Here is a 60,948-nt window from a genome sequence, read left to right on the forward strand (position 1 = left end):
TATAGTCACATTTTTCCATTAAAAAGTCTCTGTCCTTTTTAACATCTGTTGTTGTGTTTTTAGCTGAAAAAGTCACTATTGGTAGAGCGAGTTGAGCAGGACAAAGATCACATTATGGTCTATCTGACTGAGGTGAGTAAAAGCGTCTGACTGACCTAATAATAATAAAAAGTTTCAATGTAATAATTTGTCTGTTTTTCCCTTCAAAAGCTTTTGAAGAACATACCCATCAATCACGAGTTACTGCTGATACAAGAACTCCCAGTGCACAACTTGAAGCCCGCTGTGGTTAGACTCTATGACTACTACCAGACAAGTACGTCAAATGGATTTATTTATTGATGTAAATTGGCTTAAAATGATGTAGCCGATAGAGTTTGCAGTGAAGCTAAAATACTGTTTTACTCAAATTTCAGGTGACAAAGATGAGACTGAGTACATTTTCCCCTGTGTTTGAGGTAAGAGTCTTTACATGTGACGACTAAAATCTGAAAGCAGAATGTTGTTTGTTGTAGCAAAAATATTTATCTAATATCTTGACAAATGTAAGGACGTTTTCTGATGATTATTCTCTTCTAGTTTGAAGAATGAAGATTTATCATCCTTTGAGTGTTTGAACTCTAAATTAAAAAGTACCTTTGTGATAAACATTTAATGTCCTGGTGTTACTATAGAAACAATATTACACTTGATGAAATATTTTTTTGTGAACAATAAACTGGTCCTCTGAGGCCACAGGCTGTCTGGTGATTGTTGTTTACTGTGGTTAATACATTGATCATAATTTAATACTTACTCTATTTTGCTCTAATATAAGTTCATAGGACTATTATAACTTTAACTGTTCAAGTTGTGTGTTAAAAATTATTTCACCTTCATGTAAACAAAACACACAAGTCCTATAGTGGGGGATGGTGGAAGTTTCTTGGGATTTGATTCAATGTAAATAAGAAATTGATTAATTAAAAGTGTAAGAATAAAATGGTTAAACTTAGTGTTTGAAATAGCTACATTTTAAATTTGAACTGGAGAAACCACCAAGGGCAGTGTATCAATTATTACACTAGATGGCGCTATTTTCCTCTTTTCTTTGATTGTTTTTATTCACTGCAGAGTAATTGACAAACTTGAATTTAAGCTAAGTTAAAAAAATTATTATTATAGCTAAGTTATAAACTATATCTATGTATATATTAAATATATAAAATAAAATGTCCGTTGTGATTTTAGTACACGATACATATGTACTACACACATATGACTGACATATAACATGCAAACAAATATGAGTTATTATAAATATGTATGTTTTATTAATTAATAATTAATAAATTTAATTAATTCATTTAAATTTCAGTCATTAAATTTCAGTTAAATAATCAGCAGAAAAACTAATAATTACGAGTTTAAAACTAATAATTACGAGTTTAAAACTCGTAATTTCAACTTTCTGTGGGGCTTTCTTTTTTTTTTCATGGCGGAAACGGGCTTCCATACAAAAGATCAACAACTCAGATGAAAATTAGGAGCTGGGCAGTGTCCTTTAAGTTGTTGCTTAGTGAATATAACTTGAAAAATTAATCTTATTTGTTTGTCTAAATCTGTCAGTCTGTTCCACACAGTCACAGTTCTCACTGACAAACTGATCTTTTCAAACTTGCTCTGACTCTCTGGACACAAGACACCTGCCGTTTCTACTGTGCATTCTTTTAAAAACTCTTCTTCGGAGAAAGGCTTGCTAGCTTTTGCTAATTTGAATGCTAGCGAAAAAACCTGCCTTGGTACTTGACTCTTGAAATGCTGTTCACTGGTGAAAATGTAGCTGAGTCTGTAAACTGGCTGCCCTCTGAGCCGTAGCCTGTTGCTGTGTTGAATACTTGCTAGCATAGATGCTTCATAGCAAAGTGACGGCTGATACTGTATTCTTTGAAAACCGCGACAGTTTCTTGGCACATTAGACATACAGCCTTTGGTCGGACTTCAGTGAAAACATATTTTGTTGTCCACTCCGTATTAAACACTCGGCGCTCACTGTCCACTTTTGTTTTCTTTGATAAACAAATTTTAGCATAAGGGCTGATAAGAACAAGGTTTACCTTTCCCTGTAGTGCCAATGTTTGCCCAAAAGATGGCGCACTTCAGCTCCATATTTTGGGGACACATTGGTATTACAGGGGAAGGGTAAACTGAACAAGGTTCACCCTTACCTACTTTAATATAATATGGTCACGTTCGGCGGGCCGGATTAATTAGCCCAATGGGCTCCAGACTCCAGGATGGCAGGAATAGCCACCATGTAGTGTCTGCAGACAAAGAGACGCACACACTGTGAAAGTGTATTGTCTACATTAGTATTAATTATCAAGCCTTTTTCTTAGAATCTAGTAGAATTTTAGTATCACAATAACACAAGTAATAAGTAGATTTAAACTCCCCCAGTAATATAATGATATTTGTTACTTACGGTCCTGCCATGGCCTGACCCAGATATAGGCACACCGACGGTCACAAACAGCCCCCATGTCTGCATCTGGATCCCAGGACGACCCATGACTGATCAGGACGGACTACAGTCTCATCAGCTGTTAAATAGTCTGTGAAAAGAGGACACACCCCCAGGACAGTTACTCCTCACTGACTAAACATTTGTAGAGTGGGTGGGTAGTTTTCTGTAAGAGACATAATGAAACTGTCAACAAGAAATTAGTAAAAAATCACTAGGGTCAAAAAAGTTTAGGTACATATGGGGTAATACTTTGTTTTATAAGAAAAGACAAAGTTCAAATCTGTCAACTGGACAAATTGTTGTAAGAGTGAAGACGTTTCACTGCTCATCCAAGACACTTCTTCAGTTCTGGTCTCAGAATAATATATAATGATTGAAACATTTTTTTTTTTGAAAACTAAACTGCGCTCCGGTGTTTATACTTGTCTAAATATCCTTCTTAAACGATTAGATGTGTTTTATTTCCAGTAGCTAAATATGTCCTGCTACATTTGTTTTTGAGTCGGGCAGTGGTGTGGACAGCGACGTGTTTACACCTGTGTGAAGGACCCCTCCCCTCCAGGTGCACTCTGGGAGCGCTGAGGCAGAGGGACATTTGAACAAACTAAAAGACTTATGTTAATGAAGTTAAGTGAAGGGACAAAGCATGAAGAGCTCAGAGGAGGATCGTTTTCGGGACAGGCCTTTTCAGAGACTCAAAATATGTCCCCACTTTACCCCCCTGGACCTGCAGATAAAACAGAGAGGCTGGACTTGTATAATTGTGCAGACAGGACACACCTCAGAGGGACAGAGGACGCACCTCAGAGGGACAGAGGACGCACCTCAGAGGGACAGAGGACGCACCTCAGAGGGACAGAGTACAGCAGAGTTTATTACATTTATGGTAAGTTTAGACACCTGCTCCTCTCAGGTTCATAAAATCACATGTGGTGTGCCCCAGGGTTCCATTTTAGGTCCTATACTTTTTAACCTGTACATGCTCCCTCTTGGTGATGTCATCAGGAGACATGGAATCAGCTTCCACAGCTATGCAGATGATACACAGCTTGACATCTCCATGTCTCCTGATGACACCAGTCCATTGGACGCTCTTTTTAACTGTATTTTAGACATCAAATCCTGGATGGCAGAAAACTTCCTCCAGCTTAACCAGGACAAAACTGAGGTTTTAATCATCGGTCCTGAGGCCCAGAGAGAGAAACGTTTACCCAAATTACAGTCACAGTCTTTTAATCCATCATCACAAGTAAGAAACCTGGGCGTTATTTTTGACTCTGAGCTGACTTTTATTCCACACATTAAAAACATCACAAAAATAGTTTTTTACCATTTGAAAAACATATCCAGAGTCCGTCCCATTCTCTCTCGGGCCAACACAGAGACGCTGATGCTTTTATCACCAGTCGTATTGACTACTGTAATGCCCTGCTCTCTGCTCTTCCCAAAAAGGCGATTTCAGGTCTACAATTATTACAAAATTCAGCAGCACGTGTCCTGACTAAGACCAGGGGGCGGGGCCACATTACGCCGGTTTTAGAATCCCTGCATTGGCTCCCTGTGTGTTTCAGGATCGATTTTAAAGTTCTTTTACTGGTTTTTAAATGTCTTAATGGTCTTGGGCCTTCTTATCTTACAGAACTGCTTTTATCCTATGAACCCTCGCGGCCCCTGCGCTCCTCCGGCAGCAGGCTCCTAGTCATCCCCAAAGTCAGGACACACATGGAGAGGCCTCTTTCCAGTTTTATGGCCCCCGTCTATGGAACAGTCTGCCGGAGGACCTCAGGGCCACAGAGAACATTCAGGTTTTTAAAAGCAGGCTCAAGACCCATCTTTTTAGGATCGCTTTTGATTAGTATTTATCACTTTAGCTTACTTCTCTATTTATTCAGGCTGGCTAGTGTATGTTGATATCCATGTTTTACTTATGTCTTATTTACTTGTTTAAGCTTTGATTTATTTTATTGTTAATTAATTTTATGATTTTAATGCACTGTTAATCACTTTGTGTTACATTTTTCTTGTATGAAAAGCGCTTTATAAATAAAGTTTGTTGTTTGTTGTTGTTGTTGACAGATTTAATTTCATCTTTTGCTCTGGATCAGACCTGGACGACTGAAGGATTACACAGACGACCAGGTAGAAAGCTGAAATAAGTTTTATCTAATATCAGAGGAGGAGGATACAGACAGCAGGCACGTGCGCTGCTCCATTACAAAGGAGACTTCCAGTACTTATATCCCGAGAAAGGTACTGTCTATAGAAAGCTGCTCTGATAAGGAGGAGCCACAGGAGTTATTAGTAGGACTGAGATATCAATCTATAAACTTAGAGATGGTGAATCGTTCATGTCTAACCGTCAGTGATATGGTTGGGGATTTTGAATCAAAAGGTCTACAGCTAATCCTCTGTTTGGAGCAGAGTTCAAACTTTGGAAGAAGAAAACTGACACTGATTAAAAGTCTGTATTGTTTACTGTATGTGACCCAGTGTTAAAAACGCCATTTAAAACAAATACAGATTGATACACTTGGTTAAAATAACAATCGGAATAATTATTGATAAATAACATGTAAATATAAGTTAATAAATATGTTCATTTAAATATGATAAAAATAAATAAAAAGTTTTAAAAAGTTTTAAAGACGTAATAAATAAACACACTGAGCAACCAATAGCAGTTTAGTCTGACTGACATTATCCAATCAGGTCAAGGTTGAGCTCTAGAGGCGCGCGCCCCTTTGCAGCACAAATCAATATAAAAACTAACTAAAGTATCATCATCATTCATGTTGGTGACAAACGTTTGTTCAAATAAAGTTGCTGTGCTCTTATGCTAACCTCCTCTAGCCTTATGCTAACCTCCGCTAGCCTTATGCCAACCTCCGCTAGCCTTATGCTAACCTCCGCTAGTCTTATGCTAACCTCCGCTAGCCTTATGCCAACCCCGCTAGCCTTATGCCAACCCCGCTAGCCTTATGCTAACCCCCGCTAGCCTTATGCTAACCTTCGCTAGCCTTATGCTAACCTCCGATAGTCTTTTTACAATAAAAATACCCTTTTTAGAGATCAAAACGATTAGCTGTGGGGTGTTGAACTAAATCCTTCATGTAACCTAAAGGGGCTGTGCACAATACTTGTATTTGTTTGTTAAAAAGTGTCATAATTGTGCTCGTTTTGGTTGTAGCACGTCTTCCCGTTAGCCTGTTGTGCTAACGTGGTTCAGAGCGCTGTACAAATGACCCCTGAAAGTCGAGTGCAATTTCTTGTCACTTTGTTATTATTTTGGTGCATATTATTAGACCTAAAAGCCATAGTGTATTTGTAATGCACTTTAAAACTATTTTGTGTTATTTTAAATACGTATTGACTATGCACTCTAAAAAATTATATATCTAATAATTACCACATTTAAGCCATTTATTTTGGTTTATTCTTATGGTAATTTTATAAGAGTGAATATTTTGAAATTTGTTGTACATCATGTATATTATTTTGATGTAAACAATAGCAAAAGAGTCGTATAGCGATATACTGCATTATTTTAAGCGACTTCATTCTAGTCTTGTCTTTAGGTCAGATTTCTTTGTTGGATCAGAATTGAGGACTGCAGACAGAACTGCAACATGCAGAGGAGAAAGGATCATTTTCCAGGACTGGATGTCAAGCCCCAGCTCAAAGAGTCGAACAAACTGGTAGTTTGTAAATTGACTGGTTACAAACACAGTGAACACTGAAAGAACATTGAACAGAAAGTAACAGACATTGAAACAGACTTAAAGGACTATACCATACCTGGGTATATTTTATTTGTCCCAGGTGTATTTTATTTGTTTGTAAAACAAACTTTTATTCTTTGTAAAATAATATTTGAATCCACTCATAATTCTACTACTAATGAAAATGATTTTTCACTTTAACTCAAAGTGTTGTATGTGTCCTCTGTTATTCTTTTGGGCTCCTTCATATCTAGAGTCTGTCTGATCTGGTCTATCCTTCTTTTCACTCTGGTCTTAATGCCAGAGTGAAAGGAAGTTGCCATATCCAAATACTGTACTACAAAAAGGTACAGAAACACCTTAAGTGCTACAAGTACGTTCATGAAATTATTACCAAGAGCCATTTTAATTTGTTTTAAAAAGACAAAAAAAATTCATTTGAACATTGAGACTGATTTATGTGTGTGTGTGTGTGTGGGGGGGGGTATGTATGTATGTATGTATGTATGTATATACACACACATACATACATATATATACATACATATATACATATATATATGCATATATACATATACACATATACATATACATATATATACATATATACACATACATATATATATACATACATACACACACACACACATACATTGAATGTTTTTATATTTATAAAGATATCTATTTAATATGAAGGAAAAAAAAACTAATAATCACTTAGCCCTCGCTATTAGGATTTGAATCTACTTAAAAATGTCTATTTAACCATAAAATATATCAGGGTAACTCTATATTAGATCTCTACTCTACACATATCAGCTGTTGAAAACATGTTATTGTTTAAATGTCCTATACATTTACATGGATCATTACATCGTCATGGTGCTGTGATGCCACTGGCCGTCGCCGTGGCGTTTTGAGGGCCGTATTCTAGAATACTAGTTTGTTCCCGCGGTCAGTAGTAGGTAGTATGTGTCAGTGCACATGACTTATATGTCATTTGTACTGACGCCTTCAACGGAGACACACGTGTTTTGAGAGCTCAGAGCAATTTTTTGGTGAAAATCTGTTTTGACCCAGGTTTGATTGTAGTAGCAACTATGTCATCTTGGGACAACTATGAGACCTCTGGTGCAGCAGGTAAGTACATAAAAATCACACTGAGTTCACTGAAGAAAGATATAAAACACCAGTGTCTTGTCACGTCTACTCAACTTTTTGTGGAAATATGTAGGTTTTAATGTAAGAAACAACCACCCACTTCCCTAAAAGTGCATTTAACACAATATGGAAGTAAATTTGATATGAAAATCGATGTTAACTGAGATCCAGAGTGGAAAGTAACTCTTACTTTCTTCTGTAGTAGTTGTAGCAATAGTAGTAGTAGTAGCTGTAGTAGCAGCAGTAGTAGTAATAGTAGTAGTAGTAGCGAGAGTACTAAATGTGATTTTAATAAGATAACAGTGGTAGATGTTCAGTGCATATGATTTAACCCTGATGAAGTCTTGTCTCATCCACAGCACCTAAGCCCAGTTTAGAGGTCACCATCGGTCAAACCTTGCTGGGACTGACCGACGCTTACAACATCCAGGACTGGATCGGTGAGGGGTGCTTCGGCCGCATAGCCAAGTGCCGGGCCACGGACCGTAATCAGACTGTGGCTGTTAAGATCTTGAAAGATGAACAGCTTGGAAGCATGGAGGGCGAGGTATGTACTGGTCTCATTTTAAGATGGTCAAAAAGAGTCACACGTTTCTGTCCTGACTCACATTTTTTTGTAAAGATTTAATTTAGTATTGGCAGAAGTGGTAGAGGAGCCAAAAACTAATTGAATTAAAAGGACAAAACATGACTAATATTTTCAGAGTATCCCAAAAATGACAAATAGACAATTTTTCATACAATCCATTTGAAACATATTACTGTAGAACTAAACAATCAAAATAACTATTTGCTGAGTCTAATCCAGGCGGTGACTTTATGTATTTAATATTATGCTATTTGACTTCACAGTTTTAACTCAGAGTTGTGTCTCTTTAGATATCCATGATGGAGGAGCTCAGTGTCCTCGACCCCGTCCGCACTAACATCGTGCACTTTGTGGAGCAGTTCGACTTCATGGGTCTGCAATGTGTGGCCTTTGAAATGCTCGAAATAGACCTGTATTCTTTTATGATAAACAGGGACTGTGAACCGCTCGCACTCAACGAGATCCGGCCTATTGCCCACCAGGTACTGAAGGATTCATTACAAATTATAGTGATCTAGTTCATATGAAACTCACTTTTTATTCGATTTCTTGCATCCCAGTTATTTACAATTTTAAGTTCAACCACATTTTTTACTTTTTATCAATTCAAATGACACTAACTTTCTTCATCTTTTGTCTCTGCAGTTGTTGGTGGCTTTAGACGCACTTAAAGGCCTCGGTATCATGCATACTGACATTAAACCTGATAATGTCATGTTCACTAACCTGGAGGACGAGCCTTTAAGAGTCAAGTTAATTGACTTTGGAGAGGCCAGAAAAACCTCCCAAGCGGAACTTGGATCCCAACTCCAGCCGATTGGATACAGGTACGAGGATATCAGGAGGAATATAGTGGGCTAGGACGTGTAAAGGATCTTGTTTTTAGTAATATTATACAGATCATAAGTCATTGTGAACTGCAGTATTGATCTAAAACAACAGATAGTATAGATACAAGTCAACTTACTTCCAAAAAACACTCTTTTTATAATGACATCTCACCACAAGCAGCAGATTTTCATTTACGCAACATTTTTAACTCATCTTTTTCGCACGTTTCCTTTAAATTGTGACCAGAGACCATGACTAACCAGGACTAAACCAGGACCAACTCGGACTAAACCAGGACTAGTTTGAACTTGGTCTAATTGTGTTGTTTTCCAGGGCTCCCGAGGTCACACTTGGTCTCCCGTTCACAGAGGCCATTGATGTGTGGGGACTTGGCTGCGTTCTGGCCTGCCTGTATCTGGGTGACAACTTGTTCCCTGTCACCTGCGACTACCAAGCTGTAAAACGCATGGTGGCTTTACTGGGACTACCCCCAGACCACCAGCTGCAGGCGGGACAGTACAGCACAAGCTTCTTTACTGAAGACCAGCACACATGGAGACTTCTGGTACTTGTTTGTTTGTAGTGAACATTGAACTATTGTATTTTGATTTGAGATTTCCAAAGCAATTTCACTCACACGCTTGTCATTTTATAGACTCCAGAAGAATATTGTGAAATAAATGACACCACCACTGAAGAGGAGGACACATTCTATGATGTCCCCAGCTGCTTGGATGGCCTCGTCAGTGTAAGTCTCCATCATCGATCAACCCTCACCTCATAAAGCAGATCTGTGTTTCACTGAGTCTAACCAGTGTTTGTTTTGTAATGTACAGAGTCATCCAGAAAACTCCTCCGCCAAAGTGGAGGACAGGAAGGCCTTTATTGACCTCCTGAAGGGGTTGCTGAGTGTGACTGGAGAGCAGAGACTCACTCCCAGTCAGGCGCTCCAGCACTCCTACATCACAATGTCTCATCTGAAAGACCCTCAGCTCCAGGGATAGTAAGTGTGCAAAGACCTCAGACATTTATGTTAAAACTCAAATAGTGTGTGGATACTGACTTGTGTGTGTGTGTTTTTCAGTTTGATGATCTCAGAGGAGTTGATGATGGTCTGTCCGGCGGCGAACTCATTGCCAAGTCCCCCGGAGGATCAAGAGTGTGTCTCCGAACCAACAGTTAACTTCCAAACAGATGCTCCAGATCCATCAACTGACCAAGACTCTGGCGTCGGGTCCCTTTGTGGACAAACGTCTCGTGCTCCCTCACTCACAGCACCTGGCAGCAGCGGGGATGAGCGTGAGCCGATTTATTATTCAGACATCTCTGAAGTCATCCATTGGTCTGAAAACACAAGTGTGAGTCCGGTGGCGAACTCATTGCCAAGTCCCCCGGAGGATCAAGAGTGTGTCTCCAACGCAACTTTTAACATCCAAACAGATGCTCCAGATCCATCTACTGACCAAGACTCTGGCGTCTGGTCCCTTCCTGGACAAATATCTCGTGCTCCCTCACTCACAGCACCTGGCAGCAGCGGGGATGAGCGTGAGCCGATTTATTATTCAGACATCTCTGAAGTCATTCATTGGTCTGAAAACACAGATCTGACCGTCCAAGTAGAGGACATGGACGACACTCCAGTGGCCAAACCCCCGAAGCGTTCTTTTTTCCGGAGGGTTCGTAGAGTCCTACGGAGAGTCGTGGACACATTGTTTTGTTGTGTGCATTTGCAAGAAGACTAAGTCTTCTTGCAATTTTTATTATTTTATTTTATTATTATTTCTTCTTGCAATTTTTATTATTTTATTTTATTATTATTCTTCTTGCAATTTTATTATTTATTTTATTATTTTATTTTATTATTTCATTTTATTATTAATAAATTTATTATTATTGCATCATTCACTTGTTCTGGTCTCATTTTGTCCTTGACAGATGTTACAGACAGATGTATAAATATTTTTGGTCTCCATTAAGTACAGCCACAAGTGGGAAGAAATATTAAACTACTCGAGTAAAGGGTGGAATGATGAAAAGTGGGTTGTTACTAGTTGGTTGTATATTTACGGTGCAGTGCCTGTTCTTACGACTGTAGTCTAGTCTAGTGGACTATAAAAAGTTATCATAGTCATATTTTAAGAGTTATCTGAACCATAGAGACATTTTAGAGAGTAGCATTATTAAATCAAAACTTTATTTCCTTATTTCAACCTTTATGTTGTTAAAAGTATATTTTAAGTCTCAGTGTACAATAGACATAATAGTTTGAGTCAACTATTAATGTAATCGTTAGTTGCAGCTCTAGTCAACAAAATATTGAACTGGACAAGATGATATAATGCTTCAATAAAAATATATTATTTCCCCGTGGACCTGCCTATGACATTTCCATCGACTGTGTGATCTGATTTGAACAGAGCTGAACCGCAGTCACAGGTCCCCACAGAACTGCCCCAGCTGTGAGTCAGGTTCCACTGCTGCAGCATCACTAATGTGCCCTGGGTGAGCCGCAATATGAATTAAACACAGTGTAGAGATGCGAGGGCTAGGCTAACGCCTAACATCCTTGAAAGAACCCCGTGTGCATAATAATAACACGATTCACTGCATCACAATGAGCGACAAGAGAGGCTTCAAAGAATGACTTCAAAGACCCATCTCTATTTTGTCTTTCAAAAGTATTCAAAAAGCTAGTTAATGAACAGCTTATAGAACACTTGGAGTCACAAATATTTTGAATCCGATGCAATCAGGTTTTAGGGCGAGGCACAGTTGTCTGACTGCAGCAGTGAAAGTCCTAAATGACATTGTTTCTGCTATTGACAGCAAGGAGTATTGTGTGGCTATTTTTGTGGACCTAGCCAAGGCTTTTGATTCTGTGGACCAAGGCATCTTACTGGACAGACTAAAAGAGACTGGTTTTTCAGACAGTGCTATAGCCTGGTTTAAAGGCTACTGCTCTGGGCGTGTACAATCTGTGAGAATGGAGGGGCTCTTATCAGAACCTTTACCTCTCGTTAAAGGTCTTCCGCAAGGTTCCATTCTCGGACCCACTCTATTCAATATTTATATAAATAATATCATTCATGCTGTGGGGGAATCTCACTTACACTTGTACACGGACGACACAATCCTTTATACGCACAGCCCTTGTCTTAACACTAGTGTATCTATTCAATTCAATTATTTTTGTAACGCCCAAAATCACAACAACAGTTGTCTCGAAGGGCGTTCATGTTTTGGTTGATGGGGGAAACCGGAGTACCCGGAGGAAACCCATCCAGATACGGGGAGAAACATGAAAAACTCCACACAGAAAGGCCTGGGCGACCCGGGGATCCAACCAAACCCTCTTGCTGTGAGGCATGAGCCACTCAGCCACCGTGATATACACACAAAAACAAAACAACAGGAAAAATCAGACAAAACAAGAAAAATCGGCCAGGCGAGGAGGAGGAAGACCAGACTTTCTGCTTTTCCAGTATCTCTGCTTCAAAATAGCTTCATTCTCCTGCAGCATGCTTTTTCTGAACTTCACTTAACTCTAAATGTGCAAAAAACAAAAGGCATGATCTTTGGCAGAAAACTCCCTCAGAATATCTGTCTAAATATTGTGACCCTGGACGGTGCAGAAATAGAATTTGTCAAGCATTATAAGTACCTTGGTGTATGGCTAGACTCGTCCCTAAATTTTGAAATGCACATTAATAGTCTGCTTACTAAAGTGAAATCACGAATAGGCTTCTTATACCGTAACAAAGCATCCTTCACACACTCTGCTAAAGAGCTGCTAGTTAAAGCTACAGTCCTTCCTATTTTAGACTATGGTGACATACTTTATAGATCTGCATCAAAAACTTTGCTCCACAAGCTGGATGTTCTTTATCATTCAGCCATTCGTTTTGTTACTGGTGCAGCGTTCAACATTCACCACTTTAGGCTTTACTCTCTGCTCAAGTGGCCATCTCTTCACACCCGCAGACAAACTCACTGGTTCATTTTCATTTACAAAGCTTTACTGGGTATGACCCCCTCATATCTCAGTTCACTGCTAAATATCCACAGCTCCAGCCGTGCACTCCGCTCCAACAGATACATACAGCTGTCAGTACCAAAGCTCGCACAGCCTTAGGCCAAAACTCATTTCAGTTCTCTGCAGCAAGTGACTGGAACCATCTACAGCAGGATTTAAAACTTGGTTCTTTTGTTCTCTCTCTGTTTTTAAAAGCTCAATCTGTTTAATTTTAAAAGATCACTGCATGTTTTTAACCACTATTCTATCCTCCCCTCTTAAAGTTTTATTCTTTGATTTGTGAATTGTGTTTGTGTTTTATGTGTTTCACTGAAGCTGCCTATCCAGGTCGTCATTGTAAATGAGAAGTTGTTCTCAATTGACCCACCTGGTTAAACATTGAATAAATAAATAAATAAATAAATGTTTTAAGTATCTAGACATTTTTGTTTTTTAACGTATTTATTTCACTGCGCTTCGGTCCCATAGTCGTGATTGTAGTAGTAGTAATAGTTGTAGTATTGGAGTAGGAGTAGTTGCATTAGTGGAAGCAAGAGAAGCTGCCATAGTATCTAATTTGTATCAGTTACAACAGTATTGTAGTATTTTTGGCATTTGCTGCAGTAGTGGTAGTAAGAATACTTGTTTACCTACATTCATTCATGTCCTTTGTTGAGTACTTTTACTTCTAGTTGAGCAATACTTTGAAATGATATGAATTAAACAGAATAAAGTCTCTGTATGCCGGGCTCTCTCGGGGCTGTCCGCAGAGAGGAACCTGCCTGAAGGTTGGAGCTCTTAAATCTTTTATCATTGCTGAGGCCACAACCAGGACTGGACCAGGGCCATCCATCCAGGGCCAATGCTCACTGTTAATTGCTGTTCAAGTACTTTTGAAAATGAAGTAACCTTTTAAACCTCATCGCAACAGAGTAGAGGGTCTATGTTGGCACACTTAATATTATCACTTTAGTAGAACCAATTATGACAGTGATAGGGCTGATTTTATATCTACACAAACACACTATTACAGACAATCTGCATTGAACACTTGAATTTTCGCTAAAAATGTCACTTCCTGTTCTGAAATCTGACAAATTTAATACTTATTAGTGAACCAACCAACTCCCAATAATTTGCTGTTTTGGGACAAAGATACTTATGATAAAACTGTCTTCAATTATTGTTTTTAGGGAGATAAACTGGTCCCTCTTGCAACTACTGACTGTCTTTTCAGCACAATATTGTGTCCAAATCTCAGAAAGCATCCTAACGAAATGATATATTATATATTTAGGTATATATATAACTGAATAAATGCAAGATTAACTGAGGCAAACAGGTGATGGACCACTTCAAGATGGTGCATGTCTAAATAAAAATGATAAGGAAATAATTACAATTACTTACTAGTCATAATAGAGGCTGGTTTTCAGTAATTTACACCTTAAATCTTGATGTTACAGAATAAAAATGTTAGTTTACCTGACCTCAGTCTCAAAGATGTCACACTGCAACAAGAACAAGACCAGGTCAAATCATTTATGGTCAGATAATGTCACAAATTGCTAATCTCAAAGGACGACATTCCTCTTTTCTGTATTTCTGATCGATTGATAAACATCGCAGAGGATAAGAAACTATTCAAACAAACAGGTTGAGTTAAATGTTTTTCAGAGACCTTAGATGACTTCAGTGTAGCTACGACACTCTCCACGTGTCCAGCGTAAACATCCTGAAATGAACTGACAAAACGAAACTCAAAAGTCCACAGCTTTAACATGATATTTACTATGAATATTTTAAATAACTCTTGTTTTTCCAGGGAGATGCATCGGTTTGTCTGTCTGAATAATAGTAAATGGTGAAGGAGCAACTCTGATGTCACCTTTTTTTTTTTTTTTTTTTGGAGTAAAATGCAAGCCCCTGGGGCTAAACTGGAGATGAAATGGGGCTAAACTGAGTCTAAACTGAGTCTAAACTGAGTCTAAACTGAGGCTAAACTGAGTCTAAACTGAGTCTACACTGGAGCTAAACTGGTGCAAAACTAGAGCAAAACTGGAGCTAAAGTGGAGCAAAAGTGGAGCAAAACGAGCTAAACTGGTGCAAAACTGGAGTAAAACTAGAGCTGAATTGGTGCAAAACTGAAGCAAAACTGGGGCAAAAGTGAAGCTAAACTGGAGCAAAAGTGGTGCAAGATTGGAGCAAAAGTGGAGCTAAACTGGAGCTAAACTGGTGCAAAACTGGAGTAAAACTGGAGCTAAACTGGTGCAAAACTGGATTTGCACGCTACAGACAGAGAACAAAGTGAAGAACAAAATTCACTACAAGCAGCACAAAGGTGGAATATATTGATGCACGAAAAGTTAACACAGGAAATCCAAATTCTATACAATTCCCATTATAACAAATACAACAGGGTGGATGGGGAAAAAACACACAGTGCACTCATGGATCCCAGCTGCATATGTGCTGTAGAGACTGAAGACGAGCATCCAGGTCTATGTTTGAAAACTGGAGAGGGACATGATGGACTGAAGTGGCCAACAAAGACAATCTACAGAACTTATGACCCGTCCAATCCCTTTTACACAGTCACCAGACGGAGCAAGTCAAGAGAAAAAGTGATGTATACTTGAAATACAATAAGACATCAAATTAACAGTTATGTAGGCATGTTGTTCCTTTACTTACAGTGTACTTAGCCTATTACAAATCTTACTTTTCTTATAAAATCCTTTACTTTAGGGCTTGGGTAATAATCACTGAAAGCAGAACTGAAAAGAAAACCACTGTAGAAATATCTAAGATGGAAAACAACGCTTCTCTGTTTTTATTATCAATTTGGTTTATTTTCATGAATTAGGCTGACTAGAAGAAGAAGATACGAAGATAAAATACAAAATAATAGTGCATGTACTTGTGGCATACTCCTTTATCAGGCCAAACAGTCTCTCACTCAGCAATGGTAATTTATTCTTGAGAAATAATTTACCTTTTCACCAAGAACTCTGTGACATTTCAAGGAGTTGCTCATTAAATGACAGTGGAGACGAGGTCCACTGAACTGCACCACTACGCACATTCATTCATTTCCTCCTGATATCACTTTTACTATGCTGAAGAATATCTTTACTGCAAAAGACGAGAGCCCAGAGGAGCGGGGACACTGGGCCAGTAAAGTGGAGTTTCTTCTCGCTGTGGCTGGAAATGTAGTCGGCCTCGGGAATGTTTGGAGATTTCCTTATCTTTGCTACAAAAATGGAGGAGGTAAGTGAGAATGATGATGAATGATATCCCATTGTCTGTTAGCAAAGGAACTGTTCACCTGTATGCAGATGATACAATTTTATATTCCTCTGGCCCTAGCCCTGAAATAGTCAATCAAAATTTACAAGAAAGTTTTCTTAATGTAGAGAAAGCCTTTTTGCAACTGGACTTAACACTAAATGCAAAAAAAACAAACAAAAAAAAAACAAGGGCAATCTGGTTTAGCCGCATTAAAACTGCTAATCCTCATAAACTTTTTCTTAACACAGCAGATGGAACCACCCTTGAGCAGGTTACAGATTATAAATATCTGGGAATCTGGCTAGATAGTACGTTAGCTTTCCAGCAGCACATCGCTGTCTTACAGGCAAAGGTAAAGGCTAAATTGGGTTTTTTGTACAGAAACCGCTCCTGTTTCACAATCCCAGCTAAACGTGCCATTGTTGAGATGTCCATTCTTCCACAATTTGACTATGGCGACATCATTTATCGACATGCTTCCAAAAGTAACCTTGCAAAATTAGATACCATTTATCATTCTGTGATCCGTTTTATTACACATGCCCCTTTAGGACACATCACTGTCGCTGTACACTCAGGTGAGCTGGCCCTCACTGCGGTCTCGCCGGAATATGCATTGGCTTATGTTTGTCTATAAAACCATGCTAGGGCTCACACCTTCTTATCTAAGTCAGCTGCTCGTACAAGAGTCTCCCTCCAGATACAACACTCGGTCCTCACAGCTCATCAAACTGAAAGTTCCTAAGTCTAGGTCTTCTCTTGGCCTCATGTCATTTCGATGCGCCGCTGCTAATGATTGGAATTTGGCTCAAAGCTCACTTAAACTGGACTCCTTCATTTCTCTTTTTGCTTTTAAATGTAAACTGAAGGTAATTTTTAAAGACATGTGTAAATGTTTTACTAATGATACGAAAGGAGATTTTTAATGACAGATGTAAATGTTTGTTTTATATTTTAATGAAATGATATGAGTCTAATTGTGTTAACTCCCCTTCCCCTTCCCTTGGCTGCTCTGGCCCAGGCCATCATTGTAAATAAGAATTTGTTCTTAATGTTTTGCCTGGTAAAATAAAGGTTAAATAAATAAAATGTGTGTTTTAACTGAACATATGTTTTTATGTGTATTTTGCCATTTCAGGTGCATTTTTGGTGCCTTATTTGGTGTTTGTGGCAACCTGCGGCGTTCCCCTGTTTCTTCTGGAGACTGCAATGGGACAGTACACCCAGGAAGGAGGTGTCACCTGCTGGAGGAAGCTCTGCCCTTTGGCTGAAGGTATCTAGAACTAAATAAAAATATAAATATAAATGCTGAAAACAGTAGCAACACATTAATGTTTAAACAGACAAGAATGAGAGAGGAGTTTAGATGTGGAGCCCTGGTAATGGTAAACTGCTCATTAGGTTCAGTGTGAATGACTCGTATCCAAGCGACCAGAACAAGCAAAATGAATGACGACCGTATGATGAGCTAAAATAGTAACTTTAAAGCAAACTATGAACTGTGCGTTTCAAAAAGATTTATCATAGACAAGCCAAGCGTATCTGTAGAGCACAATTCATACACAAGGTAATTCAAAGTGTTTTACAGAATAAGAAAGACATTAAAATCACAATACAACAAATCAAAACATAAATAATCGTCATAAAATGAACATTAAAAGGAGAAAAGTGCAGAATAAAACCCTTTCAGTCACATGCACAGATAAACAGAACAGTTTGAGTCTGGATTTAAACAGTGTCAAAGTCGAGGCCTGAGTCACATCTTCAGGAAGAATGTTACAGGTTTTAACTGCACAAAACTGAAAGGCTGATTTGACATTTTTAGTCCTGGTTTGGTCCTGGTTTAGATTTGTTTAGTCCTGGTTTAGTCCATGTTTAGCACTGGTTTAGTCCTGGTTTGGTCCTGGTTTAGTCCTGGTTCAGTCCTGGTTTAGTCCATGTTTAGCACTGGTTTAGTCCATGTTTAGCACTGGTTTAGCACTGGTTTAGTCCTGGTTTAGTCCTGGTTTAGTCCTGGTTTAGTCCTGGTTTAGTCCATGTTTAGTCCATGTTTAGTCCTGGTTTAGTCCATGTTTAGTCCTGGTTTAGTCCATGTTCAGTCCATGTTTAGCACTGGTTTAGTCCTGGTTTTGTCCTGGTTTAGTCCTGGTTTAGACCTGGTTTAGATTTTGTTTAGTCCTGGTTTAGTCCATGTTTAGTCCATGTTTAGTCCATGTTCAGTCCATGTTTAGTCCTGGTTTAGTCCTGGTTTAGTCCTGGTTTAGTCCTGGTTTAGTCCATGTTTAGTCCTGGTTTAGTCCATGTTTAGTCCTGTTTTAGTCCTGGTTTTGTCCTGGTTCAGTCCTGGTTTAGTCCTGGTTTAGTCCTGCTTTAGTCCATGTTTAGTCCTGGTTTAGTCCTGGTTTAGTCCTGGTTCAGTCCTGGTTCAGTCCTGGTTTAGTCCTGGTTCAGTCCTGGTTCAGTCCTGGTTTAGTCCATGGACCAGTTTGTTCTTTGGTGCTGGTCCATGGAAAGTCAATAATTACAATTTCAGCCAAGTCTTAGATAAATTTTACTACAAACATTCTTAACTAACTTATTAACTGTATTAAGAGCCATTATGACTTCATGAATTTCTCCAGTTTGAGCTCAATAAACTTCAGTCTTTCTTTATAACATGTCATTAAAGGCAGTTTACATTTTGCACGTCTGGGTGTGTTTTGCAGGTATTGGTTATGGAGGCCAGCTGATTCTTCTGTACAGCTGCATGACCTACATCATCATCCTCGCCTGGGCTCTGCTTTACCTCATCTTCTCCTTCAGCTCACAGCTCCCCTGGGCCAGCTGCCAAAACTACTGGAACACGGGTACGTTCTCCTCAAGTAACTTTGCTTTGAACGTGTATTTGTCAAGATAAAAGCTGTTTACATCATGCATTATATGGTCAAACCTGTTAAATTATATATTTTCATTTCACTTTTCATTTTCTTGAGCACTTTTTTCATCCAATCAAGCAGTTTGTTAAAAAGAATCATGAAAAAACAACAACCTGACACGATCCCAGACCATTGATTCTCTGTTTTGTTGCATTTAAGAGTGTAAAAATGTAAATAGTAGGGAAAAATTGGAGATTTATAAGGAAATATAAGACATGACACTATCCCAGACTGTTATTTTATGTGTCCTGGTGCAAAATCACAGCTGCAGAAACGACTAAAAACTGGACTCATGGTAAAAAATTAAGTACAGGCCTTTAAACAAACAGATTAAATTGATTGATTGTAATGCAAATGTATTGATTTACAGCTGACTGCTTAGACTTTACAATCAAAAGAAACACATCACGGAGCATCACGTTCACCAATGACACCTTCTCCTCCTCTGCTGCCACGGAATTCTGGGAGTAAGTCACTTTTATCTCATTATTTTGTCACGTTATAGTTGATAATGCACATAAACTTATCATTTCTTTTCTGTGATTTGTTGAGGCGAAGAGTTTTGTCTATCTCTGGTGGAATCGAGGAGCTCGGCAGGATCCGTGTGGAGATTCTTTTGTGTCTGATTGCCATGTGGATCATCTGCTACTTCTGCATTTGGAAAGGGGTCAAGTCGACGGGAAAAGTAGGTCAGATTACGAACATGGTTAAGAAAAAGTAAACTCAACTGTACACATATTTTCAGGTGGTTTATGTCACCGCCACGTTCCCGTACGTGATGTTGCTGATTTTACTCGTTCGTGGACTGACTTTGCCGGGGGCTGTGGAGGGAGTGGTCTTTTATCTTCTGCCAGAACCTTCTCGACTCTTGGATCCTCAGGTGAGACGTCTTATTTGACGTGTTAATCGTCGTGTTTACTGAGTGTGCGTTTGCGTTGGCTCAGGTCTGGATGGAGGCGGGCTCTCAGATCTTCTTCTCCTTCAGTATCGGTGTGGGGTCTCTGACTGTTCTGGGAAGTTATAACAAGTACAACAACAACTGCTACAGGTAATACAGTAGTTTAGTGCAGTACATTCCTCATTTTTTTGGGTTAAAATGTGTTTAAAATGTGCAAAACGCAAACATATATAAAAAAGCTGTTGCATTTTATTAAATTCCAGCCTGTGATTGTCAAACATTTGTCACGTTTGACTGGATTAGCTTCAATAAATCCAGTTTCTGCAGGTGTCCCACAGTTGAGTAATTGTTCCCAAACTAATTAGTACAAACTTCTATGCAGTTTTTTTGTTACTGGGCAGTTGGGGATGGTTTCAGATTTTTAAAAGAAGGTGAAATTGAAGCAAAGTGGGTTCTCAAGACAAAAAAAGTTGGGAAATACTGTACATATGTCACCTCCTCCGGACTTGGGGGGAGGTGGATTTGCCCAAACACAAACAAATAACTGTGTGGAGTTTTCCTCACGGCCTGAATCTAGTGAAGATTATCATTAGAGGTCGTCACATTTGGCACGTGGTCACTGGTCAGACACTCACATGGATCTTATAGTTGCTTATAGGTCGGGGTGCGCAAAAATATCTACATATCGTATCGTTTTATGTAATGATGCAGTATCAATATCATGGGCTGCTGTATCGATCGAAGAGAATTTATTTTGTATATTTTACCAAATTATTCTGTCACAGCTCTACATTCGTGAGGCTTGTTTAGAGGAAAGAAACTCATTTATACAGAACATTTGACATTTGATTCACTGTTTTGATCATTAAAACAGGTGTATTTCATGTTCATTTTGGTTTAACAAAGTCTTTTAGCGTCACAGTCGTGTTTTAGTCGATATGTTGTGATTGTTCAGAGCCATTAAACTGTTAAACTGCACATGTCTCTGTGTAAATGTAAACGTGGAGCTCGTATAAACTGTGGATGAATCATAATGACCAATGGAACATGACTGATGTGTTATTCAAGTTGGTAAAATGCACAAAACAAAATGCACTTTATGTTCATTCATCTTCAATAAATGGAAGAATTAAAAAAAATGAAGAATATTTTTAGAGAAAATGGGGTTGATAATCAAGTGTCTCCTTTATTTTCCACTGAATTCTGTTGAATCGATCTGAAATATATCATATCAGTTTGTATCGAATCGACAGTGCACTGTATCGAGGTAAGTATCATATCAACGGCTTGATGAAAATGATCCGCAGCCGTCCTTATAGGCATCTTTTAAGAAGTGTACGCAGGAGGAGCTGAATCAAACCTGACGTTGTTTTTGACAGAGACTGCATGTGGCTGTGTCTGCTGAACAGTGGCACCAGTGTCCTCGCCGGGTTTGCAGTCTTCTCAGTGCTCGGCTTCATGGCAAAAGAACAAGGCGTTTCTATCTCAGAAGTGGCCGAGTCAGGTACAAAAGTATTTTGTATACTGTATTTAACATGTGCATTTTACCCCATGTCTGTGGTCATGTTATTCAATACTGTTTGTACAACTGGAAGGAAAATACAGTGAAAAGATCCTGCAGTGTTTGTCAGAGTCTACACTGCCACCTTCAGACAAAAGTTCAGAACTGGATTAAAATACATTTCTATATCCGTTTGCTGCACTTGTTTTCATAAAGGTTACAGATATTTGCACTAAATAAAATAATAAATGACGTTTCATTGGATTTTGGTCTATTCCTATTGATGACACTGAGGATGATGGTCAAAGAGTTCAGTTTGGACAGCTCCAGACTCCAGTTTTTACGTTTCTATTCATCCATCATCATCAGTGTTTAATGAAAAGTATGATTCTTTTACAGGACCGGGGCTGGCCTTTATCGCGTACCCACAGGCCATAGCGATGATGCCCCTCCCTCAGCTGTGGGCCGTCTGCTTCTTTTTGATGCTCATCCTTCTGGGACTGGACACTCAAGTAAGTATAAAGTACAGTATTCTCTTAAAATACTTCATATATATTCACTAAAATGATGCAGTATAGATTTAAATGGTTAAATTCATTATTATGGTGTTGTTTGTGATGTCCAGTTCGTTGCCATGGAGGTGATCATGACGTCCATCATAGACATGTTTCCCGCGGTGATGCGTCGGCCCAAGCGTCGCGAGCTCTTCCTCCTCCTCTTCTGCCTCACCTGCTTCGTCCTGCAGCTCGTCATGATCACTGAGGTTTTTATTCACTCTTCATTTAAACTATAGACGTGTCAAACTCAAATTCACAGGGGACAAAAGTAAAAACTGAGACAAATTCACAGGCCAAAGTCAATATTTACTGAAAAATGGACTGCACCTGATGTGTAATGTTTAACCTTTTCATGTGGAAACAAACTTTAGAAAATCTGGAACAGCTCAAGCTTCATATTACAAACATATGGGAAAATAAATTAAAGACAAAAAAGAATAAAATAAAATACAAATAAAAGACAAATCAGTAGTATTCATTTCTTACTTAAATTAATACTTTTGTTTTATTTTTTTGTATAAATCTGCCTCCCACCTTCTTCAAAGCTTCTGTTTTCTACCTTTTTTTTGGTCATTTTTGTGGAGTGCTGGAATTAATTTGGCCGAAGTGACTAGCATCTGGGTCGCTAATGAGTCTCAGCAGAAAAGGAGGGTCGCTTGCCGGACTCGACTGCACACCAGCGCACTAGCAAAGCACTCTGGGATTTGTCATATTAGTGGTGCAGTATATACAGACGGGACAGATCTAATGCATTTTTTGATTTGATTTGATCTTACAGGCCAAATATAATTACACCGCGGGCCAGATTTCGCCCCTGCTCCTGAGTTTGACATACGTGTATAGTCTCTCTCCACATAAACATAACTTCATGAAAGCTTGTCGCTGTTTGTCTGCAGGGAGGGATGTATATCTTCCAGATGTTTGACTATTACGCCTGTAACGGAGCCTGCATCCTCTTCCTCTGTGTGTTTGAAGCTCTGGCTGTTGGATGGGTCTTCGGTGGGTTTAAAATTTCGATTCAAAGTTCTGATCGTTGTAAAGTTCCACATCGTTTTTCATCAAAGGTGCAGAGAAGCTGTTTGGGATCATAAAGGACATGACAGGTTCAAGGCCCAGTTTCTACTTTAAAATCTGCTGGCTCTTTTTCACGCCGGGAGTTTCACTGGTGAGTCTGATGTTTTCGTATCTGCTTAATGAAAGTTTAAAGTTATATCATTATTATTATTATTCTGCAGGTGTCTTTTATATGTTCTCTGATCGAGTACCAGCCTCTGACCTTTAACCGCTGGTATGTGTACCCCGCCTGGGCGTATGCTCTGGGCTGGGTGTTCGCGCTCTCCTCCATCCTGCTGGTGCCTGGATGGGCCTTGTACCTGATGACCACTCAGTCTGGGACACTGAAGCAGGTAAGAACCAAAACTCTTAGAAGGACACGTATAGATCCAAACCCACTAGTGCACGTTTACTGTTTCACTACCTCAAATTGCATTAAAATGTAATGTTCTGGCTCTAGATCACATGTGTCAAACTCAAGGCCCGGGGGCCAAATGCAGCCCGCCACGTCCTTTTATGTGGCCCGCGAGAAGATAAATTAAAAGGCATGACTGTCATTTTAAAATAAGTCTATACTGCTTTAATGTGTGCACTGACAATAAACTAATGAGATTTTCCCAGCAATTGGAATGTTTGAAATGATCATCACAAAACGTTCATGAAGAGGAAAATTGTTGGCTTGGAAGGAAGATGGAAGGAAAAAAGGTGAAGGTGAATACAAGTTTGTGCTTTGAGGAGAAAAACCTGTATGTTTTTTGTGTTATGAGGCCGGTCGATACAATCTACGTCGACATTTTGACACCAAACATGGAGCTAAGTATGAAAAAGTTAGTCTGCAAGGAAACTACAAATCGTCCAATAATTAAAAGGCTGTAAAAGGTCGTATTTGATGCAGTGCTGAAGGACTGTGAGCAGATGTGTCCCGGCCAGATACACACTTTTAGTTAAAAAGTAATTGCATTTATTTTACATGACATTTTGCAGATGTGGCCCTCGGTGAAAATGAGTTTGACGCCCCTGCTCTAGATAAAAGAACAAAACATTATACAATTAGTGTTTGGCAATTTGTTTCGGCTGTGACAGTTTCTTGGCCACGAATCTTCCAGCGCATTTGGAGGCCTGTTAAATAGTGCCACATTTGTACGATATTGCAACATTTGTTTGTTCACTCATAGATTATTTAGTCGACCACAAACGACAATGAATCTGAGGCCGGTGACGTTTTATTATGTTCTATTTTGTGCGTGGGTGGAGTGAACATTGAACATGTGAGGTGTGAAATATTTTTAGGTTCCTCTATCGCTTTCTCTGACACTTAATTCTTTTTAATTGCTTTTGATGTAATGACAACTCCCAGTTTTACCGGTAATTGTTTTGAAGTTACTGTGTGTCAGATCATTTTGGTATTTGAGATTATCTTACACTCGTCATACACTTTCTGTCTCTCTTCTGCAGCGCTTCGTTCGTCTCTGCAAACCCAATCCCGAGTACTCCCTGACCTCAAAACACGAGACAGAGTTGAACCACACTGAAGACTGTCCCTCCAAGTGAAACAATGTGAGATGTTACATAACCGCGAGTGTTTTCCTAGACGTGTATTTTTGCTTTCTATTGAACCCGCTTTATTTTAATGATACAAAAAAAAATGTTTAGGAATTTAAAAACTTTATTTAAATAAGAGTGAAAATAAACTTACAATGTCGGAAGTGGTTGATTACACTGTGCACACAAATCAAATCATGCAAGCCCCACATGCAAACAGACAACTACTAAACAACTACGCAATCCTAAAATAACACTACTCAGATATTTAAAGTATAGGGCGTAAGCGATTACTATAATAAGAAAACAGCCAAAGCTTAAGGAGAAAGTTTGAAGTTATCACAAAACGAGTGCAAAAAGTTAAGGCAATTTCAAGCACAGATTTTTTTTTTCGATACCCAAAGTCACAAGGCACAATTAAAGGCAAGTTTGTGCGAGCCTGATTTACCATCCCGATGATATGTCAACACGTATTTAAAGTTAGAAGAGAAATACAACCCCATTCATTATCTCATTCAGACAAAACAAAGCGAGTACAGAAATTAATCTGACCATATTAATCCAAAAGAGTTTGAGCTGGACGGTTGGGCTTTAGTTCTGCTGGTTTACGTGTCCTTGGTATTTGGGTACGAACCTGAAATAACTGCATTTGTTTTACTCGTGTTTTAAAGCATTTGCGCAGATCAGGCCTGTGCATGTAACTTTATGACCACTGATATTTAGCGTGTCTAATCCAACATCTAAAATAAATGGATCATATCTAAACGGTGACAGAAAATACTTCCCTGAAAGTTTTAAGAAGCGGAAAAAAATTGGCAAGAAAAAGGCTAAATGACAACACGAGAGCGGTAAATACGGGTGTTTCATTTGTTTTATACAGTGGTTTAACACAAACGTGGAGGAAAGAGCGAAGGCAAGAAGGGGCAAAAATGTAGAATGGATAAAATGGACGGAAAAAGCAAGTATTTTAATTGCTAAAGGTGTGAACGCATATTTGGCAAGTGGTCATAATGTTATGCCTGATGTAGAGCGGTAGAGTGTCCTGAATACTCCACCAGCCCTGCTCCTGACAGATTTCTGCATGAATATTATTATCATTATTATATATTTCACATTAATTAGTAAAAGGTATGCTATCTAACTCCTCCTTCGCCAGAAAAGTTACACAGAGCCTCTTCAGGATCATAGCAAAATTTAAACCTGAGATTCACTTATTAGTCGAACTGTCTGGACTGGTGTCGTTGTCCGCAGTTGTTTCAGACTTTATTTCCCTGGTTGCATCCATTTGTTTTGGGGTAGGTTCTTTTACGTTATTTGAAGCGACAGGAGACCCGTCACTGTCGCTTTCCCCGTTTTGTGTTTTAATAACGCTGACGTTTTGCTGCGTTGTTGAGACCTGCAACGCTTGTACATCGTTAAGGCCCGGGTAGCAGCCAGATTCTGACATTTTTCTGTGCAGACTGAGCAAAGCCGTCATATTGCTCGGGTTTTGGCTGGAACTACTGGCCATTTGACATAACAAATCTGAATGCTGTCTCAACTGGGCAACGTCTCGCCAGGTGGCACTGCTTTGGCGCATCAGCTCCTTGGTGCGCAGAGTTATATCCAAAAGCCCGGATTGCTTCAAGACTTGCACTGTATTAACAACGTGTCTATGTCGGGTGTTGATGACGCTAGTTTTGTTGAGTTCAGTGGATGAAGTGAGCTTGGTTGTCGACGCCGGTGCGCTGCTGGAGGACGTGACGATGTTATTGGCACAGATTTTACGAGCGCATTGCACCTGAGGGCTGCTACTTTCAATGCAGACACGTTTGCTCTGGTTGTCTGATTCAGCAGGTGGAGAGGTTTTGTCAGGGGGTTTCTTGTTTGGGTGAGGGGCGATGCGAGGGTAGGAGTTGAGGATTGGTAGATAAGCAGGGTTCTTCATCTTCACGGTGGTGCTGGTTGGGCCTGGAGGTCTGGGTTGGAGTGCGGGGGGGTTTGAAGGCCGGAGCAGGAGGAGAGGATTTGAACCAGGGACATTTGGACTGGCTCCACTGGACCATAGGAGCTGACCGTTCTTCTGGACAATGTGAGGCTAGAAGGAAAGACAAAACCACGTGTTTAGATGCAATCCAAGAATCACACTGGTTTATATTAGGGCTTTTTTCCCCCCTATTTTGCTCCATCACACTTTTAGATTGTATTTAGTCCTATTCAAACATGTATAAAATGTATTTATAAATAATTTCCTTAAGATAAATCATACAGAATTTTAATCAGTGCCATTTAACACAAAATCCCCCCATTTATTCCTCCTAAATCTGCTCCAAAGAACATGCTTTTACTGGCACAGGACTGACTGCAGACCTCGATTAAAAAGATCCAGGCTGATCGTTACAATGGTAGAGAAAATCTGACTAATCTTGGCTAAAATTAAATTAATTGCACAGCCCTAGCTTATATGGCAATAACAATTTAATTAGATTTAAATGACTTAAATATGTATTTTTATATAGCTCAAAGCTCAAAGAAAAAAGTTAGTGATTTAGGATGTATTTATTTTCAGTAAAAAGCACCTGGATCATCATCATAAAAGGAATAGGATATAAAACATTAGACATAAACATTTACCTGCTCAAGAACCATATTTTTAATGATGTAAAATGATGCCAGCTGTCCTGGTGGTGGCGCCACAACAGCACTTGCACAGTTGCTGTTTTTGTGTGGTTCCTTTTGATTCAGAGGCAACTCATCTGTGGTGTCCCTGGACTTTCTGTTGCTGCGGTCTTTTGCATTTGTGTGTTTGCAGTCAGAGCTGGTGTCTGGAACAGAGACAACTTTAAAACCACAACTTTACAGAGACGACTTTACAGCGACGACTGTAAAATGACTGTAAAACAACTTTACAGAGACGACTTTACAGAGACGACTTTACAGAGACGACTTTACAGCGACGACTTTACAGCGACGACTTTACAGCGACGACTTTACAGCGACGACTTTACAGAGACGACTTTACAGAGACGACTTTACAGCGACGACTTTACAGCGACGACTTTACAGAGACGACTTTACAGAGACGACTTTACAGCGACGACTTTACAGCGACGACTTTACAGAGACGACTTTACAGCGATGACTTTACAGAGACGACTTTACAAAGACTTTACAGCGACGACTTTACAGAGAGACGACTTTACAGAGACGACTTTACAGAGACGACTTTACAGAGACGACTTTAAAACCACTGTACGCTGACTTTAGAGACGACTTTCCAGAGACGACCGTACAAAGTCGACTTTACAACGATGACTTTAACCAAAACGATCATTTACCTCGACCGAAATGGGGAATTCTCACTTCATTAAACCTGCACTATGTAGCTTTTCTAGTGGGTCGTTCAGTGTAGCTGCTTGATCCATGGTGATGTTATTACTTTGCCTGAAATGTTCCATAGTATGCCTTTAAACTATTTAGCTTTTTTCCCTTTATCTGCGTTATAACTGTTCAAAAATCCCTTTAAAAACATATATTACTGCAGCTGGTCAGAATATTCTTGCCTCTATGGAGAAGGATATGTTTAACGCCATATTGCGGGACATTCTAATCAAAGTAATAACATCTCCATGGAGACAAGAAAGTGGCATACCCTCCACCAGAAAAGTTACATAGAGCACCTTTATGAATGTGTGTAATCCCTCAATCATAACAAGATCAAGATCAAACTGTGGCATTTTAAATTAGACACAGATACTCGTTAAAACTGCTTTTTATCCAGTTTGTAGTAAAACAAGGTCATGGATGAGTTTGTACTAAATTCAAATAAGATCATTTGGAGGAAAATAATCAAAATCAGCCCAAAATATCTGCCCTAAATATTGTCAGACTTTATCGGCCATCGGTTCCTCTGCATTCCAAACCAGCCATGACAAAAAAAAACAGAACAGAACATACTGGTTGATCTCTAGTGTGCATTACGAAACAGTTAATTTCTCGTTTACAGCTATTATTTGTTTTGACTCACCCGAGTAACCTGAGTCTTTTTCTGAGCAGCTCCTCCTGTTGTCGTGTGCAGCTCCGTGAAGCTCCTCCACGGCTGTGCTGTTGCTCTTATCTTTAGCATTCTTGGTGGACGAATCAGACGAGCTGGTCTCATCTGAACCGGGCTGCTCCCTCGGCATCGTGGACCCTGGTGAAACAAAAATAATGACACTACATCTTAATGAGGAGCCGCTGAGTCTGTTTTTTTAAATATAATACACTGGGCTACATGGGATGATAAGAGTCTGAAAGCTGCACTATGTAACATTTCTCGAGGAGGATCCGCCACCCGCTCATCTCCAAGGAAATGTTATTACTTTGCCTAGAATGGTCCAGAACGTATCCACCTCCATCAAGAGAAGGTGGGGATGGCACTAGGGCACGTGATAGGTCTGTGGAGAGGCGAGCAGGGTGTTTTAAGGTATTTTAAAACAAAAACACACCTGTAGTTCAATACTCAATAAAGACGTGAAATGCCATAATGTGGAAAATTACAGTATTATCTTCATGGAGACCAGCAAATGGCAGACTTCACCTGAAAAGTTACCTAGTGCACCTTTAAATAAAACTATAGATGGTAAAAGTTAGAGGTAAATTTGTTTTTTCAGAGTAAAAACATGTCACAGTGTAAACACAAACATCCAAATGGCTTCGCTTGGACAGCTCAGTGTTCCTTGTTCTTTTACAGTGTGTTTTATTCAAATATTTACAACAGTTTGGGTGAAGGCAGAGTGTCAAACCAACTCTATCTTTTCCTCTCCAGCTATTATGTAACAGTAAGTTTGAGCCCAGCCCTCCTGCAAGGCTCACACTTCCTCTCACAGAGCTCATAAACAAAGAAAGATCATTTAAGGCAACGCAAATGCAACAGTCATTTATAAAAACCTGAATGTCAGAAACAAGCTTTAAGCCTGGGAAACTGACACAAACTCTTGAAGCATTCTGGGTTCCACTTGTATCGCCTGTGTGTCTGGTTCAAACTCACCTTCACCACAGCTGCGCGCTCATTCCTCGTCTCTAACCTCTTTAAAATGTCACATATTACATCAAAACATTTTAAATTCTAATTCAAATCAAACTTTAATATGATTCTACATTATTCTACACGCCTTTGTCCAATGTGCCGTGGTGGGTTTGTGGCAACAGAATAAAGAAACACAACTTCAGTCAACAAACCTTCATTACACTCAACAATATCCGGGCAGGAGCAAGTTTAAAAGCATCAGGTTTTTAAATTACTGCCTTAAAAAGGAACAAATGTGTTTTCTTATTAGTAAAAAACGTCCAACTTGTACATAAAACAGAGCTCACCTACCAATCCAGCGCTGTAGAAGTCTTTACCATAAGACTTTTACGCACGAGGCAAAGCTTTTCTTTTGAAAGTCCCATCCACGAAATAAGGCAACTTTACGCATGTGTTTGAGGTTACGATTAAACTAAAGAGCCTGAGAGCCGCAACTGAGCCATATACACATCTATACTTGGACACCAAAGCTGTGGAGATGCATGCAACGTGAGAAATATTGAGGTTTTTTGGAGAGAGATTGCCTGAAAGATTGTGTACGTTACCTCAGATGAACCCAGAGCGCCCCGACGCACAGCCCCGACGCACCGCCCCGACGCACCGCCTCCTGCCACACACGGGCTGAGGGAGACGCGCTGCGCATTGGTTTCACGCGCAGTTTGGAGCTCCAATCACAAACACGAGCACGTATAGCACAACGGTGGGGCTGACACACACAAGGGACACTTTATGGGCTATACAAAGAAGGAGAGGGTGAAATAGGACCGTTTAAAAAAGAACTGTGGGAGTTGGAGATATAGGATTACGCACAGAGTGTATGGATGTACTGCAGATTAGCACAGGAACATTGGGAATATTGTCTATCACACTGAAAATATGGGTGTTATTGTACTCATTATACAGTTTAATTTAAAAAGATAAGACTTTGGGACCTGGCTAAAGCTTTGGAGCAGCCCAGGAATCCCTCAAAGCTGTTAATATTCTAGCTTTTCTGTGTCAAAACGTATTTAAATGGATAGGATAGTCATTGATGTCAAGTTGGCAAATGGTTGTACATCTTACAAAAAATAAACAATTGATTTCAAAATTGCAGCAGACGCTTTATTTTAACATTAAAAAGGCTTTGATTTCATGACAATCCACTTCATTTCAGATCACAAAACAAAAGGACACAATCAGCTGCAAGATAAGAGCTTAAAACTGTACACATTTACATTTTGCATACACTTTTCTACTTCTTCCTCAACCACAGGGATAATAAGGTGCTACACAATACAGGATTTCAATAACAGGTTTACAGGCCACGGGTCATTTGTGCACACCCAGCAGTAAAGAGGCATTCACCAGACCGGGATGCCTGCTGATGCACATCGCTTCTGGGGAGGAGAATTTAATATAAGTGGCGCAGGAATCTCTCTGAGCGGTGGCGGCTCCAGTGGCCAATATGTGCATGATACTCAGCAAGGCCGATTCACTAAAAAGACAGGAAACGGACATTAAAACGCACACTTTATCAGCAGTGAAGGTAAAAGGCATGTGATCTCTGAATTTATGAGTCAACTGATCAAACGTCAAACAACAGTGCATCATTTTTATGGATATTATAAACAAAAAAGCGAAGACGCACACATTTTTTTCATTTCATACTGTAAAGTCAAGGCTCATAACAGTTACGCTTACGTTAACTGTCTAATTACTTTGTTTTTCACTCTTTAAATTGTCTAGTAATGCGTATTTTATTCCTCATGCCATTTCATTTTGATGGCATCAAGTAAAAGTGTCAAATTATTAAGCTGCGGCTCAAAATCCAGATAATGTTCCATAACTAAAATTGGTTGCTTAATTGGTACTTTACATGGGCGTATTCATGTTCTAGATACCAATCCTAACCAGTTCCTACCCGTTTAACCTCAACACACATGAACCAGTATCTCAACTTTAAAGCATGTTGTCGATACGATTTACGTCATCGGGACTCAATTTTTGTCCTAAAGAATTGAGTCCATATGGGTTTTAGTCCTCAAAATGTGATAATAACCGCTCGTATAAAACTTAAAATTCACTTCTTGTATGTTAGTCCCACAATTAAAACATTCTTGTGGGTTATAGGATACAAAAACCTGAGTATCAAGTGCATTTCGTCTCATTTTGGGGTGTACACACTTGCCAACATGGAGGCTGGACACGAGACACCACGCGGCCTCTCCCTCGGGGGTGGGGGACTCGTTCAGGACAAGGCGAGCGAGACACAGAGCCGCTTCTGCCAACTGCACCGGCTGGAAAACCACGCACTGCCCCTCCAACAGACTCAGCTCCAGCAAGTAACGCGCCATCCAAGTCACCTATAGGAAAATCATTTAACGTTCCAGGAAAAAAAAAAAAAAAAAAGCGGTTGAACTGTGGAGCAAGGATCAGTTTTTATTGCTAGGAAATTGTGGTTTAGTTTTGTTTAGCGTCGGTCTCACATTTTATGAGTTTGCAGACCGTCTTGGCAAGAGTCAGACAAATTGAGTTTAGCCTAGATCCAACCATGTAATAAATGTTGTGCAATATAATAAAGTTAACATTACTTCTAGAAAATAATAAAGATAGTAACAGATTATAAAACAGGGACCACCAGGAGACGCTTCATGAACACAGGTTTCAGCTTTCCATTTATAAACGTCATAGTGAGGATTAAGACATTTTTCATTACATTTTTATGGCAGTGGTTTTAATTTTGAGTCATCCTGAAACCCATGAATTGCCAGTCACTTTATCATAATTACTTTTCTGGATGTACATACAAAATTTAATTATACAACCTTGGCGCTGCAGCGGGCGACTGAGGAGAACAGGAGCAGGAAGTGAAGAGGAGAGCAGAACGACAAGTCAAACTTCAGCCGACTGAGCACTTTGCGCTCCATCCGAAGCAGTTGCTGTTTGCTGTAGTTATAGTCCATCACATAGCACAGGTCAGACACCTGGGACAAGGGAAGACATGGATCAACAACATGTGAGACACACGCTGCATAAAGGCTTATATAGAGCAGCTCAGTGGTTTACACAGACCAGAAGAGAGCTCAAGAATGACTGAATGGATCGGATTAGCAAATGACACTGCTAATTAGACAGAGGTTATTGAATATAGAGCACGTCAGGGAAAGGTCTGATTAGTTCCATAATCGTGAAAGAACATGAAGTTAGTGTAAAATGAGGAAGGAGAGAATCCATAGCAGGAACAATAACATTTCATATTAAAGAGAGGGTGTTTAAATGAGCGTACCACAGGAAGAAGGCTCTCCTCCTTCTTGGCAGCGATGAACAGACAGACCATGCCCAGCAGCTGCAGGTTGGCAGTGGGCACCTTGATCAGGTTGAGGGTCCGGTTCAGCAGATGAATCGCAAGAAATAGGGTTTCATCCTGAAACTGCATCATCTCCTTTTGGAGTGTAAACACACCAATGAAGTTTGAAGTCACGTAATCAGTAGTTTTGGGTGATTCGAAGACTCACATGAACTTTTATTAGCCAGTCGACTAGAATGACTCTTCTGTCATCAGTAAAATTAGGTGGTAGGTCTTTGGTGGAAAACGTATACAAGCCCTGACTTTTCTGAAAATTGTAATATTCATTAGAACTTTTATTATTAAGTCATTTAATCTTCATCTTACCATCATGTCCAAGAACATTTCCCAAGCATACGTGTGGTCCCATATAAGGTCCAGCTTCTCTAACGCAATCTCCACTTCCCGCCGCAGGAGAGTAGGCACTAACGCATGGAGCGCATCCTAGAATTACACACATTCAATCACACTGTCGGCCTCACTAAATAACCCATCAATGTAAGCTCAGCACAAACCCATCTGCACTCTGCCTCCAGGTTGAGGGACACCATTCTTGGATCAGCGTATTCATCTGTGCACTGCCAGGGTTTGAAGAGGGCCCTTCTATCATCCACCTTCAACACAATATTACAATGAAAACTTCTCAGCTGGAGGACTGGCCATGAGCAACGGGATTGTACAAAAAGGTCACGTCAATAAAATCATTTTGTCAGAGATGGGCTAGTTTTACAGAGATACCACCAAACTGTATGAAGCTCTATGCAGATTTAAGTGGGAAAGGGTTGATCACAGTCGTAGGTTTGGATTATGTTTGTTGAATGAGCCAATTTCAAACTTAAGTCTGCCTGGTCAGTCCTAGTGTGCTTCAGATTTGGCTATGATCATCAATTGTGCATGTCACACTAGAGAGGGGCCCTGGAGAGAGACGGGGAGAGGGGCCCTGGAGAGACGCTGGGAGAGAGGGGCCCTGGAGAGAGAGACACTGGGAGAGAGGGGCCCTGGAGAGAGAGACGCTGGGGGAGAGGGGCCCTGGAGAGAGAGACGCTGGGGGAGAGGGGCCCTGGAGAGAGAGACGCTGGGGGAGAGGGGCCCTGGAGAGAGAGACGCTGGGGGAGAGGGGCCCTGGAGAGAGAGACGCTGGGGGAGAGGGGCCCTGGAGAGAGAGACGCTGGGGGAGAGGGGCCCTGGAGAGAGACGCGGGGGGAGAGGGGCCCTGGAGAGAGACGCGGGGGGAGAGGGGCCCTGGAGAGAGACGCGGGGGGAGAGGGGCCCTGGAGAGAGACGCGGGGGGAGAGGGGCCCTGGAGAGAGACGCGGGGGGAGAGGGGCCCTGGAGAGAGACGCGGGGGGAGAGGGGCCCTGGAGAGAGACGCGGGGGGAGAGGGGCCCTGGAGAGACGCGGGGGGAGAGGGGCCCTGGAGAGAGACGCGGGGGGAGAGGGGCCCTGGAGAGAGACGCGGGGAGAGAGGGGCCCTGGAGAGAGACGCGGGGGGAGAGAGGGGCCCTGGAGAGAGACGCGGGGGGAGAGAGGGGCCCTGGAGAGAGACGCGGGGGGAGAGAGGGGCCCTGGAGAGAGACGCGGGGGGAGAGAGGGGCCCTGGAGTGAGAAATAAGTCCTGAAGTGAGGTCATGGAGTGACCCTGGAGTGGGAGATGCGCCCTGGAGTGAGTGAGACAGATGCACCCTGGAGTGACCCTGGAGAGAGAGAGATGTGCCCTGGAGTGACCCTGGAGTGAGAGAGATGCACCCTGGAGTGGGAGATGTGCCCTGGAGTGAGTGAGACAGATGCGCCCTGGAGTGACCCTGGAATGGGAGATGCGCCCTGGAGTGACCCTGGAATGGGAGATGCGCCCTGGAGTGACCCTGGAATGGGAGATGCGCCCTGGAGTGACCCTGGAATGGGAGATGCGCCCTGGAGTGACCCTGGAGTGACCCTGGAGTGACCCTGGAGTGAGAGCTGCGCCCCGGGTTGAGACTGCAGGGGGAGAGGGAGGGGCTCACCTTCTGGTGTAAGTCCAGCAAAGGCCTGGAGTCGCAGAAGCCAGCCCCGGCCATGTCCTCCGCCGCAGAGCGAGCTCCTGACTCAGGCCGCTGCAGCTACTTAACCACGGCCGATGGTGAAGGAAACCCGGGACAGCGAGAAGGACCGACATGGTCCTGCACCTGCACGTGCTCATAAAGACACTGATTGGGGTCACACTGGGGTCACGGTGCACGCGCAGGGCTCTCTGTTTCCGGTGCGCAACATGACGTAATGCACAGGATAAAAAGACTAGGAAAGTGTAGGTAAAAAAAAGAAAGTGTAGGTTTAAAAAAAAAAATAAGTGTAGGTACAATAAATAAATACATAAATAAAAAATGGAAAGTGTAGGTTAAAAATAAATAAAAGGAAAGAGTAGGTAAAAAAAAATAAAAAAAATAAAAAAGTAAAGTGTAGGGTGTGCATTTCATTTTAGCAGTTTTGAATTAAGATATTTGTTCTTTACTATTGCACTTTCTCCAGAAAACACTCACAGACCAGGTCGTTTTTGTAAAAGGTTTACTGGCACATTACATTTGCAAGTTGCAGCAGGTCACCCGTTACATTGTAGTGTTTGGGGGAAAAGAAACTGTTTTTGAAGACAAGGTGCTCGACTAGTAGATAGCTAAATAAAGGAAAAAAAATAACCATTTGAATCATGTGCACTATATAGGCATTCATAGGCTATAAGGCAGGACTGAAGCTGCAAATGAAGCTCTAAGAAGCGGCAGGGCGCATACAGTTTGCGCTGCATTCTCTATTTGGTGTCTACACAAAAGCGCTTAGGCCCATGTCAATAGGCAACTACAGGAGAGGTCAAGGGGGTTCATTTCAAAGCTAAAGCCAGCTGCAAGGTTCAGAGTATGGCTTAACAACCATAGAAAAGCCTAGTAGCGCCCCCCTATGGCTGAGACAGGAATCAATGAAGGCAGATCCACAGTAAACAGTCCATCTGAAGATAAAGGTCCTGCTTCCTCCAAAAAGGCAGAACACGAGGCTGTGTGGTGGCTGGGCCTGAGGCAGTGGCAACAGGTGCTGCTGCTGGAAATGTGCATGAAAGCTGATGGTTTTTTCACGTGCAGCATAACAAACCAGCAGGTGAACAGCATGAAATACATAAATACATCTTCTGACATTTGCTCACATTCAACAGAACTTAATGGAAGCGATGCCTTGGTTTGTACAACATCAGATTGAATAACTTTAAAACACTTCTTAACTGTCAATACTGGTAAGAAACTAGATCATTTTGAAATCAAGTGCCATTATAACACCTTTTTTTTGTCAGAAGAGACTCTGTAAGGTCCTGATTCAGTTTAATTTTACTGAATATTTTACTAACGCTTGTACTGACCGGGCAAATCCAGAATCCAAATCTGTAATTTTTATACAGATTAATATTGAAGAAGTGTGTATTCTGGATCGCACACAAGTTACTCTTTAGCAATGCCACTTGATTGTATAAAAAATAAATGAACAAAAGCAAAGAACAGCAATAACACATGATGAAAACATTCAATGAAAAACTTAAACAAAAATGGAATGTTTAAAACCTTTTAATATATACTTTATATAATGTATACAGGTGTCAAAAGAATTTGAGGAATGGACAACAGTGATAAAAAATTAACATAATGAACAACACTTTTTTTTTTTTTTCCAGCAATATGGAATTTGCTTGCGTCAATATGAGCACTTCAGAAAGCTGTCAAAAACCTCTCAACCTTGTGCGGTCATGACTTTAAAAACGTTTGAAATGAACACAGCTGATTTATGAAATAGTTTCCAATTCTCAACCGGTATAGTTAAGTCGAGAACCGGTCAAAAAAAGTGCTTAGGTGGAATGTAGAAACGAACTGGTGCAGGTGCATGACGACGTCGATTTAAGAGCTTAGATACAGCGAGAAAAATAGAATAAATGTAAAATGTGGATCACTTAAATTGGGTTTTGACCAACAATAGGTCTCTCTCACACTTTAAATACAGGAACATTCAGAGGCTTAAATTAAAATATAATTTAAACATAAAACACAATTAGGAATGGTACAATGGTGCCTAATAATTTACAGATTACTGAAGTTGGAAGCGTGGAAAGCGATGGTTAGTTAATATTTATTAGAGATATACATGCTGCAGACTTTATTTGTGTCTTTCAAATAATAGAACTGGCCTTAAAAGGTTTGAAATGGCTGGTTTATCTTTATCCTGAGCACAACGTGAAACATTTGCCATGCAGGTTTCTATAGCAACCCAAAGTCCAGGAACACATGGGGGAAAAAAAGGAATGTTTCAAAAATGATTATTCTCGTTATAAAATGCCAAACCTAATTGAAGTTCACTTTTAAATACTTCACTTTCCAGCAGTAAGCCAATTTTAACATAAGACATTCAGGTCACAGCTGATGTATTGACATGCTTACCAGAAAAGTTACATAGTGCAACTTTACAAAAAAAAAAAAAGGCTGTGCTGTGTTGTGTTGTCTCTTGTTGCTTAAGACCTTTTGAAACATACATGCATGAAAGACACAACTGATGAGCCACAGTTAAAATGGTTGTTGAAATATCAGCGACTCTCATAAAACACCCGTTCGATCAGACATGCGTTACCCAGTCTAACAATTCTGCCACTTAACTCTACTTTACCAACTTAAAACACGCGATTTATAACAAAAGATTTAAAGAAAGACCAACTAGAGTGGTGGCAAAAAAGTATTAGCTCACCTGGCATTTTTGAAGTTACTCAAAATATATTAAATCTCTATAATACCTTTTAATAGCAGGATAGAATCATTATTAATTAGGACATTTGGGCGATTTTTCATATTATGAGAAGTAAAAGTCAAAAGTTAAATCTGTCAACTGGACAAAAAGTTGTAGGCTTAGATGAGCAGCCAAACGTCTTCAGTTCTAGTCAGATTGCTGGTGGACACTGAGTTATATCTGTCTGAAAAGAGGAGCTAACGACACCTAAACTGAAAACAGCTTCTGTTTACGGTTTCTGTTTGTAGGTTAGGTCCATTGGGCTATAAGATTCAAGGCAGTGTCCAGCAGTAATCTGATCAGAAGAACGAAGAAGAAGACGAATGAGCAGCCAAATGTCTTCACTCCTACAACTTTTTGTCCAGTTGACAGATTTAACTTTTGGCTTTTACTGTGGATCAGACCTGGACGACTGAGGGATCACGCAGACATATTATGAGAAACAATTAGGCGCATTTCACTATTACATCCCACAGCAGAAGATGCAGCCACAACAAATTTAACATTGATATAAGCACTCAGTTTTTAACTTTGGAGTCGATTCTTTCCGGTCCGTCAGGTGCACTAATAACTTTAGTCACCACTGCACATCACATATTATGCATTCTATGGCTTTACATTTAAAGCTGTAAAAAAAACATCAACTTAAAATGCCTCAAAAGGTACACTACGTAAATTTTTGGGTGTTTGTGTCCGCCACCTGCTTCTCCCGCTTATTGCTTTGCCTGTGATGTCCCACGGTATGGCATTAAATATATTAATCTCAATGAAGACGAGCATTGAGAATCCCGCTCTCAGTACGAATGTTTTAAGGATGATTTTTTTTTTTTTAAGGGTATAACATTCTCTTTGTGAGCAGCAGGTGGCAGAATTTCCATTAAAAAGTTACATGGTGCACCTGTTTGCAATGTTTTTAATACTAAATAACTGTGACGGCTTTACACATAAGAGGGTAATGTATGAGTACAGCTGGTAAAAACGTAGAACTTGCTGGCATAACCTGGTTCTCAAGTGTCAAGGCCTTAATGTGGTGCGTGTAGAGAAAGAGAGGATATCTTGACAAAGCTGCCAGTCTCCCACACACTAACCTTCTGCAGTCATTCACAGCCTGCGTCTTCATTTAAAAAGATCTGATGCCTAAATTGCCAAAATGAGACAGAATGAATATGTAAATTGTGCCAGTTTTGTGTTTCCCAGCAGTGGACATGTGTGTGTGTGTGTGTGGAAGTGGGAGGGGTTGCCTGCTCATTCTCGTATGCTGGCAGAGTAGGAAAACTGAGGGAAGTGCGTTCGCTGGTCGGAATCTTCGGCATCAAGACTGTCATCTGAAATAAGAGCAAATATAAATTCACTTTTGACAGGTATTGGCCTGACGATTGCGGAGTAACACATAAATCATATTGTTTTTATTGCCTTGACTAGGAATGTTCATAATATTACACAACATTATGTAACTTTTCTGGTGTGTGGGTGTGGTAATTGCGTTTATGTAATCACAGGTGCTAACTGCTAATTTTACACTACAGAATGATTAATGTCATACTTTGGAAGATTAAAGGCATTAAGGTTGGGTGACTCGTCATCAGGAATGTTACATTGAGCAAAGTGAACATGATGAAGAGCCAAAATATCAACAAGTCTATTCACTTACATTTATCAGGTGGAGTTATAGTGATGCTTTGCGCCGTAAATTCATCATCAAAATATCTGGTGTCTGTTTCTGAAGTGACCTGGGGTTTGAAGGGCGGAACGAGCTGAAAAGAAAATGGTTAAATGAAATATTAATACATATTTTAAACAGAAATTATATAGTTTATTTCGTTTTCATGACTATGGCTGCCTAACCTTTCTGTCAATCACATCTTGCCAGTTGATTGACATAAAGAACACGTGGCTCTTCACTTCTTGGGCATCGTCTGGTCCTCCTCCAAGTCTAAAAACAGCATCAGAGTTAACAGCATTTCCTTTATATAATTGGGAAAACACTATTAAAATAAATAGACAACAAACACTTAAGACACAATGTTCTCTTTGGTCTTTTATTAACCGCTTTAAACACATTTCCCCTCTCCTTGTAGCAGATTATGCTGTGAGCCTGCAGGCAGAGCCCAGTGTGCTAATATTAGCCCACTGTGAGGACAAACATGGGGGGTTCAAGCGAAACAACAGTCCACATTTATGCCATTAACTTGTGCCAAACTTAACCCCAGGACCAAATGATCAGATAATGCGGTCACTTTTTATAGATACTTTTTATATAACAGTGCCTCCAAGGAGAGTAAGGACAACATCGTTCAAGTCAGAAACCTTAATTGGTTAAAAAAAATAAAATAAATAAATAATTATATATATATATATATATATATATATATATATATATATACACACACAAAACGGAACTAAAAGGCACTAAAAGTTAAATGAGACCAAACCTGTTCTAGGTACTTATAATACGGCATATTCACACTGCTGATTTGGTCCTGGTTTGAACCCAACTAGCTTAGTCCTGATGTAGATTTGACTTGGTCCTGTTCTTGTCCAGGTTTAGTCCCATTTTTATGTGCTTTTTGTGCAGTTGTGAATGCACCCTTATCTGTAAGCCTTGTATACATTTTAGTAAAAAGTTTCACCAGTTCTATTCTAAATGTACATAAAAATGTGTACAAAAATGTCTAAGTTTGTACTAGCTCAATCTGAATTAAGACTGAACTGTATCATGGGCTGTGTCCCAGTGGAGGGAGGGGGTCTACCTTTGCTTGGGGTCCTTCTTGAGCAGACCTGCCAGCAGGGACTTGGCGTCAGGACCCAGGTTTTTGGGGAAGCGGATCTCCTCCATGAGGATCAGTTCAAACAGGAGCTCGTGGTCCTGGTTGTAGAAAGGCAAACGGCCGCACATCATCTCGTACATGACCACGCCCAAACCCCACCAGTCCACCGCACGTCCGTAGTCATTGTCCTCCAACACCTGGGACATTCAAAAACAGACCAAAGATCATCAGACTTTATAGACAAATATTGGTTTTAATGGCACAAACTTAGTAAATAAATAATGTAAAGGACAAGCAAGTGCCCCGAAGTCTAAAAACTATCAGCAAAATCACATTTTCTTGCCCTTTGTATTATCCTAAATATTTAAAAGTATCTATATTGGGCAAATATAGATACAGCTTTAAGATTGAAATAAGCAAATACAAGACATTTTTACTCCACAAACTATGGTACAACTAAACCTCAAGTCCACCTGAAAGCACAGAATAATGATCCATACTATACAATCAACAGCAGCTGTTACTTTCTAAAGAAAATTGATAATTGCATTTACTTGCTAATTGATTTTGATGCCATTTTCTGCTGTTAAAATGCTGAACCTCAGTTTGTTTTATATCGTTACCTCTGGCGCTAGGTACTCCGGAGTCCCACAGAAAGTCTTCATTGTGGCTCCATCTGTGATTCCTTCTTTACAAAGACCAAAGTCTGTAATCTTCATGTGTCCGTCCTTGTCTAGCATCAGGTTCTCCAGCTGAACAGGAACAATTAAATTGATTGAATTATTAACATGGAAATAAATAACAAGTAAACATATTCTAATTGAAATACCTTTAAATCTCTGTAAACAACATTACATGAGTGCAAATACTCTAATGCTGATACTATTTCAGCTCCATAGAAACGAGCTCTGTCCTCAGTGAAAACACGGTCTCGAGATAAGTGGAAGAATAGCTGAAGAAAAAAACCCATGAAAAATTAAATATAGGATCAACAACAATGTATTAAATAACACACGATAAAAAAAAAAAACATACTTCTCCTCCATTTGCATACTCCATCACAAAGCATAGCCGGTCGTGGGTTTGAAATGCATATTTGAGTGTCTGAAAAACAGTGTTCAGAAACATTAATAAGAGTTATTATTAATATTTTTATGTATTTTTTTTTTTTTTTTTTTTTTTTGAAAAAAGCTACTCACAGTTAAAAAGGGATGTCTTGTATTTTGAAGTACTCTGCTTTCTGTAACAGTGTGGGCCACTTCATCCTAAACATAAAATAAATGACATAATATTTCCAGTGTTATTACTATAATAAACCGTGTGTTGAACACAAACTTTAGCGATGATGACGTCTTTGCGGAGGATTTTCATGGCGTAGTACATCCCTGAGGCCTTCTCCTTCACCAGGATGACTTTACCAAAAGTGCCTTTACCGAGGAGCTTCAGATAGTCAAAATCACTCATGGTCTGTGGAGAAAGAGAGGTGTCAAAAATTAGCCATAAAATACATATGGTCAATGACAGAAAACAGCTTCACTCACTCATTAATGTTAAACTCACAATGTCTGTTTTGGAAAAATAAATTAATAAATAACTTTTCAAAAATGCCATGTCACTTCCCTGTCAGCTTTAACACACTAAAGACAGAGCTACACTTGATGTGAATAACTGTATTAGACATTGCAAAAAGGTTTCATTTAAAAACTTTAGAAAGTTCTTTAATTAATTATTTAAATAATTTAAAATTCATAATTTAAGCTACTGTGCCAATAAGACAGGGTTTCCTTCTGGCTTTTAACATTTTACATCTCTAAATAGTGTTCTTCAAAGTGCAGTATGTACAGTATTGTCTCCATGATTCAACAGTAACCTTTTATCTAGCTTGATTGACAAGCAAGTGCCAAGTGTGCAAGTTACAGGTCAGAGCTATAAAGAGTAAGAATGTTTTTCACTGTGTTTTTGAGCAGTAAAAACTGGCAGTAATTTATTAAGTGAATGGTGTTGAACATTCAAAGCAGAGTAATCACTTCCCCATGAAAACAATCAGGTTGTGCCAGTCCTCAACAGAACAATTATATGGTAGACCATAAAAGACTTTAACCCCTTAGCATTCCGGGTCATTTTGGTGAAATTGCCTTTGTTCTGACCTCTCCAGTTCATGGGCTTTAAGAGGAAAACATCACTAAACATGTGTAATGTAACAGCTTGATTCTACAAGGGGGAGAGTGGGGCATACTCTTTCAGTCATCTGTAGCTCTCATTCACTGTCCGCGGCTCCAGTAACCCACAGCCCCCACCTTATTGGCCAACTTTGGTGTCAATCACAAGCTAACAAGTTTGTTTTGCGCTGAGGAACAAAGTTGCCGCTGTCAGAAGTTTATTATGCCTGAAACTGACAAAAGAAATGCAGAGAAGTGACGGAACAGATTTCACTTTCCTGCAGCAGATTGGACATGGAGGCTCTAACTTCCTTTGTGGACATAATTTCTTGACTGGATTATATTCTCTGGACCTTTACGGAACGAATGAGACCAACAAGTCCAAATCCACATTTCTGACTTCTCTGTAAAAACAGCTTTCCTGTCAACACTCTGGTGATTAGAGGTGTAAATGGTTTACATATTCAGAAAGATGAATGCCGTAGCTTTCATTTGATGTGTAGATTGTTTGTGTGGGTGACGCAGAAATACACGTACATTGCTGCGGGCGGGCGGGCCGTCGGAACGCTAAGGGGTTAAGAAACACACTCTCAAACTTAAATCACCTTATTGTTTTATGTTTTCTACCACACTTTTGCATATTACTGACCACTTTGTTGCGGGCCTTGGACACTGCCACCTCCATGTCCTCTGCTCCACTGCTGTCGCTGGGAGAGCCGTACTTTATGACCATGGGCTCCTCGTCCTGATGCTGGCTCTTCAGACTATTGGCCACAGCCTGGATCGAGCGCATCCACTCCTCCCTGAGTGGCACCAAAACATAAAGCAGGCTTATTAAATCTCTCCAATGTCCTGTCAAATCTGTTGTCGATTTAAGCTCAGGGAAAATCAAATAGAGGAGGTTTGAGAACAGACACAATCCAGTTAGCAATGGACAACAAAAGACAAATAGCATCACATTTATGTTGGTAATATCCAGTGTTTCCCACAGGTTTATACTGAGACTATAGTGGCACAAGCAAGTCATATTTGAATCACGTTATACAATACAATTATTAATTAATCAACAGATTAAATAAATGTATGTCGATGACAATACAACAAGCAAGTATAATATTTTTATTTTTAATATTATATTTTACGCACTTTTTGCGTAACTACTATGGAGGAAAAAAGTAGCCTATGGGGAGCACCATAGTCTCCTCTATTAATGGGAAACACTGATGATCTATTCTACATAAATAAGAGACTTCATATAACAGTAACCTAACCAAATATGATTTTGGCAGGATTTAAAAGGTACATTTTTAAAACTGAAATCTTACCTTTCTTCATTGGTCTCGACATGGAAGGTGCGCTCAATAACGGAGGTCCACTGAAGGCACCGAATGACAAATGTGTTTGGCTTTGGCCGCTCTGTCTTCATTATCTGACATTCTGCACGGCAGGTAAAAGAATAAAACCAAACTCAAGCTAAATAACACACTTTGGCACATTAAAATACTTTATACATGAATGTTTAACAAACCTGCTACTGAAAAGTTATTTAGTGGTGGGAGATTGTGATCGCTGGACACCTCAGGCTTCTCTTTGTAGCCGATAAAAGATCCATCAGTTTTTAAAATGAAGTAGCGAGGCCTCCACGTTTTGATGTATTCACCTGGTTTAAAATGTACAGGATAATTAAAAGCTGTAGAAGTAATACTGACTTGTGGTGAATTTAATGCTTCTCATAGGTGCTCTTACCTCTCTTGAGGAGCCATCCCTCTCTCACAACAGTGACCTCATTCATGATGGGGCACAAAACGTTCTGGGCCAGAGAAACACTGCAAGTCGTGTCTGTTTTGGCTTTCTGCTGCCTGAGGTTCAGATTTAATGCTGTAAAAATGATCAACATCATTGATCAACATAACTTTATTGAAAGTGAACTTGACACACTGTGAGGAGATGAAGCTTATCCTTTCAGGCAAAAAGTAATAAAGTAAATAAAATCAAGTACATATTTACATATAATGTAACAAAGATGAAGTGCAATGTATGTAATTTATATTGTAATAAACTATACACACAGTTAATGATGTGTTTAACATTAAAATGCAGCCAGCAAAGCAAGACTTTCTCTGCAGATGCTTATCTCAAAGTACTGTCAGCATTTCACTCATTCCTGTTTTCTCAGACTTGAAAGTCAAAAGAATATGCTGAAATATGCACAATCATCATGTCTTTCTGTTTAGTCTAAGACTTTTAACATGAGTTTAAATCATGTAGAGTCAGGCCATTATTTACAACGATGACAAGAGAGATAAACATTTGGCATTTGAGGTTTTTCCAGGAGGTTTAAGGAGCCTCCTGACTGTCACCTCTACACGTACTTGACTGTACAGTAAAACACATATCAGGTCTGTCCACATAGATGTTCACAATAAATAATGATTTTATCCTTGAATTCTTAACACAGCACCTCAGAAGGGTTGTGTTAAGTTTAACTACCCACATATGTAAACAACTCCAGCTCCAGGAGACATGTTGTTGTGTTTTACCTGTGATACTTTAGACAGATGCCATGAGTTTCTGATCAGCTTGTTTCTTGTCGTAGTAAGAAGTAGAAAAATAATGACATGGCTTAAACTGCTCAGGTTAAGGCCCTGTCTGTTTTGGTAAAGCCCCAGAGCTCAGAGGGGACAGAGGCTGACCGCAGAACGGCCAAACAGGGCAGCTAGCCACGGTTAGCAGTTAGCATGTAGTTAGCATGTCACTGGTCAATGAAGCTTTCCCTGCGCCGGTGTTTCCTTACCTCAGTTTAGGAGAGAAGAGCTTCTTTAGAGGTGCTTGGGTTGGCCACAGACAGCTCCGAGCGCACAACGCGAGTGTGTATTGAACTCTGTCAATGATCACACCGCTCAGCTAACACTCTGAGCTGTTTTTTTTTCACTCACAACAACAGTAGCGGCGCGTGCTCCTCCTGCTGCGGCAGTGCTCCACGTAAACCGACGCAAAACAGCCCCAAAGAAACGATAATACACAAGCCTCGGACCTCCGGGTTGTGTTCGCTGGTAAAATGGTTGTTGTTTGTCTAAATGTTCATGTCTATATCCGCTCGTGTGCTGAGTTGAGGGCTGAACAGTCTCCTACGTCCCACAGACAGCGCAGCGCCTCGCGGACACAACACCGGAAGTGACGTCAGGCCCGGGCCGGCCCAGAGACAGTCCACCCACCACCAGACCCCCCAGACCCACACCAGAACCCACACAGACCTCACACAGACCCCACACAGACCCCACACACGGCTGTACACTGTCAAACTGCTCTACAACAAATGTGTATAAGGAAGACCAGGGGATCAAGTGTCAAAGAGAACTCACCTTTTCTATAAAAAGTGTATAAATGTGTTTGATATGGAGGTTAGAGCCACATGAACCATCTCACACTCTGAGGACCTCAGGGACCTGCCTCCTGCTGGTGCCCAGAGTCAGGACTAAACCAGGGCTAAACCAGGACTAGACCAGGGCTAGACCAGGACTAAACCAGAACTAGACCAGGGCTAGACCAGGACTAAACCAGAACTAAACAAGGACTAGACCAGGACTAGACCAGGACTAAACCAGGACTAAACAAGGATTAGATGAGGACTAAACCAGGACTAAACCAGGACTAGACCAGGACTAGACCAGGACTAAACCAGAACTAAACAAGGGCTAGACCAGGACTAAACTAGGACTAAACCAGGACTAAACCAGGACTAAAGCAGGACTAAATCAGGACTAAACTGGGACTAATCTAGGACTAAACAAGGAGTAGATGAGGACTAAACCAGGAATAAACCAGGACTAGACCAGGACTAAACAAGGACTAGACAAGGACTAAAGCAGGACTAAACGAGGGCTAGACCAGGACTAAACCAGGACTAGACCAAGACTAGACCAGGGCTAGACCAGGACTAAACAAGGACTAAACCAGGACTGAACCAGGACTAAAGCAGGATTAAACCAGGACTAAACCAGGTCTAAACCAGGACTAGACCAGGACTAAACAGGACTAAACAGGACTAAACCAGAACTGAACTGGAACTAAAGCAGGATTAAACCAGGACTAAACCAGGACTAAACAGGACTAGACGAGGACTGAACCAGGACTAAACCAGGACTGAACCAGGACTAAACCAGGACTGAACCAGGACTAAACCAGGACTGAACCAGGACTAAAAACCAGGGCTAAACCGGGACTAAAGCAGGACTAAACCAGTACTTTTCTCTTTTAATGTTCATTTTATGATGATTATTTGTGATTATTTATGTTTTGATTTGCTGTGTTGTGATTTTAATGACTTTCTTATTCTGTAAATCACTTTGAATTACCTCGAGTATAAATTTTGCTGTACAAATAAACTTTCTTTGATATATATTCGCCAAACACCAAAACCTCTACCACAGTTCAGTTTATCATTATTTCCCTTTTAAAAACCCTAATGTTTCATTCATATATGTAAATTTTCTGATGGAGTTTGTCACCTGCTCGTCCCACTTTCTGTATCTCAAAGAAGACGAAGAAAGTGAAGACACACAGCCAAGTTACAGGTAAGATCAGTGAATAAACGACACCACTCACTGTAAGAATGCATGCTTTTTGAGGTATTATTGATCAATAAAAATATAATGAGTGCAAGACAGTTAATTATTAGTTAATGTAATGCCACATGGTGTAACATTCCAGGCAAGCACAGCTCCATGGAGACAGCATGTGCCAGACTTTTCACCACAAAGGACACATTTAATAGTGTGCGTTGATTATCACGGTTAAAAAAACTGGGGTTGGGTCTTATTAAAAACGGCTTTGAAAGTAAATAAAAGATTGTGATGATGCCTGACTTTAAAGAAATGAAAAGATATATAAAAAAAGCATCATTTTTATTTGAATATCTTAACAACAGAATATCTTTTATGTTGTTTTGCTCTGTTTTTGTTGCTTTCGCTGCAGGTATCGCGCACGAGCATCACTGACACTGGCCTCGTCATTTCTTTTCTCCAGTTTTTTCAAAGCTTCCTCGGCTGAAGCCTCTGTCAGAATAACACATTTGTACATTAGTCTGTATAAACCAACAATGGATAATTAATGATTGACAGTCATTATAAAAAAAAAAAACCTTGTTGTCTTTTTGCTGCCTCTTTATTTTCCCACTTGGCCATTTCTTCGTCAGTGACTTCTTCTCGTGCCACGTTGCTGAGTTCATAGACGTCCACCTCGTGAAGCTTAGGCAGTAAGTCCTTGACCCACTCGTATCGGATTGGGCACACTGTCCTGATGTAGACTTTAGAGGTCACCAACACGTCATGAAACATCACCCAGTCCAAATCCTTCTCATTTTCAAACAACTGCAAGAAAGAGAAATTATTATAAAGATGCGTTTGTCCTTATTTACAAACATTTACATTTACTTTAAAAGGTGCGTGACATTATTGCTTTTCTTTGCTCCAATATTCCACAGTATGGTATTAAATCTAGCTACAGAAACAAGCAAGTGATGCCACAAAGCAAAATTTCAGGTCAGATCTGTGGAGAGGCGACCCGCTCACAGTAAGAATGCATGTTTTTTAATGTATTTTCAGCAATAAAACTAACTGTAACTGAATAAATGCAAGAAAGATAAGTTAAAAATAAAATAAAAAGTAACATTTGACTTACAGCTGAGGATGGATGGATGTGAACCATAGAGCCGTGTCCGTCCATTGTGCAGAAAGCCTTTCCAATAGACCTGTGAAGTGAACATTTACAATAACCCCTAACATCAAATCTTTCTGTAGTTTATAACAAGTCAACATGAATAATTCAAATACCTTCTGGCAACATTTGTGAAGTATCCCGCACAGAGGCATCGTCTGAAAAGCTCGTTTTTATTACCATCAAATGATTCAACCGGAAAATCACTCCTCTACAAGAGAAAAACACACTTTAATCAGTTATAATTTACATTTTTGTCTTTGTAAAGAAATAGCTGTAAAGTCAAACACCTGCTGTAGTCTAAGGAGGATCTCTCTCAGCTGCGTCTCCACACTAAAGGCTGACTTTAGCGCCCTCCAGTGGATCCAATTTTCCTTGCACCAGGCAGATGGCTTTTCACTGCACAATGTGGAGCACAGTCCATCAAAACGAATTCTTCTTTTCTATTTCTCATTGTCTGCAACAGTTTATTTACATACCTGGATTTACACAGCTGAAATATACTCAAAAGTGTGGCAAAATCATTCATGCCACCACTTTTTGAACCCAGCGCTCGGTGTCTCTGGTCTGCTTCTTTCTGGTTTTCAGGGTGACCTTCAAGGAGAAAATATATTCAACACAAATTGCTTGAATAAAAACAAGAAAATAAGAAGAATGTACATATTCTTTTAGCACAATGGTTGGGAATTAGGGGTGCTAAGATTATTTGGTCAATTGATAATCATGATTATTCAGGTTGCAATATCATTGTAACGACTAAAAAATAAGCAAAATTAAGTCATTTCATTTCAATCTATAGTCCAAAATAACCCTTAAATTTAAAGTGTGTTTTTATCTGGCTGTTTAGGTCCCATTACTTTACTTTATCACTGAAAATTTGAATTCATAAAGCTCGTCATGGTCTCAGTAATTGTGAATAAACTTTCTACCGGTCACATACTTGAGGAATGTTAATCTATTAGACGACAGGATGGACATATAATTCAATATTCACTGTCTGTCACGGTGTTAATACTTGTAAATAAAAATATTAGAACCCTAAATATATTGTGAAATCCCTACTTGGAACTGACCAGGTCGAATGAAGATGTTCTCCACAGACAGCATCGCAGCCACTGGCAGCATGACGTCTGGACAGCCATAAGACGACGCTTTAAGCACCGCTCGGGTTAGACCTGGATGTAGTGGGAACTCTACCATCAGTTCTCCAAGTTTAGTTACTCTCCCTCTCCTGAAGTCCAAAGAACATAATCAGCAATGTTAAATTGTTTCTCGGGGAGGGGAAAAATACTGTTGATAAACTCACCTGTCAATTGCATCAAACTGGTACAGCTGTTTCAACGCCTCGAGGATAAACCTTTCCTCTGGGCTATCCAAATAAGGAAATCTAAACAAAAAAAAATAATTATGATTACACAGAAAATTAAATGATTACACAGATTTAACTTCGGCTTTTACTATAAATGTAGAATATAAAACCCTACACTGAGATGAAACAAACGTGTTTTTAATACATTTATTATTATTATTATTATTTTTTAACTAAATAAAAATACAGCTCTGTCTAATATAGGTGTTGATGATATTTAATATTACTGTATATATATGGTACATCATCCAATTTGCATATAAGTGTGAATATAAATCAATCTAAGACGTATGTGCTCCACTTCCACCCTATTCTCTCATGTCTATTAAATGTATCTGTTTTTTTATTTGATTTTATTACAAATTAAAATATATAAAGACATAGAAAATATATGTTTATTTGCCTGATAACATCATGGACTCCAAGGCATTTTAAGGTGAGCACCACTGCAGTGAGACTGGTCCTCTGTATCTCTGGGATGGTGTACTCAGGCATACATTTCTCCCAGAATTCTTTGTTGTAGATTCGAAAACATTTCCCTGCCGAGGTCCTTCCAGCTCGACCGGCTCTCTGCTCCGCTTCGCTCCTAATCACACAAAATCCCCCCAAAATCCAGTCTAAATCTGTTCTGGTAAGACTCTTTTCAGGATGTACAAAAACACTTAAACCCAGAGCTTTAAAATATTATTCAAATATTTGATCAAGTGAACATCACATCAGTATTATTATTAAAAAATAAATCAAATATTTCTGTATCTTTTCTAATAAAAGTCCACTTCCACAAAAACTTATTAAATGTAATATACCGGTAAATATTTCATGATTATTCGCTGTATGAAGACAAAAGCCAAATCCAAAATGCAATAATCACAATACTGTTCTCCTAAATTGCAGTCCAATTCTAAATACCTCTGTTATTACACATTTTTCCTCATTACAAGGATTAAGTTCTTACTTTGAAATAGGCACCACCTCCAAGATATCCAAGCCGACTCTTGAGTTGTGATTAAGTTGTTTCACAAATCCACTGTCAACGATGTACCTGTGCAAGAAGTTTTACAGCTTTTATGATAACGGTCACTCATAGTTGAAGAAATCCTACATAGAAAACAGGTTTTGAAATAACATACTTGATGCCATTGATGGTCAGAGATGTGGCCGCTATATTTGTGGCTACAACACACTTTCTGATTCCTCGAGGCGGAGGCTGAAAAATCTGTCTTTGCTGATCTGAGATGGCACAATGCATAACAACCGTGATGTTAAATGAGTTACAACATACACTTTTAATCAAAGTTATGGGCAAAATCTGCCATCTTGGGTGTAAGTAAACAAAGGAGCCCTTGGTCAACTACTTCCACTGCTGAAGAACTGATAAATGAATCTAACTCAGTGTCATGTCAGAATACACTTGATTGAATGGTAACTCTTGCAGTGCACAACTTAAATTCTTTATTGGTTTACTATTATGCAAAATTTAGATTGAATGCTGTTAGTTGAGACAATCCCAGTCTCTATGACTAGTCAGATTCATAGTGTTGTACTTACCTGTCGGCATGGAGCCATAAAGAGGCAAAATAAGAAGGCCTTCTACTGTTCGGTCGTGTACGTCGTAGCGATAATCTATAGTCTCTGCTTTCTCATAGAGCATGTCACAAGCTCGCTCAATCTCATTCTGACCTGTATAAATATATAAAACATATAATTTACTTTGGCCTTTTTTATTAGAACTCATGTGCTGCATGTTCAGCTAAAGCATTTTACAAAGTCACCTGTTAAAAATACTAGAATATCTCCAGCCATTTCACTGGTATGCACATCAAGAGCTACCTTCACAACCTGGAAATCAACAAAAATAAAACAATGTGAATCTAACAAGCAATGTGTCATTATGTACATATTTTAATTCTAACTAAATGTGAGTACCTCTTTAACATAGCCAGTGCTCTCTGTTTCTTTGGGCCTAACAGCTGAGCCAAAAGAACATTTGACAGGAAATATCCTTCCTGGAATAACAAAAACAGGACAATTGCCAAGAAAGGCAGAGAGTTTTTCAGTTTCCATTGTGGCAGACATCACCACCACCTTAAGAGGTAGACGACGACCCTTATTGGCCTTATCAGGGTTGGAAAACACTTTCTTTAATAAACCCAGTAGAATATCCTTTAACACAGAATGAAAAATGATAAGTCGTGTAATTTCTGTACATTTCATGGTGCAGCAAAGGTTCAACTTGTGACTTACTGTGTTGAGACTGCGCTCATGAACCTCATCAAGGATAACAACACTGTACTGTGAAAGTCCAGGGTCAGCCAGGACCTCACGGAGAAGGCAACCATCAGTCATGTATTTTACCTCTGTATCCTGCAAAAGCATTATTTTCAAATCATCAATCAATTGTAATATTGTTATTTAAGTATACATGATTTCATTTTGTCTCACTCACTTCAGTCGTGCAGTCATCAAAGCGGACCTGATAGCCAACTTCTCTTCCTAATGCGTACCCCATCTCCTGGGCCACCCTCTGTGCCACTGTGATGGCAGCAACACGCCGAGGCTGAGTGATCCCAATTTTACCCTTTTTGCAAAATCCTAAACAGAAAAAAACAACATTATACTGGTTTATAAAGTGAAAATGTAGTTTCCATATCCCAATAAGAGGAGACAAAGAGGTACTTATCTCCATCAAGGTTTGCTCTCCATTAGTTTACTTGGAATGTTTCACAGTATGGCATTATGTATATCTGTTTTGCATTTATCATTACGTCATATGCATTAATAAAAATGCCTTGAAAAACATGCATTCTACTGTGAGTTAGGCTCTTTCCACAGATCAGACCTGTAAGTTGGCCTGGTGGTGTCACCTGCTTGTCTCCAAAGAGATAGAGATGTTTAATGCCATTCTATGGAACATTCCAGGCAAATCAATAACCTCTTTGGCAGACTCTCAAACAAAAATGTCATGCAGTGTCCATTTAAATTATTTATGAAGACATGAAAATGTACAAGAGGCTTTTGGGAGTAGGATAAAAAAAAAGTTAAGATTGGAAATGAAAATGTGTGTTTCCTGTGTGTAAGAATCACATATAATAATTTACTACTTCACAAAACAAACATACAGTACAGTGAAATTGTAAATAACAAAGATAAGTTACCCAAGAAGTAGTAAAATCTATTTTAAAAAGTAATGTAACTTAATTAAGTAAGTGTAGCTACCTGCTTCATGGAGATACTGAGGAAGTTGTGTGGTTTTCCCACAGCCTGTCTCTCCTGTCACAACTAAAAATGTACTGTCTTTTACAGCCCGAACCAGTTTGGATTTGTGATGATAAATGGGCAGAGGTTCCAAGTCGCTTTCTTTGGGTACCGATCTTCTTGATTTAGACATATTAGCTTAAATAAATGTGTAAAAATCTTCACCCAATTTAAGAAAGTTTATACTTTACACGCAGACCGATAAACAATCTATGAGAATGTATATTTTGCTGTTAAAACACTTTAAAACGTCCAGAACACATGAGCGCACACACACTTCCGCAAACTCTAAACTCTGTGCTCCCATTGGTGCAACTGTAATCACATGATGAACAACGTCCTCCACAATAAAAGACAAAGAGCATTTTTATCTGACAAACTAACAAAAAATGACATCAAACTACCAATATACTTTTTGTAATAAAACGTAAATGTAATATAGTCGGTATGAGGTGAGTTTATGCATTTTTTGTATTTCTTTATCAATAAGTTATAAACTAAAATCAATAGGAGTTTTATTGTGAAAGTACACAAGCGGAACTTGGCTTACTGGAGAACACCGACGTCTTAGCGAAGCAGTTAAAACTATTATGTACATTACAATTTTCACAACAAACGGTCAATGAATGACTTATAGTGACTGCTTTGTAGTAATTTGACAAAAAAAGTCGCATGTGTTGATTTGCAGTAGCTGTGAACTCTGAGGATAAGGATGAATGAGATGGGCAGGTGAGTTACCTTGTTATTTACATTAGCCACTGAACAAAAATAATAGTACCTGATAGATGTGATATTACTGTTATTGAAATTTTTGGAAAATAAACCCTTAATAAACCTTTTAAATTGTCTCAAAATAGGATGTAGTTTTGTGGGATGTAGTGTTTCAGAATGATGAAAATTTAGCACTGTTTCCAAGACAAGGCAAGTTTATTTGTATAACACAATTACTGTAGTACACAAAGTTATTCAAAGTGCTTTACAGAATAAGAAAGACATTAAAATCAAAATTCAACAAATCAAAAATTAACTAATCACAAATAATCATCATAAAATCAACATTAAAGGAGAAAAGTGCAGAATAAGAACCTTTATAAAACCATTCACTCATATGCACAGCTAAACAGAACTGTTTTGAGCCTGGGTTTAAACATCGTCAAAGTAGAGGCCTGTCTCACATCTTCAGGAAGACTGTTCAAAATTTTTGCTGCATAAAACTGAAATGCTTATTCCCCATCCCCAATTAACAATTCATAACAATATATTTTATATTTTAAATGTTGAACCGTCCTCAGAATGGCACCATATTACAGGAATCTGAAACCCATGGCTAGGTTTCTGTTTCTGTTTCAGACCTCTGGACAGACTGAAAAGGCTCAACCCATGGGCTTTTCTGCCTCCTCTGTTCTCCATCTGTGTTGCTGCTGGCCTCTTTATAGTGTAAGTAGCTCATGTAATAACTGCTCACTTTTCCATCACCATCTATTTTTACAGTAGTAATTTGCCCTCAATTAGATTATGCTACATTTTTTCTTTTCATTTACAGATACTTTGATGCTGTTTCCCATGGTCAAGTTGTACCCCTCACCTCACAGTATGAGTAAGTAAATAACTGCACCTGTGAATGGAATTACTAGTACACTTTCCTTGCTTTTAAAATATTTGTATTAACACTGTCTTATGTTGTTTCTCCATTTAAGTCCAAATAAAAGTGCCCTTCCTCCGTACATAAGGTTTGGCTTTGTACACACATTATAATTTATTCCACATTTATATTCAAGTTGTCAAGTTGTATTGTATAATTTGTTTTGTGATTATTTTAGCATTGCAGGAAATTCTCCACCGGCCAGCTGTGTCTTCAGTCAGATCATGAACATGGGAGCTTTTGCAGGTAAGTAAGAAGATAAACATGTTGAAAGGCCACCTCAAATGGGCAAAAATTAAGTAGTCTTTTTCAGGGCTCTTCATTGCTGTCTTTCGATACCTCCAGCTCAAGAACACATTGTATAATCCGTGGCTGAACACAATCTGTCTCTTGGCTTTCTCCAGTGCCTGCTTTGGGATGACACTCATCGGGAACTTCCAAGTAATGTCCAAAACAAATACTGCATTAAAAAGTCAGATTATCATGGAAATGCAGTTTATTTTAGATGTTCAACTTAAAATCAAATGTATGCCTAGGATTAGATTTGTTTGACTACATAATGTGAAATAATTACAAAAATATTTTTTTTGTCAGATGAAAAAAGTATAGGTCTAAATCAGTCATCACACAGTCTCATTTATTACAGCAATGAATCATGATTGAACATCCATGTTCTGCTTATCCAGGGCCGGGTTGGGGAAGCGGATAATTGAACATATAGATGATAAATTAAATCAATAACACATTAAATACATACAATTTCATATAATTGTTTGTGATCCTGATTTTTTTCTTTTCTAGTTATTTGTTGAGGAGCAAATTCATAACTTTGGCACCTTTCTGACTTTTGGCCTGGGGACCCTCTTCTGTTGGATACAGTCCTACATCACACTGAAGGTGAACTTCAAGAATGAAGGATTCAGAACCAGTATTCTACGATTCCTCCTGTCGGGGGGCATCACCATCTGCTTCATACTGTGTATCCTTTACACTGTTTTGATCTAGGTAACACTTAAATGTCCAAATCTACATTTGCCGAAACCAAATAGAATTAGTTGCACAGGTAATTAAAACACAAAAACATGTCAAGTCCATTTGTGAGTCTGCAGACTGAACTATAATCTGATGGCTTTTTATTTTGTTGTTTGCAGTGAAGTTTGTTACTTTTTGCAGCCTTTAAATTTGCCTATTGTGATCTTATTACAATTCTGATTTGACAACAATGAACATAGCTGCCTTATTCTATGCAATATTTACATTTGTTTCCAAACCAGTTATACCATGTTAAGTTTTACATATCAGTTTTTGTTTAACCCTTGACCTCTTATCTGTAGACTCCACATTAATGGCACAGGATTTCCACATGCACGCTGCTCGAGGGCAGTGGTCTCTCGTCATGCTATTCCTCATCTTCATCGGAACGTTTTATGTTGAATTCCGTCACAGCCGCATGGGCTACCGGGTCACGGACATCAGTGCAGAGCCTGTCAGTATGACCTTTACTGAAATGTCCACACACTCAGACACATAATAAACCTACAGGAAAGACATCCACGCTGTACTAAAGTCACATGTTGACAATCCTAAACAAGGCGTTTGATTGTTGGAAGCTGCTTGAATGCACTTTGAAGTTGTAGACTGTAACCCACACCAAAAAAAGAGCCAAAACAAGAGCCAAACAAGAGCAGTCTCAGCTCCTAGAGCCTCTAAAACTGACCAGTAACATCAACTTCACATCAACTTCTCGGCTTAACAACTTAGTGTCACACACTGTAATTAAGTAAGTTCAGGTTAGTATGCAGGACAATTATTTAGAGAGTGTACAATATCTGAACAGTTTATTGGATGGTAACAATTTACCTTTTTATGGAGCTGCTTAAAATTATTTTAGAAGAATTTGGTAACACTATTAGTACATATTTCCATAAGTTATATTTCATTATAAGTGTAAGTTTACTATGTTGGTTTATTCCAAAATGTATTTCAAAGTTTGAATATAATAGAGAATATTGCACATTTTAACTGAATAGTAAAGTCAGCTTCAATAATTAAGTAAAAAAAATAAATAAAAATTGCCAAAATATCTTAAAGGGTGCAATATATAGGGTGTGGATAGGCTGTATTTTTTTAATCTTCCAGTGATAATTTGTTTTAAAATGCAGACAGTTTGTATATCATGATAAACACACAACTATAACACTACAATATGCTGTTCTAATGTCATCATTTGCATTTGAAAGTCCACAAAGCACTAGTTGCAAATGCAATCTCAAGTGAATGACTCATTTTGTTACTTGTTACTATCGTTTTTGCTGATTGAAAGTTGCAGTTTCACTTTTTCACCTGCTTTTGTGTGGACATTTTCACTTGCGTAGGAGTTTACAATGTTCTGCTGCCTTAAAATAGATTATAGATTGATGAGCAAAGTTCTAAAAAGACACAATTTACTTTTTATTTAAAATTATGTAATAAAGTATAAGTATATAATAAAGTACAAAAAAAACAGTAAAATGAAGTGGGTGGGTCTACATTTGGTTAAGGTTGTCCGTGCTCCTGTTATATATCGGATTTGGATACTGACGATCTACAAAAAAAAAGACAAAAATCATGAAGTTGTGGTATTTTTTTCTTTGTGGTATGATTGTATTTTGAACATTTTAAAAAAGTACTCACGTAGTTTCTTCTTTTTGGGACCTGTTCAAAAGTGATGTCATGGAAACAAGAAAACAAAACTGAAAAAAATCATCCTAATGCGAAACTTAAAACTGAATTGACTATTTATTACCTTTAGTTCGCTCAGTTTCTCGTTGCTTGTGGAGTTCATCTTGATTGACTGGAAAAAGTTTTATTTTTAAAGTTTTTTTTAAAGAATGCACTTTTTGTCCAATACAAAATGAACAATGACAGTCTGTCCTTACCATAATAGTGCTTGCGGATACTCGCCTGTCGTAATCTGTTCACTAGTTCTACAGAGAGACAAGTATTGAATCATTACCTCGCTGTACTGCTGTAACTTAAAACTACTAAAATATTTGAAAGCTTTTGAAAAATTGTTTACCTGTATGAAATCTTTGCTTGGTTTTTTGACTCTCCGCTCGCACAAAGTTAAAATGGACACTGTGGCTGGCTCCATTTCTGTCCATTTCACTGCCTTCTTGTATTTCATTTTGATAATCTGGTTCATCTTCAGTATGATTATCATTTTCTGCTTAAAAGATTAAAAATACAGCGGGAGGAAGTAGATGCAGTTCTTAATGCAGCATGAAATTTCGATACTTTTTGTGTTGCTCGTGCAGATTTTGTTTGTATGTTTAAATATTTCTAAACATTGTGCGTGTCAAACTTATGTAAAAAGAACTTACCATACACAATTTGATTTACATAATCAGCTTTAAAAAGAAATAGATAATTGTATTTTAAATGGAATTCATGTTATTTATAAATCACAAATGAGTAAATGTGATACTGACGGGATACGGGCTGGGGTGTGTCTTGTGGCTGTCCGTCCCCGGGCGCTCTGGCGGTCTCCTGCGTTGGAAGGCTTAAATCTAAAATGAGAAAGTCTATGTTTATGTTAATCAACTAATTTAAGTGCATTCGCAGTAAGAGAGCGTGCTTTTCAGAGTGTTTGACTTAGAAAAAACAAACTACTGTGATCGAATAATTATAAGACAGGTGAAAAAACTGGCACAGGGACTTTTTATTTACTTAATACTTATCTACTGCTGTCGTTACGCACTTTATACACTTACCATCTTTGGCATCATCGGAAGTTAAATTGTCATTCTCCTCAGTTTCTTTATTTCCTTTTACTGAAACACCAAAACAAACCACACATGTCTACTGTTTTACCACATTTCCAATTATGTAACATGAAAATAAATTGTACTACTCACAAAAGTTGACACAGAGGAAGCATCCCACACCTAGAACGACGACGATCGCCACGGCAGCAACGATGTAAATGGAAAATGGAAACAGCCAGATGTCTGCCTCTGAAACATAAACATTCTGTGGTTTTAGAGCAATGCACCTGACAGGAAACCATCAACCTTTGGTCAACTGTGACACAGGCCTACTTAAACTCAATCAAATGTGGAGCAACAAATCCTTTTCCTGTAAAATGGTGCATCAAGCTGCACAAATACACAGAATTACATGTAAGAACTCTAATTTGAATAGTGAAAAGTCCTCAAAATGTCGTTTATAATAGGAATCTTAAAGCCATGAATAGAAACTGACCAGGATCTGATTTCTTGAGTTATCAGATTATTGAAATGACAAGTAAAAATGGATTTAATTGGAATAGAGATAATGCTCCAACATTTGACATGCTACAAGATATTTCTCGTGTAGAATATCAAACTTACGCTTAAAACATTGGATGGACCTATATAACAATTTATGGAGATGCTTTAATGACCTCTGACATTTTGAACAGAGAAGTAAGTCAAACTCCAGAAAATCAAAGTATCAATAAAGAAATCGCAAAGATCGTAAAGGTTATTATTATTAATAACTTATTACAATGAAAACTACTACAACAGAAGTTTATAATGGAAGTAGGGCATAAATAATGTCTGATCTGGGCGTGGATTATCATCAAATATTATTAGTGACGACTGTTCTGTGGAGAGGGGCTGATGGTGACCGATAGAGAGCTACTAAAAAGAGGGAAATATTTATTATTTATCTCTTTTTGGTTATCTTATTACGGTTATTTTTCATGTATATTGGTTTGTACTTGCCAAGTAAATCGTACGGTGATCTGATTTCCTTCTGATTGTTCAAACCTCTGAAAGTTTTGGGCAAGGAATGGATGCACAGAAATATTAAACTAACGTGGCAAAGACAAAAATGAAGGAGAAAATGTTTGAGAAAGTTATTTTAACCTTCGAAATACGACAGTTGCTCTAAAAATCAAATGAACTGACACATTTTACAAGGTATTTTTGATGATAAGACTTTTCTTCATGTAACTCTAATCTAATTATTGCGTTATCTGATTACTGTAGTCTGATTTTTTTCATATCAATCACATCTAAACATAGCCTTTGATACAGAATGCTATACAAGTCTTTTTCCCATTGGATTTGACTTGCCTGTTTCGAGAACCAACCCCACTTGAACACATTTCTCTTGGTTCAGACATCGATAACAGCCCAGGTCGGTGTGATTAACATTGCTGATGGAGATAGAGTAGTTTCCCAGTGAGCCTTCATTTGGAAATGTGTGTATTCTTCCAAATCTGGGGTCAGAGAAGTTCACTCGTCCCGTCGGAGTGATGGTCACCACGTTTACGGTGGGCGACTGGATCCAGGAGACGATGTTTTGGGCTTGGGTGAAGTTACAGGGCAGGAGAACAGAAGAGCCCAACTTAGTGCTGAGGCGGAGAGTCTCACAGCTCTGATTGTTCAATGTGCAGCCGGGCGACGTGTTCTCAGACTGAACAGCATCTGAACGAGAAGAAACTCTGATTTACATTTAATTTGCTACATTATAATATATCTGTAATAGCCTATGTAATGTTACTACCTCATCAGAGTATATAGTATTTCATTTGTGGATCAATAAAATCTAAAAATTGTCTAAAAATAGGTAGTACTGCTGAAGAATATTAGCTAATACTTTGGTGTAAGAAGACGTAAACGCAAATCATCATTAAGTACATTTTTGTTAGTCTATGTTCGGTCATTGTATGAAGCAAAAACTCATATTTATCACACTTTTCAGTTCAGTGACAGTATAATAAATAAATTGACAGAGGACAGGCACAAATTGGAGTATTTGAGTAGGTCAGTAACAGCACAAACGCACAATCAAGTACTTTCTCAGGTGTTTTTCCGTGTGACGTACAAATACACAGTAGAAATCTTTCAATAATCTATGTTGAATTTGAATAATCCAGTAAACTATTCAAATTAAACAACTTGAAAGTCAGTTAAAGAGCGATAAACGATAAACTGGATGTAAGATTCTTGTGAAATAGACTCACCCCTGGCAGAAGCGCATGTAAACCACAAGGCCAAGAAGACAACACTCCACTTTTGCAGCATGATGCATAAAATGTGAAAGACCGTGAGCACGTATCTCTTGATGTTTACCTCAAAGCATCATGGGAAAAAAACCACAGAGACCCCCAGCAGAGAGAAACACCGGAAAGCTACTTAACTTTCAGATGTGTATATACAGTTGAAACCAGAATACTCTATGACTGGAAACTATGTGGAAAGACACGTACGCTTTTTTTTTCTCACAGTTTGACATGAAATCAGACTGAACTTTTCCTGTTTTAGGTCAATTAGGATTAACAA

The 60,948-nt window shown here is 39.2% G+C and overlaps 7 protein-coding genes and 1 long non-coding RNA gene across 12 annotated transcripts; 3 read left to right on the plus strand and 5 right to left on the minus strand.

The window, feature by feature from the left end:
• The first annotated feature begins 55 nt into the window (after positions 1-55).
• Positions 56-737, plus strand: LOC117380822 (uncharacterized). The gene is made up of 4 exons (XR_004542195.2): positions 56-132; positions 211-316; positions 417-458; positions 580-737. It is a non-coding gene; the product is annotated as an uncharacterized LOC117380822 (long non-coding RNA).
• A 15,189-nt stretch (positions 738-15,926) lies between these two features.
• LOC117380544 (sodium- and chloride-dependent GABA transporter 2-like) lies at positions 15,927-24,602 on the plus strand. Its single transcript, XM_055225949.1, has 14 exons — positions 15,927-16,088; positions 17,248-17,382; positions 18,815-18,955; positions 19,395-19,491; positions 19,577-19,709; positions 19,770-19,904; positions 19,969-20,072; positions 21,302-21,426; positions 21,823-21,935; positions 22,049-22,186; positions 22,877-22,979; positions 23,045-23,145; positions 23,216-23,386; positions 24,489-24,602. The coding sequence occupies exons 1-14, from the start codon at positions 15,935-15,937 to the stop codon at positions 24,582-24,584; spliced, it is 1,746 nt and encodes a 581-aa protein (XP_055081924.1). The 5' UTR covers positions 15,927-15,934; the 3' UTR covers positions 24,585-24,602.
• A 79-nt stretch (positions 24,603-24,681) lies between these two features.
• Positions 24,682-30,238, minus strand: LOC117380327 (CLOCK-interacting pacemaker-like). Of its 5 annotated transcripts, none has more exons than XM_033977116.2 (4): positions 30,168-30,238; positions 28,582-28,746; positions 27,189-27,379; positions 24,682-26,652 (listed from the first exon to the last, which is right to left on the minus strand). In XM_033977116.2, the coding sequence occupies exons 2-4, from the start codon at positions 28,736-28,738 to the stop codon at positions 25,783-25,785; spliced, it is 1,218 nt and encodes a 405-aa protein (XP_033833007.1). In that variant the 5' UTR covers positions 28,739-28,746; positions 30,168-30,238; the 3' UTR covers positions 24,682-25,782. The 5 variants fall into 5 exon arrangements, with proteins under 5 accessions (XP_033833007.1, XP_033833009.1, XP_055081900.1 ...); XM_033977118.2 differs by having other exon boundaries at positions 29,910-30,190; XM_055225925.1 differs by having other exon boundaries at positions 29,914-30,180.
• A 463-nt stretch (positions 30,239-30,701) lies between these two features.
• On the minus strand, positions 30,702-35,120 carry ccnp (cyclin P). The gene is made up of 8 exons (XM_055225989.1): positions 34,948-35,120; positions 33,463-33,561; positions 33,275-33,391; positions 33,117-33,215; positions 32,888-33,043; positions 32,427-32,585; positions 31,786-31,964; positions 30,702-31,096 (listed from the first exon to the last, which is right to left on the minus strand). Exons 1-8 carry the CDS (start codon positions 34,999-35,001, stop codon positions 30,931-30,933), a joined length of 1,029 nt encoding a protein of 342 aa, XP_055081964.1. The 5' UTR covers positions 35,002-35,120; the 3' UTR covers positions 30,702-30,930.
• A 1,386-nt stretch (positions 35,121-36,506) lies between these two features.
• Positions 36,507-45,804, minus strand: akt2 (v-akt murine thymoma viral oncogene homolog 2). The gene is made up of 14 exons (XM_033976469.2): positions 45,448-45,804; positions 44,400-44,531; positions 44,182-44,313; positions 43,979-44,090; positions 43,303-43,456; positions 41,830-41,961; positions 41,694-41,759; positions 41,530-41,598; positions 41,324-41,446; positions 41,118-41,246; positions 40,477-40,691; positions 39,572-39,659; positions 39,378-39,480; positions 36,507-39,051 (listed from the first exon to the last, which is right to left on the minus strand). Exons 2-14 carry the CDS (start codon positions 44,443-44,445, stop codon positions 38,972-38,974), a joined length of 1,449 nt encoding a protein of 482 aa, XP_033832360.1. The 5' UTR covers positions 44,446-44,531; positions 45,448-45,804; the 3' UTR covers positions 36,507-38,971.
• A 1,735-nt stretch (positions 45,805-47,539) lies between these two features.
• Positions 47,540-53,297, minus strand: dhx40 (DEAH (Asp-Glu-Ala-His) box polypeptide 40). Its single transcript, XM_033976468.2, has 17 exons — positions 52,954-53,297; positions 52,184-52,329; positions 51,982-52,101; positions 51,664-51,900; positions 51,510-51,576; positions 51,286-51,417; positions 50,868-50,967; positions 50,693-50,779; positions 50,141-50,323; positions 49,675-49,755; positions 49,442-49,599; positions 48,848-48,962; positions 48,659-48,767; positions 48,485-48,579; positions 48,333-48,402; positions 47,794-48,022; positions 47,540-47,707 (listed from the first exon to the last, which is right to left on the minus strand). The coding sequence occupies exons 1-17, from the start codon at positions 53,123-53,125 to the stop codon at positions 47,589-47,591; spliced, it is 2,220 nt and encodes a 739-aa protein (XP_033832359.1). The 5' UTR covers positions 53,126-53,297; the 3' UTR covers positions 47,540-47,588.
• A 223-nt stretch (positions 53,298-53,520) lies between these two features.
• Positions 53,521-56,174, plus strand: tmem150c (transmembrane protein 150C). Its single transcript, XM_033976470.2, has 8 exons — positions 53,521-53,721; positions 54,343-54,429; positions 54,536-54,589; positions 54,690-54,722; positions 54,813-54,880; positions 54,948-55,075; positions 55,436-55,613; positions 55,969-56,174. Exons 1-8 carry the CDS (start codon positions 53,705-53,707, stop codon positions 56,163-56,165), a joined length of 762 nt encoding a protein of 253 aa, XP_033832361.1. The 5' UTR covers positions 53,521-53,704; the 3' UTR covers positions 56,166-56,174.
• Positions 56,175-57,145: 971 nt separating this feature from the next.
• On the minus strand, positions 57,146-60,690 carry LOC117380546 (uncharacterized). The gene is made up of 11 exons (XM_055226177.1): positions 60,630-60,690; positions 59,737-60,090; positions 58,531-58,629; positions 58,387-58,446; positions 58,105-58,182; positions 57,997-58,023; positions 57,693-57,842; positions 57,553-57,600; positions 57,420-57,467; positions 57,308-57,328; positions 57,146-57,218 (listed from the first exon to the last, which is right to left on the minus strand). The coding sequence occupies exons 1-11, from the start codon at positions 60,688-60,690 to the stop codon at positions 57,160-57,162; spliced, it is 1,005 nt and encodes a 334-aa protein (XP_055082152.1). The 3' UTR covers positions 57,146-57,159.
• Positions 60,691-60,948: the final 258 nt, after the last annotated feature.

The sequence above is a fragment of the Periophthalmus magnuspinnatus genome, chromosome 13 (assembly GCF_009829125.3).
Source record: "Periophthalmus magnuspinnatus isolate fPerMag1 chromosome 13, fPerMag1.2.pri, whole genome shotgun sequence".
Lineage (NCBI taxonomy): Eukaryota > Metazoa > Chordata > Actinopteri > Gobiiformes > Gobiidae > Periophthalmus > Periophthalmus magnuspinnatus.

Excerpts from the sequence above, each read along its gene's own strand:
- tmem150c (XM_033976470.2), top strand. Across the intron at positions 54,430-54,535 it reads GCTGCTGGCCTCTTTATAGT|ATACTTTGATGCTGTTTCCC; the intron begins GTAAGTAGCTCA and ends TTTCATTTACAG. Across the intron at positions 54,881-54,947 it reads GAACATGGGAGCTTTTGCAG|GGCTCTTCATTGCTGTCTTT; the intron begins GTAAGTAAGAAG and ends AGTCTTTTTCAG.
- LOC117380546 (XM_055226177.1), bottom strand. The coding sequence starts at position 60,690 with ATGCTGCAAAAGTGGAGTGTTGTCTTCTTGGCCTTGTGGTTTACATGC. Across the intron at positions 58,630-59,736 it reads GGGGTTGGTTCTCGAAACAG|AGGCAGACATCTGGCTGTTT; the intron begins GCAAGTCAAATC and ends TTTATGTTTCAG. Across the intron at positions 57,601-57,692 it reads CAAGCAAAGATTTCATACAG|AACTAGTGAACAGATTACGA; the intron begins GTAAACAATTTT and ends GTCTCTCTGTAG.
- LOC117380327 (XM_033977116.2), bottom strand. The coding sequence starts at position 28,738 with ATGCCGAGGGAGCAGCCCGGTTCAGATGAGACCAGCTCGTCTGATTCG. Across the intron at positions 27,380-28,581 it reads AAAAGACTCAGGTTACTCGG|ACACCAGCTCTGACTGCAAA; the intron begins GTGAGTCAAAAC and ends TCTCTGTTCCAG. Across the intron at positions 26,653-27,188 it reads AAAATATGGTTCTTGAGCAG|CCTCACATTGTCCAGAAGAA; the intron begins GTAAATGTTTAT and ends CTTTCCTTCTAG.
- ccnp (XM_055225989.1), bottom strand. The coding sequence starts at position 35,001 with ATGGCCGGGGCTGGCTTCTGCGACTCCAGGCCTTTGCTGGACTTACAC. Across the intron at positions 33,044-33,116 it reads ACTGGCTAATAAAAGTTCAT|GAGATGATGCAGTTTCAGGA; the intron begins GTGAGTCTTCGA and ends ACACTCCAAAAG. Across the intron at positions 31,097-31,785 it reads TCCAGCCTCCATGTTGGCAA|TGAATCGGCCTTGCTGAGTA; the intron begins GTGTGTACACCC and ends CTGTCTTTTTAG.
- akt2 (XM_033976469.2), bottom strand. The coding sequence starts at position 44,445 with ATGAATGAGGTCACTGTTGTGAGAGAGGGATGGCTCCTCAAGAGAG. Across the intron at positions 43,457-43,978 it reads GTCGAGACCAATGAAGAAAG|GGAGGAGTGGATGCGCTCGA; the intron begins GTAAGATTTCAG and ends GGTGCCACTCAG. Across the intron at positions 41,599-41,693 it reads CAAGACATCCCTTTTTAACT|ACACTCAAATATGCATTTCA; the intron begins GTGAGTAGCTTT and ends ACTGTTTTTCAG.
- dhx40 (XM_033976468.2), bottom strand. The coding sequence starts at position 53,125 with ATGTCTAAATCAAGAAGATCGGTACCCAAAGAAAGCGACTTGGAACCT. Across the intron at positions 48,963-49,441 it reads GAACATCTTCATTCGACCTG|GTCACCCTGAAAACCAGAAA; the intron begins GTCAGTTCCAAG and ends TTCTCCTTGAAG. Across the intron at positions 48,403-48,484 it reads TTCACAAATGTTGCCAGAAG|GTCTATTGGAAAGGCTTTCT; the intron begins GTATTTGAATTA and ends TTCACTTCACAG.
- LOC117380544 (XM_055225949.1), top strand. The coding sequence starts at position 15,935 with ATGCTGAAGAATATCTTTACTGCAAAAGACGAGAGCCCAGAGGAGCGG. Across the intron at positions 19,905-19,968 it reads CTCGACTCTTGGATCCTCAG|GTCTGGATGGAGGCGGGCTC; the intron begins GTGAGACGTCTT and ends GCGTTGGCTCAG. Across the intron at positions 21,427-21,822 it reads CTCAGAAGTGGCCGAGTCAG|GACCGGGGCTGGCCTTTATC; the intron begins GTACAAAAGTAT and ends ATTCTTTTACAG.